This window comes from Haemorhous mexicanus, chromosome 26 (assembly GCF_027477595.1).
Source record: "Haemorhous mexicanus isolate bHaeMex1 chromosome 26, bHaeMex1.pri, whole genome shotgun sequence".
Classification (NCBI taxonomy): Eukaryota; Metazoa; Chordata; class Aves; order Passeriformes; family Fringillidae; genus Haemorhous; species Haemorhous mexicanus.
In genome coordinates this window covers 2,945,021-3,016,690 of record NC_082366.1, presented here as the reverse complement: position 1 = coordinate 3,016,690, position 71,670 = coordinate 2,945,021, and positions in this window count along the sequence as shown.

Genomic DNA, 71,670 nt, shown 5'->3' with positions numbered 1-71,670 from the left:
TAGCATTTCAAGTGTGTTTTTATTAAAACAATCAACTATTTATTACCTGTACTACAATGAAGCACAATCATCAGTCCTTGTGCATCCTTCAACAAGTCCAAGAAGAAGAATGGTCTGAGCCTCCAGTGTAGCTCAGGGAGCCTGTCATCAAGCCAGAGTGCTCCAGGCATCTTCACAGCCTGGAGAAGAGCAGACTCTGAGCAAATGTTAGAGCAGTCCTCCAGTATCTGAAGGCAGCCTAGCAGAAGGAGGCAGATGAGCTACACAGGGGCCTGGAGCAATAGGAAAAGTGTTGAAGGCTTTAAAACCTGAAGAGTATATGTTTCCTTTGGGTATTGGGAAGAAATTCCTTGCCAGGAGGCTGGTGAGACACTGGAACATGGTGTGGGTGACCCATTCCTGGAAGTGTTCAAGGCCAGCTTGAATGGGTCTTTGAGCTTAAGGTGGCCTAGTGGAAGGTGTCCCTGCCAGTGACATGGAGGGTGAATTTAGGTGAACTTTAAGGTCCCTTCCAATCCCAACCATTCTGTTATTCTGTGGTAATATTCATTCTGTGCAGTAGCAGAAACTAGCTGAAGATAGAAGACTATTGATTCTGTGAAACTGCCATCCAGTTAAACTGTTTTGGTCTCACATAGAAGTTCCTTTTAGCATTATTATATGTAGGAAAAGTTTTGGCACTTAAATATCATGAACAAAAATATTTTATTCTTTTTAATGCTTCTGATATTTGGGAATTTCCTTTCACTCTCTGTTTTTTTCTTCTATTCTTTCTTTCTTTCTTTCTTTCTTTCTTTCTTTCTTTCTTTCTCTCTCTCTCTCTCTCTCTCTCTCTCTCTTTCTCTCTTTTCTCTCTCTTTCTTTCTCTCTTTCTCTCTTTCTCTCTTTCTTTTCTTCCTTCCTTCCGTTCCTCCCTCTCTTCCTCCATCCCTGCACTGTGATGTCATTTTGTAAAATGTGAAGTAGTTTCAGAAATTTACTCTTACTTGAATATAATTTTGAAGCTTCAAAATAGATCAAGAAGAAAATTGTGTGAAGACAGAGCATTAAAAAAGAATTTTAACAGCAGATTTAGAGTTAGCTATTGAAAATTAAAAAAGACAACATTGAAATGATAGAATGGATGATTTTAAGGGATTTTTTTTTTATTTCTTTGATACCAATCATGATCTCAATTTTTTCACCTTCAAAAAATACATCTTGAAAATTGCTACTTTAAAAACCCAAAATATTTCCGAAACACGGAAATGGATTGATGCAGATGAAAATATCATCTTCTAAACAGTCATCATCTAGTCCAAAGGATTCTCCTCACACAGTAAGCTTTATGGATGTTTCTATTCTCACACAATCACAGAAGAATTTTTCAACTGACTAGAAAATCTGTAAAAACAAATGAACCTTTGAAAAAAAAATCCATAAAGAGCAGGAAATTATATGCATCCATCCTTACGATATGTTGGTTACTAAATATTGCCTCTGGTTTGTGGGTGAGTACATTTCCCATTCACACACACACACATACACCTCCCCCCCTGCACACAAATGTGTGATATTGGATCTCAAAGAAGGGATTATCCTTTTTCTATTCAGTAGACATTGCTTCTCAAAGTCAAGGTGTATTCTTCTTGGATTCTCCTATTGTCTGGATTTATAACCTACAAGGTAATGTGCCTGTGTCTATTTGCTCGTGGTAGGAGGGGTCTTGGAGGGCAGCGATTTGAAAACAACTAGCAGCTTAAGAAAGAGGAGTACTTCTTGAATCCATTACAAAGGCAAAATATGAAAAAAATCAGGGGCAGTTTGCTGTACTGGCACAGTTTCTTCTTGAGAGAAAGCTTGGGAAAGCTTTTCGCTAAGATGTAGGCGGCAAGAGACACAGAAGACGGGCAGACACAGCTGTCCGAAGGTAGGTGCTGGTCCCCTGCGTCTTTCGGCAGAAGTCGTGCTCCGGAGCACACCGTGACGTGCACAATGCTCTATGCGCGAAATAGCCGCTTCTTCGCCTCCGGCAGCCGGAGAGCTCGGCAGATGATGAGACGCGAAGACCAAAGCCTCACAGCACCGGGATTGATTGTGCAGCTTTCAAACTGAGAGAGGACAGGGACTAACCACTTTCCAGCAGTTTAAACTTATAGAAAATAACTTAGGGAAAGTGTTCTTGGATAACTTTCTTTTACAACCTTCTAAGACATTTGCAGCACTCCGTGGCCAATCTTACTTTTTGGTTTGGCCTCGGAGATGGTACGAACTCGACTAACTACATGAAAATCATTTTTGGACGTTTGCTGGGCTGACGCAGTTCTTCCTTGAGAAAAAGTGTGGAAAACCTTTTCGCTAAGATGTAGGCGGCAAGAGACGCAGAAGACGGGCAGACGCAGCTCTCTGAAGGTAGGTGCCGGTCCCGGGCGTCTTTCAGCAGAAGCCGTGCTCCGTAGCGCACTGCGACCGGCACAATGCTCTGTGCACCAAAAAGCTGCTTCTTCTCCTCCGGAAGACGGTGAGGTCGGCTAATGCTGACACGCAAAGACCGAAGCCACACAGCACTGGGATTGAGTGGCAGAAGCCGCGCTCAGGAGCGCTTTGTGACCTTCACAATGGTCTTTGCACGAGCAAACCACTTTGTGGTTTTGGGGAATACCGAAAGAACAAGCAGAAGCTTTAGACACGATTGCCACCATTGTGTAGAGTTTTGCTCGTTCTACCAGGAATAACTGCTTCAGTTCTTACACTAGGTGTCGCTGCTTATCAAGGTTTGGCTGCTTTTAATAATTTAGGATGCTGGATGTTCAAACAGCTAAACATAACATCTTTTTTAAATCAGGTGCTCATGACGTAGATACTATTAGACATAGCAAACTGCAAATTAGAGCTGTAATAGGTTTATTGTTAGGATTACACATGGGCATGAGTGTAAGGAATTTGAAGGAATGTGTTGTATGAATCTTTTTGACCATTCTGCAGCCATTCATAAGAAACTCACACAAGGACAAGATAACATGAAGAAATCGACTGAGAACAAATGGGGTTTACATCAATGGTTTGAGGGATGGGAAAGAACTGGGTGGTTGAATGAACTCATAAATGGAGCTTTGTTTTTACCAGTAGTCATTATTTCATTGCTTTGTGTTATTCCATGCATCGTGAAACGGGTGTGCCTCTTGGTTGAAATACAGTGGAAAGGGTCTGGCTGGTGCAAGAAGAAGGGGTAATTGTGCAATGTATCTGAACCGCTTAGACTACAGGGTGCACCAGCCAGAGGCTGAACTCATGGGGAAGGATTCAAAGAATCCCAAGAAAAACATGACCAAAGAATAAAAGAATCCCAAGAAAAATAGGGGCAACTGACCTGTTAAGGCCTTCAGGAAATCAGTGGCCGCTGATTTAGATAGGCCATTCAAGTTCATTTACTGGTGCACCTTCCCTCCTTTTTCACCTGTCAGCATCACAGGGTGAATTGGGACCTTGGAATCAAGATTATTTGGGATTCTGTTCTTAGCTTTAGGAGAGAAGTACAGCAGGTGAAGTACCTGTTACTGATGTGATACCCAGGAACACAGAGTTGACACATTTCATTGAAGTCCAATCACAGCTAGCAATACTAAGAGGACAGGACGGGACTCTTCTCATGACGCTCTCCTTGTTACGCAGCCTGCTCTGATTCTGGTGAAACTTTTTCATTAGCTTCTCTCTAAAAAGGAGAAAAACCAATTAAATGTCCCTCCCTGCTGATGCAGGTTTACCATTCGGTTTGTCGAGCCTAAAAGTAGAATTGGAACTAGCAGGAATTACTGTGTTTTAAGTGTCCGGTCCATTAAGACAATCACAGGTTGATAAAAGCCTACATGCTATTGGCTAAATACTCAGTTTCCCCAAGAGCAGATGCATGCAATTTAATCCAACTTTCTGGAACAAACTCCACTAGTACAAAAGAGTCACAAATAGCAGGAATCATTTTTGGACCATTAAAGGTAGAACACTTCTCACGTCCTTTTGGCGAGAGCATAATCTGCTAGCTGAAGTAAATAACTTGAGGACAGAAATATCCCTGCTCCTGAGAAATTGCTGACAAGGGAACCACCTAAGCTCTGTGACTTTCCCCTTTCCATTAATTGGTCAAGCCTAGTAGCCTAAAATTTACGGGGTCAATCAAAGACAAATGCTAATCGAGTCAGAGGTCTATGAAAGGGCCAAAAATAATCAGAGTTCTTCTTAGACAATGGAAATAGAAGCAGAGCTACCAATCTATTTCCTTGCAACATATCCCTAAAATTCATTCCTTTCTATTCATAAGTAATGTATAGCCACCAGTACAATCAGGAAAAGATGAAACTGACTGATGTCAGCAAGGGAAGGATTTGAAAGAACTATTCCCATGAATCATCGTATAGACAGTAACTCTAGTATTAAAATCAGAGCCCTTTTAGTAAGTATCACTTATGGGAAATTCAGGACTCCTGCACAATGGACCAAGAGGATTAAGCAGAAGCCGTTTATGGTTTACATGATGCACTTACACATTCTGACTCTCTGCACATGCTAGTCACGCTTTTCTTATTGGTGCCTTTGTCTTGTCCACGCATTCTGCGTGCACCTCTCAGAAGATGTGTTTCCTTACAGTCCAGGTACTTTGCGCCCCCCCCCCACCCCGCCGTTTTGGAGTTCTTGTGGTCTTGGAATTTAGTTTCTCAGCTTTTCCTCTCTTGTTTTAGCAAGGCTTATGTCTTGATGAATTCCAGAGGGCCCTGGGAAAATTCTGAGAAGAACCGTTCCAAGCTGGATGGCTGGTGCACCCTGTAGTCTAAGCGTTTCAGATACATTGCCACAATTACCCCTTCTTCTTGCACCAGCCAGACCCTTTCCACCTTATTTTCTACCAAGAGGCACACAAGTTTCATGATGCATGGAATAACACAAAGCAATGAAATAATGACTACTGGTAAAAACAAAGCTCCATTTACGAGATCTTTCAGCCACCCATTTCTTTCCCATCCCTCAAACCATTGATGCAAACCCCACTTGTTCTCAGTCGATTTCTTCATGTTATCTTGTCCTTGTGTGAGTTTCTTATGAATGGCTGCAGAATGGTTAAAACGATTCATACAACACATTCCTTCAAACATCTTACACTCATGCCCATGTGCTAATAACAATAAATCTATTACAGCTCTAATTTGCAGTGTGCTATGTCTAATAGTATCTACATTAGTGAGCACCTGATTTAAAAAAGAAGTTGTTATGTTTAGCTGTTTGAACATCCAGCATCTCAAATGATTAAAAGCAGCCAAACCTTTATAGACAGCGACACCTAGCGTAAAAAATGACGCAGTATTTCCTGCTAGAATGAGCAAAACTCTACACAATGGTGGCAATCGGGTCTTAAACTTGTGCTTGTTCTTTTGGTATTTCTGGACACGTGCAAAGACCATTGTGAAGGTCACAAAGTGCTCCGGACCATGGCTGCTGCCGAAAGGAGCCCGGGACCTGCGCCTACCTTCAGAGAGCTGCGTAGGCCCATTTTCTGCATGTCTAACCGTCTACATCTTAGCGAAAAACTTTTCCACGCTTTCTCTCAAGAAGAAACTGTGCCAACACTGCAAGCGTCCAAAAACGTTTTTCATTAAGTTAGTTGAGTTCTTAAAAGCTCCGAGGCGAAAAGAAAAAGTAAGATTGACAACAGAGTGCTAGATAAGGTTTAGAAGGATGCAAAGGGAAAGTTATCCAAGATCTCTTTCCTTTTGAATGTTAATGTAAGTTTAAACTGCTGGAAATTGGTTAACTCCTGTCCTCTCTCAGTTTGAAAGCTGCACAATCAATCCCGGTGCTGTGAGGCTTTGGTCTTCGCGTCTCATCATCTGCCGAGCTCTCCGGCTGCCGGAGGCGAAGAAGCGGCTTTTTCGCGCATAGAGCATTGTGCACGTCACGGTGCGCTCCGGAGCACGGCTTCTGCCGAAAGACGCAGGGGACCAGCACCTACCTTCGGACAGCTGTGTCTGCCCGTCTTCTGTGTCTCTTGCCGCCTACATCTTAGCGAAAAGCTTTCCCAAGCTTTCTCTCAAGAAGAAACTGTGCCAGTACAGCAAACTGCCCCTGATTTTTTTCATATTTTGCCTTTGTAATGGATTCAAGAAGTACTCCTCTTTCTTAAGCTGCTAGTTGTTTTCAAATCGCTGCCCTCCAAGACCCCTCCTACCACGAGCAAATAGACACAGGCACATTACCTTGTAGGTTATAAATCCAGACAATAGGAGAATCCAAGAAGAATACACCTTGACTTTGAGAAGCAATGTCTACTGAATAGAAAAAGGATAATCCCTTCTTTGAGATCCAATATCACACATTTGTGTGCAGGGGGGGAGGTGTATGTGTGTGTGTGTGAATGGGAAATGTACTCACCCACAAACCAGAGGCAATATTTAGTAACCAACATATCGTAAGGATGGATGCATATAATTTCCTGCTCTTTATGGATTTTTTTTTCAAAGGTTCATTTGTTTTTACAGATTTTCTAGTCAGTTGAAAAATTCTTCTGTGATTGTGTGAGAATAGAAACATCCATAAAGCTTACTGTGTGAGGAGAATCCTTTGGACTAGATGATGACTGTTTAGAAGATGATATTTTCATCTGCATCAATCCATTTCCGTGTTTCGGAAATATTTTGGGTTTTTAAAGTAGCAATTTTCAAGATGTATTTTTTGAAGGTGAAAAAATTGAGATCATGATTGGTATCAAAGAAATAAAAAAAAAACCCCTAAAATCATCCATTCTATCATTTCAATGTTGTCTTTTTTAATTTTCAATAGCTAACTCTAAATCTGCTGTTAAAATTCTTTTTTAATGCTCTGTCTTCACACAATTTTCTTCTTGATCTATTTTGAAGCTTCAAAATTATATTCAAGTAAGAGTAAATTTCTGAAACTACTTCACATTTTACAAAATGACATCACAGTGCAGGGATGGAGGAAGAGAGGGAGGAATGGAAGGAAGGAAGAAAAGAAAGAGAGAAAGAGAGAAAGAGAGAAAGAAAGAGAGAGAAAAGAGAGAAAGAGAGAGAGAGAGAGAGAGAGAGAGAGAGAGAAAGAAAGAAAGAAAGAAAGAAAGAAAGAAAGAAAGAATAGAAGAAAAAAACAGAGAGTGAAAGGAAATTCCCAAATATCAGAAGCATTAAAAAGAATAAAATATTTTTGTTCATGATATTTAAGTGCCAAAACTTTTCCTACATATAATAATGCTAAAAGGAACTTCTATGTGAGACCAAAACAGTTTAACTGGATGGCAGTTTCACAGAATCAATAGTCTTCTATCTTCAGCTAGTTTCTGCTACTGCACAGAATGAATATTACCACAGAATAACAGAATGGTTGGGATTGGAAGGGACCTTAAAGTTCACCTAAATTCACCCTCCATGTCACTGGCAGGGACACCTTCCACTAGGCCACCTTAAGCTCAAAGACCCATTCAAGCTGGCCTTGAACACTTCCAGGAATGGGTCACCCACACCATGTTCCAGTGTCTCACCAGCCTCCTGGCAAGGAATTTCTTCCCAATACCCAAAGGAAACATATACTCTTCAGGTTTTAAAGCCTTCAACACTTTTCCTATTGCTCCAGGCCCCTGTGTAGCTCATCTGCCTCCTTCTGCTAGGCTGCCTTCAGATACTGGAGGACTGCTCTAACATTTGCTCAGAGTCTGCTCTTCTCCAGGCTGTGAAGATGCCTGGAGCACTCTGGCTTGATGACAGGCTCCCTGAGCTACACTGGAGGCTCAGACCATTCTTCTTCTTGGACTTGTTGAAGGATGCACAAGGACTGATGATTGTGCTTCATTGTAGTACAGGTAATAAATAGTTGATTGTTTTAATAAAAACACACTTGAAATGCTAAGAGCCAAATTTTAAAGCAAAATTAATTGGAGAAAGATTCCTAAACTTGTGGCCTGTTACCCCAACCCATCTATTGCTTGTAAATGACCTTCCTTGCTGATGTTATGATGCATGAACCAAAGCCAAGTGCTGTATACTACTTAAGACAGATGTTCTACCTGCTTACTAGAATATGTGCTTACAGTTTTAAAGCAATCCCCCAAACACTAAGAACAAGAGATTACGTCATGAAGTAATGAAGTGCTTTGGTTGAAAGTAAAATGCATTTGAAGAAATGAGTTTGTGGACGAGCACAGGAAGATCTCAGAAGTAGAGTGCCAGCTTAGTTCTCTGCTTCAGAGATAAGTGAAGCAATTCAGGAATGTCTTTCTGTGAAAATAGTTTACAGATCTTTCTGCACAAGCAGCATCAGAAATGTGTGCAAATATAATAAACTAGTCACTACAAGGTTGTCATCCGTGAGTGGTAGGGCAACTCAGACTCATAGCAATGGTTTTGCTCTTGTGCCTCTTAGAATAGACAGAAAAGAATGAGGAAAACTAATTTTTCCATCTAGTTTCTTTCAGTATTGATAGTGGCGCCCTGGAAAATGCTAAGATAAACTCTGAAATGTTAAGCCTTGTGTTTTACCTGCGTAAGTAGTATAATTGCTAGCTGAAATGATTGTTTTGTGATTAAAATAATTATTGTATAATCATAAGAAGAACAATGAGAAACTGTATGTTCCTAGTCTAAGGTAGCCATGCTTGGCTGAAATCTATGTATACTATAGAACAATGTAAGTTTAATAATTAACATGAAAGTTATAGAACGATAGAATATAAAAGCATATCCATCCCGAACCTATGTCGGAGTCAGATTTGGGTCTTTACCCCTGACACCCAGAGCTCTTCAAAAAAAGCACCTGCATATAATCATTTCTCGTGATTATGTGTTCCTCAACGCTAACAGTATTGGCGACCCAGATGGGACCCTGTGAGTGCTGCTGAGCGAGTTCGCGACTCGATCACGCTCCAGCCGGCACCGAGGGATTCTCGGGGAGCCCATCGGCCGTGACCGCCTCTGCCGCTCACAACGTCCCCAGGAGAGAGGTAAGGTGCTTTTATTTTGGTTTGGGTGTCTGCCAGTAAGACGCAGCGAAAGCTACGCTTGGTTGGACTAAGGAATTCCTGGTGGTATTGCCTAGGTGCCGTCCGTAAGATAATCGTGAAAGCGTTGCTGATTCGGCTTTGGTATTTTTGGTTGGAGAAGCTCAAAGGAATTTTGGGCAGCAATGCCTCTATTCCACAAACTTCTCCTTTGGGGTGCTTAATAGCACATTGGAAACAGGGTAATTTTGGGGAAGAATTATGTAAAGCTAAGTTGATTAATTACTGTAATACATGGTGGCCAGAATGTGTCTTGGAGAATGGTGAAAAATAGCCAAAATACGGGACTTTGCAATATAACAGTATTTCACACTTAATGTCGTTTTGTAAGCAAGAAGGAAAAAAAAAAAAACAAACAAACCACAATGGATGAGGTTTCGTATGTTGATTTGTTTTTCTGTTTACGGGGAAAGCCAGAATGGCAGGATGAATGTGGATTAATGGTGGTTAGAGCATCTGCAAGTGCAAAGTGTGGAGTTTGCGAGAAACATTGTCTAAAACATTTGGCGTTGAATAGGGAAAATTATACATATATTGATTTACAGGTAGCTCTAATAAGACTAAGAGAACCTAACCCTATCCACCTGCTTCATCTGTCCTTGTCCCACTGCCTGCCCCTACCTCACCTGATCCTAAGCCTGTCTCATCTAGTACACCTTTCTCTCTTTATCCTCCTCTCCCATCATCACCTGATTCCTCTTCCTCGAAAGTTGGGCAAAGCCTGGCTATGATAGAAAGGAGGGAGAGGGATGCAGGTGAAAAAGATGGTGGTGGTAATGAATCAGCGATCCCAGTGGCCCGTGGAACCCGAAGCCGGTCGATGCTTGCCCTGGTTGTAGAAAGAAAAGACATAGGCAGACAAAAACAGACTGTGATTGCTCCCTTGCGAAAAGGTGTGGGAGTGGAGGGGTCAGTGTTTGTAGAAGTGCCTTTTTTCCTGCATATTTAATTATTTAGAGGCGGTCAGCTAGAACTTGTAGAGAAGGTCCTGGTAAGGTAGCACGAGTAGTGAAAATAGTTATGAAAACTCAGAATCCTGAGGGTGGCCTGGAGGGTGTATAATAATTGCGAAAGAGAAGCTGGTGGGGGGCAGCAGCAAAATCTTTGGCAGTAGTAGAAGGAAAAGGGAACCCAAGTTTCGGGGGACGTGGCGGAGGTAGTTGTGGTAGAGGACCAGTTATGCAAGGGTTAAGCCTAAATCAATGTGCGTATTGCAAGCGAGAGGGGCATTGGAAGAGAGAGTGCCCAAACAAGCCAAACAACCCGTTTCACCAGGGCAATCAGTTCCAGCAGGAAAACATTGCCAAGGCAAAGGTGTTAGGTGAATATAACAGCTGACTAGACATGGAACCCGTAAAACAGGTTAAAGAACCTGTCATAACTATACAGCTAAGGCATAAGGAAGTCAAATTTCTAGTGGATACTGGAGCTACCTACTCTGTGCTGAATGATCTACAAGGAAAAATTGGAAATAAGCAAACAACAATAGTTGGGGCTACAGGGAAGGAGGAAAATCGGCCATTCTTGCAACCCCTAAATTTGTGCTTTGGGAACAAGACTTTAAAGCATGAATTCCTATATGTACCTGAGTGTCCAATTCCGCTCTTAGGGAGGGATCTGCTGGCAAAACTTGATGCGGTAATAGCCTTTGAAAACGGGGAACTTGTAATGAAAATACCTGAATCAAAGACGGGACAGATTTTAATGATCAAAGAAAAACCAGTTCCCTCTATCCCTAGGAAGGTAGATGATGCAGTGATTCCTTCTGTATGGGAAACGGATATACCAGGGAAATCTAAATTGGCACAACCAGTGCATGTAGAGTTAAAGGAAGGGGCAAGGGCTGTACAAATCAAACAGTATCCCATAAAACCAGAAGCACGGCAAGGAATAGTAAAGACTATTAAGAAATTCTTGAAGTACCAAATTTTAGAAGAATGTGAATCAGAATTTAACACACCAATATTTTCAGTAAAGAAATCAAATGGAGAATATAGATTAGTGCAGGATTTGAGAGCAATAAATAAAATAACAAAAGACATTTATCCAGTGGTAACAAATCCCTACACATTGCTAACATCCGTAAAGGAGATATATAAATGGTTTACTGTAATTGATTTAAAAGATGCCTTTTTCTGCATTCCCCTTGACAAAGAAAGTAGGAAACTGTTTGCCTTTGAGTAGGAAAACCCAGGGAACAGAAGAAAGACCCAGCTCACCTGGACACGATTACCACAAGGATTTAAGAACAGTCCGACCTTATTTGGAAACCAACTGGCAAAGGAGCTGGAAATTTGGACCGAAAATGGGCAAGTACCAAGAGACCAATACCTATTGTTGCAGTATGTTGATGATATACCAATAGCTACAGAAGAAAAAGCAACCTGTATAAAGGTAACCATTGAGATTTTAAATTCACTGGGAATGGGAGGTTACCAAGTATCCAGAGAAAAGGCACAAATTGCCCAACAGACTGTGATCTACCTGGGCTGTGAAATTTCACAAGGGCAACGAAAACTAGGTACTAACCGTATCCAAGCTATCTGTGCTATTCCAGAGCCCCAGAACTTACATGGGCTGTGTGTCTTCCTCGGGATGGCAAGATGGTGTCGCTTGTGGATCATGGACTATGGACCGATTGCGAAACCCCTGTACGAAGCTCAGAAGACGCAGCCATTCACCTGAGGCAAGCCACAGAAGGAAGCCTTCCTAAAACTAAAAGAGGCACTGACGACTGCTCCAGCATTAGGGCTACCTGATCTGTCTAAAGATTTTCAGCTGTTTGTACATGAAAGGCTACGCCTAGCACTAGGAGTCCTGACCCAACATCTGGGAAGTTGGCAAAGGCCGGTGGGCTACTTTTCCAAACAACTTGACAACATAAGTGCGGGGTGGCCTCCATGTCTGCGGGTGGTCGCAGCCACCGTGATGCTGATACAAGAAGCCAGGAAGCTTACTATGGGAAGACACGTAGATGTCTATGTACCACACATGGTAACCACTGTCTTAGAACAGAAGGGGGCCATTGGCTATCTCCAAGCAGGATGATAAAATTCCAGATAGTCCTGACCGAGCAAGATGATGTCACATTAAAAACAACTAACCTTTTGAATCCAGCTTTGTTCCTAGGTACCACAACTAAAGAAAGCCCATTGGAACATGACTGTGTAGAGGTAATAGAGTACACCTATTCAGCAAGAGAAGACTTGAAAGACGTCCCGCTAGAGCAGCCGGAGTGGGAGCTATTTACAGATGGGAGCAGCTTCGTGGAAAACAGAACCAGATACGCTGGATATGCAGTAACAACAGTCAGCACAGTAGTGAAAGCAAAGGCATTACCACCAAATACATATGCCCAGAAGGCAGAACTGGTTGCTCTAACCAGAGCACTAGAATTAAGTGAAGGGAAAAAGGTAAATATATGGACTGACTCAAAATATGCCTTTGGGGTAGTGCATGTACACGGAGCACTGTGGAAAGAAAGGGGATTATTGTCTTCTCGAGGTACACACATTAAACACCAAGATGCAGTCCTGCAACTGATAAAAGCAGTACAAAAACCTGAGCAAGTGGCAATTATACATTGTAAAGCACACCAATCAGAAAACTCCAAAATCTGTGAAGGAAATCGAAAGGCAGACTGGGCAGCCCGACAAGTTGCTCGAGAGGTGCAAACAACAATGGCATTGATACCTTCAAAGCTCAATATATCCCAATTTAATCTGCCTCCAAAACCAAGATATTCAGTAGAAGATGAGAGACTGGCACGTTTACTAAATGCACAAAAGAACCAGGAAGGATGGTATTTGACTGCACAAGGACAAATAGTGGTACCCCCCTTGATAATGAGAGAAGTTCTACAAATTAAACATAACAAATGTCTTTGAGGTGCAGAGGCATTGGTAAAATTGCTAAAGCAGAATTTAATTTCGGTACGGATGTTAACAATGGCAAAATCAGTCGTGTCAAAATGCGATACCTGCTTGAAAAACAACCCAGTGGCTAGGCAACAGGCACAGCTAAGAAGAATTCGGATAGGAATAGAGCCAGGAGATTATTGGCAGGTAGATTTCATAGAATTGCCAAGAACTCGAGGATACAAATACCTGTTAGTAGGGGTTGACACATTTTCCAGATGGCCAGAAGCCCTTCCCTGTCGCACAAACCAAGCAAAAGAAACAGTTAAGTGGTTACTACAGGAAATTATTCCCAGGTTCGGGGTACCCCTAGGGGTATCATCAGATAGGGGGCCCCATTTCATAGCTACAGTAGTAAAAGAAGTAAGTAGATTGCTGGGGATAACTTGGGACCTCCACACACCGTGGAGACCCCAGTCAAGTGGACAAGTAGAGAGGATGAATCAGACACTAACGAGGCAAATCAGTAAAATATGCCAAGAAGCCAAGCTGCAGTGGCCCCAGGCTTTGTCAATAGCACTGTTGAGGATTAGGATGAAACCTAGGAGCGGGATGTCAGTCAGTCCTTATGAGATATTGTATGGGAAGCCATATGAATCTCCTGAGCCTAACCCTAATGTACACGTTACAGGAAAACAGGAAGTGTATAATTATGTTATGTCTCTTGGGAAAACTTTAGCTCGGCTCCGGAGCATCCTCGTGTGGAATAGACCAATAACTCTCGAGAACCCAGTTCATAACATACTTCCAGGAGACGAGGTGTACATTAAAAACTGGAAAGAAGAACCGCTGAAAGAAAAGTAGAATAGACCCTATCAGGTACTGCTGACCACCTTTACAGCAGTGAAAGCAGCCGGTGTGGACCCCAGGATTCACTATACCCGAGTGAAGAAAGTCCATCCTGGATCACAGACTGTGTAAACTGTGGAACCAAGACTGCAGATAAGATGTGTTTAATTACTTTGAGAATGCTATTAGTAATTGTACTAATATTATGGTCATTAATGTCTTTGAGATGTGGAATGCAAAAAGATCAACTAACCACTCTTCATTCTAGAATGAAGAGAGAGGCAGAAACACAAATGATAAAAATTTCTAACGCAGTTCAAGCTGAGAATGTAATGATTAGATTAGTCAAAGATTTTGCCAAAATACAAAACAGCAGTAGAATAACTGCCTGTCTGCAAATACCTAAGGCAGCAGGAGATCCAGTAAATTGAGGAATCATAACATCAAAACTACCTGAAATACAAAAGAACAAAACAATTGCATGCAAACAGGTACTCGAACCGAGACAGGTAGTCAAAGAAACTTGGGAGAAAGTAAGAACATAGATGAGACCTATGAGCCAGAAAGACTGTATTCTAAGTGATGGCATACTAGGAACACCTTTGAGACAGTCAGGAGGCATCACACAATGGCAATGCTATTTGCCACATTATAAAAAGATCATAGAAAATGTTACAGAAACTACTCTGGTATGGAAGTGTGAGGCTGAGGGTCAGAAAGATCAGATAGAGCCTTGGGACAGTGCGTGGTCTGTGAGTATACTTCAAAAATTCCAATATATGGCAAACACCCCTTGGTGTGTTAAGTGGGAAGGTTCTGAGAGTGAAACAGATCCAGCAGTAACATACAGTGCCACTAGTAGCAGAACGTGGGCAGACAAAGTAAGTTGGTGGGCATGCAATAAAACTTATGACTGCACTTCTGATGATGCAGAGATAAAACAGATGCCACCCCTGGCAATAGCCCTACAGATTGGTTGTGCTTGCAGAGAGATCAAACATAAACAAGGCAAAATGAATTATAAAGTGGTTATAGGATGCACCAAGAGTACAATTAAAAGTCCAGGACAATTTGTATGGGCAACAAGCGATGGTACCTGGACAACACATCTGCCTGTAGATGGGAAAGTAAAGGAAATTACTTTGGGCCTCCCAACCTTATGTCCAATTTGGAAAAAGTCCCCATTTAATGGAAAACATGAACTTCTGCAGATAAGAGCAAGACGAGAAGTTCTAGACAACAAAAATCCAGATGACACTTGGCAAGAACCCTCTAGTGGAGTGAAACTTAGGTGGGCCCTAGATTCTTTACTCAGTCCTATAGCAAACTATCAGAATAGAGAGATGCTGTACAAACTTAAAGGCCAAGTAGATAGACGAGCAAGAATCACCCGGGAAAGATTTAAAAATTAAACGTACAATTACAAGCCACCACAAAAATGACTTTGCAAAATCGATTAGCCTTAGATTTGTTACTCCTGAAGGACAATGGAGTATGTGGATTTTTAAAGAGACGAGTTGATCATTGCTGCGTTCACATCCCAAATGTGACTGCAGATGTAGAATATGACATCAATCAGTTGAAACAAATAGAGCATGAAGCACAAGAAGAGCAAAAAGATTTGACTACAAGCTGGTTAGGAAAAATCTAACTCTGGTTAGAGTGGAATGTGAGTTCATGGATTAAATCTATCATTGAGAGTGTGATAATCTTACTAATTGTATTCTTAGCAATTTGGTTAGTTTACAGCATTTTAAGGAGAGAAATACAGAAGAAAACATCCTGGAACCAGAAAATAATAAAGGCACTGACACGAGATGCACGCCCACTATCTTCTGGTTCTCCAGCCCGTGATAGCATCCACGACAAATTTTACATCAACCTTGGATTTGAAGAACATCAAACATAAATTGAGAAGTAAAGGACTGTATCAAGTGAAAACATTTACACCTATAGTGAAGAGAAAATGCTTTCCAAGGGGGGATAATGATAGTGGCGCCCTGGAAAATGCTAAGATAAACTCTGAAATGTTAAGCCTTGTGTTTTACCTGCGTAAGTAGTATAATTGCTAGCTGAAATGATTGTTTTGTGATTAAAATAATTATTGTATAATCATAAGAAGAACAATGAGAAACTGTATGTTCCTAGTCTAAGGTAGCCATGCTTGGCTGAAATCTATGTATACTATAGAGCAATGTAAGTTTAATAATTAACATGAAAGTTATAGAACGATAGAATATAAAAGCATATCCATCCCGAACCTATGTCGGAGTCAGATTTGGGTCTTTACCCCTGACACCCAGAGCTCTTCAAAAAAAAGCACCTGCATATAATCATTTCTCATGATTATGTGTTCCTCAACGCTAACAGTATTGGTTCCAAGACTATTTTCCTGCCCTCAGGAGACAGCAAAAACTGTCAACAACTGAAATGCTTTAGAACTGGAAGTGATCTGAATCACAAATATATCTTTTCAAATATAATTTAAAACGTCAGTCATAACTGTAAAACAGATCGAGCTATTTAAAGATGAATGTTCTATACATACTAAAACATTCCCAGAGATAACTATTGTGTCCTAAGTCTGTTTAAAAATCTAGAGTTCCTGGTAAAAAAACTTATATGCAGATGAGGTAGCTACATGATAGTCTCTTTCCAGCTTAATTATACTCTTCACTCTCACCACCTCTACCAGTTGATTTCTGTAAGTACTTAGAAAACAGTAATTTAACATTTTTAGTTCTATGAAAAAAAATGACAGTGACAAGAGTTCTTTGCACTCCCTGTTTTCTGAGAAGCCTGACCATCAAGCCTTAGGAACTTGATCATGAGTTTTATTTCATCTCAAAGTAAATTTTAAGGGAGTGGCAGAGAGAATGGGAGCCTCATGCAAAACAGTTTAGGCTTCTAATTCTTGTATTGTCCTACTTACCTACGACAAGAACTGGAAAGAGGATAGATTCGAGTTAGCAGCTGTTAAACATTTGCACATACTCTTCCGCTAAAGAAGAGGTCAAGGATGGTTTTCTGGCCCTCCCTCCACAAGCTGCAGCTTCCTTCAAGGCACTTTCACCTGCTGTGGCATTGAGCCCTCCACCAGCTGCACTGTAGGTATGTGTTCCTCCATGGTTCTCTAGGGACTGCTGGGATACAACCTGCTAGGATGTCTCCAGGGACTGCGGGGCATTCTTTGCTCTGTCAACTGGAACACCTCCTCCTCCTCCTCCTTCTTGTCTCACTTTAGTATCATGAAGCTTCTTCCCATACTCTTTTTTCCCCTCACTTGCCACTGCCTATTCATATGTTTTGTGCTTTTGACCATATATTCTCACAGAGACTGATGGGCTCAGTTGCAAACTGTGTCTTGCTAGAAAATGACATGCGCTACAAAACCATGATTTTATAGAAAAGAATAGTGGAAGTACAAACATACTGCTAAAGGTCCGGAAAATTGACAGTGCTTCATTGTAATACATCCCCTGATTTGGCCTTCTTTCTCCTTAAGATCTGGAAAGAATACTGGGCAGGAGACAGTGCTGTTTCAAGGAAAAGACTTTTTTAGGATTCTAGGGTGCATGTTCAACTTTCTTGAGAACATTGAGGAAAGGCACTTTGTCTTTTGTGGTAAATATCATTAGGCAGTAGTGACAAATTCCAACCAACAAGAGCAGGTCAAAATCTTGGTGAGACCAAGCAATATACCTTGAGTGGCCAGGACAGAACTATGGAGTCGTAGAATCAGTTGAATTGGAAGGAGCCCATCTGTTGGGAATTGGTTACATGACAAAGGTCACGTAGACATGCTCTGGATAGCTGAGAATTGGAAAAGTGCTGGCCCAGCTAATCTGAGGCCCTACACCTGCAAGGCGGCAGTGGCCTTGGGTATAGCTGTAGTCTGATAATAGGATGATGTAGCCGAGAGCAGAGCATGAGAAAAGGGAGATGTAAGTTGTAAAGAATGAAGAAGTAAGAATAACCAATAGACTGCTTAGCTTACAGAATATGCATGAGCTTATTCCATGTTGTGCTTAAATGTCTGATGCTCTAATCAATAAACGAAGCTTGCTGATTCTCACATTGAGGTGTCACCGAGCCTCCCTCACTGCGACACACATCAGGAGCATCAAGTCCAACTTCTGGCCCTTCATGGGACCTTCCTTGAGAATCACACCAGATGCCTGCGAGCAATGTCCAAAAGCTTCCTAAACTTTAGATAGGCGTGATGTTGTGACCACTCCCTGGAGAGACTCTTCCAGTGCCCAGCCAACCGCTGGTTAAAAGACTTTTTCCAGATACCTGACCTAACCCTTCCCTGACTCAGCTGCATGCCATTTCCTCAAGCTCTGTCCTTGTAAATTTTATTCGTGAACTTTCTAATACCTTCATGCCTTTTTTCATTGTGGCACCAAAAGCTGCCCCCAAGACTCAAGGTGAGGCCGCCCCAGAGCAGAGCAGAGCAGAGCACAGCAGAGCAGGACAATGCCCTCCCTTGCCCAGCTGGCGATACTGTGCCTGATTCACCCCAGGACAGGCTTGGCCCTCCTGGGGTGCATCAGGCCAGGGGACTGCTGATGCACATTCAGCTTGCCGTTGGCCAGGAGCCTGGCTTCCTTTCTGCAGTGCTTCTCTCCAGCCTCTGGCTCCCTAGTCTATACACACACGCACTAGGATTGCCCTGTCCCAGGTGCTGAATCCAGCACTTGCCATCGCACAACTCCCTAAGGTCGGGGATTGCCTGTAGGAATCCTTGAAAACAGAGGATTTTGGGAAAGCTGCAAAAGGCAGGCCTCAGAGACAGCAGAACTGTGCTTGGAGCTAAGCAGTAGTCATAAGGTTTGTCAGTAGAAAATTGATAGAAGAAGTAGAGAAGTAAGGACAAATAGAACAATGGCCTGTGTATTAACGCTTGACCAGAAGAACTCCCTAAGCTACAGCAAAGTAGATCTAGCCAGATGTTAGGAAGTTCTAAGCTTAATAATGGAGCTCTGTGCATTCTATCTTAAGGCTTGCAAGCAGGTCTTTTATTCAAAAGAAGCAAGCGTTCTTTGAACCAAAGTTATGTGTGCTTCTAGGGATTGGATAGAACTAGTGTCAATATGCTTTTACTTTGTGGGATTGGTCAAAAAAATTTTCAAGTAAGTTGTAACATCAAGTTCTTTGTCTGCTGCTGGATGTGAGCTGCTGGCATCTTCCCACTGTCATAACCATGTCATGAGACTGAGGCTGGAAAATACAACAGCCCCTTTCGTGATTTGTGCATAGACACCCGGCGTGCCATGAATGCCCATCTCTCTTATTTGTCAAGATCTCTCTTGTAGGGTCTCACTGGCTTCAAGGGAGTTAGTTGACAGCTCCACCCAATGGAGTGTCTCTGGCAAACTTGCTTAATATTCCTTCAAGTGCCGAGTCCAAGTGGTTCAAAAGATGTTGAAAAGAACTGACCCAAGGATGATACTCTCTTAGCCACTGAAATTAGCGCTTCATGCTTCTTCTTGCTCCTTAGTGCAGAAATGACAACAAATATCTTCCTTGTTTCTTTTCTATCCATGCAGATATCTTTGCTTATGCTCATGCTTTTTATCCCAACAGCAGCTGACAGCACATTTACATACAGAGCAAGAGCACGCTTTTCCTGCTCTTACTAGACTTAACAATTTTGCAATCTGTCAATCAGATACCTTTGCAACTGAAGTCAGACCTTCAGCATTTCTCATCAAAAGAATAGAATGTCCTCAGAAGAAGAGAAAATTTTGCTGCATACTCTGTAAGCCTGCAGAATATATCATAAGGAGTTAGCATCACAATCATTTAAGCACTGACCCTATACTCGAGCAGGGAAAAAACTTCAAAGAAGAGCTATTTAATGCAGCAACATATCTGAGAAATGAAACAAATAGGATCTTCCAAACTGGTCTCTGCAGTAGAAATGTACTTGTAAGAATACAGGAGATAAAAGATACGGTTTGGAAAGGCTATATCCTTGCAAAGCTAAATTGGATCTCATCCTGTAGATGAAAGATCAAGAAGCTCAAAGTGGAGCTAGAGAGACATGTCCAGATAATGAGAGATAGCAAAGCATTTTTCAAGATAATTAGGCATTCTTGTGTGTGGCATTGTGTGTTTTTAGAATCAGTTATTCCTTTTGTGACTCAATAATGGTTCGGGGTATTCGGTTCCCCACCATCTACTTCCCTCACAATGGTTTCTCCCTGTTAGAGCTGCTCCCCCCCTCCCCTGCCTGTCATGGTAACCACCCTTCTTATCTCGAGAATTCTCTGTGCCAGTCATTCCTTAATTTGATGTATGATTTGCCCCTGGAGTTTTTCCCCTCCCCTGTGTGATCCTCAGTGGCTTAGCTGTAACCCACGCTCCTCCCTGGGTCCTTGCTATTGGTAAGCTTTGTGTCTCCTTCTATCACACCCACTCCCTTGATCAGCGTCCCCCCGGGACCCTGTCTTTGTCACCTCTCCCTGAACCCACTGGGGAAGAAGAACAAGATTAAAAGATCCTTGGTACTTATACAGGCGTCCCTCCTCCTTCCTTTGCTTTGGTACCTCGTAGCCGAAAATCCCGCCTGCACCACCCATGCCGCAGATGGTACACAACTCCTCAGGGTTCCGGAGGGAATCTGGGAGTGGCACTTTGTGTAGCCATCTTCGGCTGGGCCGCGGTCAGCCTAGCCGGGCACCCGCACAGCCCTGCGGCCGTGGGAGAGAGGCTACACTGGTGGACTGGGCAGTTAGATTAAATCTGCCACACTTACTCACTTTTGGGGACTGAATTGTGGAGTGCTAAACCATATCTGCTGCTATATAAAGTAAAAGAGATTCATCCAAATTATATGGTTAGTGTGAACAATCTCACTCTATTGTAAAACACTTCATAAGCTATTAACTGGTCATAGGAACAAAATGAAATAAAGCCGTTATGCCGCATTGGAATGGGAAAATATGTTCAAAATATTTTTTTCCTGATGTTTTCTTGCTCGCTTTTTTTTTTTTTTTTTTTTTTTAAAATCCCAGAAGATGTGATTCATAATTTCAACCATTCTGGAATGCTTTCAACAGATGAAGCCAGCATAGAATTTTTCTTACAGGCCCCTTACATTCTTCATTAGAGTTTTGGAATATACTCCACAGTCATTTGGTCTCAGTCAGTTTTTTATCTCTTTCCCTCAAGACAAATTTTAAAGGACTACCTAACCCCTCAAAATCATCATTTCTCTGGATTCTCAAAGCTTTTTGAGAATGTGGTTTTGTTTTGGTTTTTATATTGCATCATTCCTAATGTCTTCAGACCTACTACAAGTGGAAGTTAAAAGTAAATCTTATCTTAAAGAGACTCAGAAAGATAATGAACTGCGAGTCTTGGTATTTGTCTTTTTCTAAATCCTTTTGATTTCAAGGTTGCCTTCCTGAATGCTCAGTTTAATTAAAAAACATTGTGTTTCTAAAGGAGACCCAGTTCAATTGCTTCTGTAAATTCACCTTCATTTTATAGGATTGTACTTCAAGAAATCTTCTTTCATTCAAACATGAAAAGTATAGATTTGACATCATATGTGACCCTTTCATCAGTCAGAACGCTATTTCATTGCGTGAGTTTCACAGTTGCCTCCAAGAAGATTCCTTTCAATTTGCATAGCATGTTATCTGAAGATCTGTCTGCTTTCTTCACTTGCTTTAATGGGAAGACATGGGAAATACATTCTGAAGGTTATCTTTTATAGTCTACTTTTACCTACCAGTGTGCTTCTATTGACTAGAACCAATTTCAGCTGGAAAGAACATATTGTCATGATCCGCTCATACGAAGGGGGTGGTGATGGTTCCTTAACTGATCTCGGAGTGCAAAAGACAAGATGGAAAAGGGATTGCAGTATCCCTCAAAACAAATGCACCTTTCTAGAATGACCACAGCAAATGCCTTCAAGGAATTAGGGAGAGGAAAAGAATAGAAAAGAGGGGGAGAAAGAGAGAGGGAGTATAGCTACCAAATGGAGAGAGAAAAAGTCCTCGCAGTTGAGCCGATGGAGTTCTCCTAGAGGAGATCTCCAAGTCCTGGCTAACTCAAGGTTCTATTATAGTCCATTGCTGAGGGGGGAAACAGATCTAGAAATGGCTGAGGGGGAGCAGATGCAATAAAGAGCAAGTCAATTGAAATTGCTGAGGGGGACAAAGGTATTGAAGACAGGTTCAGAAAGTCCATGGTCTTAGCAGGACAAGTCAATATCAACATCAGCAGTGAGTGGGATCCGTGGTTTCAGGACTGGTTTCTATAGGAAACCAGTCTAGGTCCAGCAAACACATCTGCAGGCAACACTTAGCAGGCATCCTGCTTCAGTCAGGCCAGCAGCCCTGGATCAGAATTACGGGCATCTCAGCCTCAGTCCTTGGGAGGGGGGCTTCAATCTCTGTCCCTCACGGTGGTAGTGGAGCAGATGAAGGATTTTCCATGGGGCGGCTACCACAGTTGCCCCAGCAAGTTCATCTGGCCAAGAGGTGGGAAAATTCCTGGGCTGGTGTTGCCAAGCAGGTGCGAGCATATAGGGCACATCACCCCTTGGCAGGCCCTGCTAGAAGCAGTCACTGTAGACACAGCTGCCAACAATCACTTGGCAGGCCAGAATTCTGCTCAGGGGCCTCAGGATTTCTGGCATTCCTCCACCACCGGCAGGCCAGCATTCCAGTCAGGGTCCTCTGGGTCCCGATGTCTGTCCTGGGGACGGTTGTGAGGCAAATGCAGGGAACTTCGGACCATCTTTCACGTGTATTAGAAAATCTGTTTCTTAAAATGGCCAAAAAGAATGCGTAGCACTTAGAATTGAGGAAAAATTAAAACCCAAAACCAAACCCAAAGCGCTGGAGCAATATCATTCTATAGAATTCCATGTGTCTATGAGAAGTACAAAACAACTTCTATTTTCAAATGCACTTACAAATCACTGTTTTGCAGCTGTTGTTTTTTGTTTGTTTGTTTGTTTGTTTGTTTGAAAACTCTGGCACTTATCTGATTCCTTTTTGAGCTAATTCAGCTCATTAATCTGGTAAAAAAGCAGCTAAAAGTAAAGAGAAAAACCTATGGGGACCAGGATGCCACTTCAGCCACGTTGTAGTGAAGCATTAGGTCAGCCTTCTGGGTTGTAGAAATATGTCTGTCCTAGATGAAAATCAATGCATAGCACTATCTTCTTTTAAACTTTGTCCTTGCTACTGGGTTCCTGAATGATCAAGGTGGTTTCAAAGCAAACAACACCCAGCTCTCTAAGATACTCCCCAAACTATTGTGATGGAATAACTTGATAAGGTGAAGAGCTCACTATGCAAAACCTGAATATGATGTCAAGAATGCTTTGTTGCGGATTACCATTGTGTGGGACCGTTTATCCCGTACCCCACTGTCCTAGGGTGATTGTTATCCCCATTGGTGTGTGTAATTTATGCTGGATATTTTGTTCTTTGCCTTTAAGACGGGCAGAATGAAAGTTTTGTTTTGGGCCTCTTATCAGCCACTCGGTGGGACATACAGATAGCACCAGTACTTACTGTTGCTTTTCTGCTTTTTGCGCTGCTTTTTGCCTTTGCTCTTGCATCTGCTTTACTTCTGCTTTGCTTGCTCTTGCTTTTTTCCCCCTCTTCTCATTAGTTAATTTAGCTAAACAGTCCAAATTCCTTTCTGGACTGTTTCCCCTGTATGGACCTGCGGTACCTGCTCTGGACTGGGATTGGAACCACCAATTTGAAAACACCGAGCAGCTGCCCCAGCGCGGGAGGGACTGATAACAGCGACCACCCCCAGGAGAGACTTTCTGAATTTGTCATCTTTTTTCAGAGCAGTGAAAGAGTGGTGTCACCTGGTATTGTTCATTTTGTGTGCCGGGGGTTGCTGTGCTTGTCAAATAATTAGGTTCTTTCCACCTCTCTCCGAGGAATTCTTCCCGAACCGGTTGGGGGGAGGGGCCGTGTGGGTTTGTTTTTTGGAGAAGCCCTTTTAGGGGATTCTCTCCCAAATTTGCCCTAAACCAGGACACCCACCATGTAGGTATAGGAAAAAACTAGGTAGCCACAAGGCTTTTACAGCTGTTCTTGTATTTTGGGATAGTAAGGATTTAGGGGAGTAACCAAAACTGTGGTGAGTTTTCCTATTGACTTGATTGCTCTTTCACTTTGAATTAACTGCTCTGCATGTCAGCTTACCCATCAGTATAAATGAGAAGAATAATATCTTCCTTCCTGCCCAAAGGATGTTTCATTATGCCTGTGATATCAGAGACTTAAAAAAGAAGAACATTGTGATTGAAAGGAAGCACTGGCATGCCACAAGGTAACTGTAGTGAGCTGTGTTTCCTCCTCAGCTTCACTGTGATAGTAGAATTTGAATGAGCAGTTCCAAAACTTGGTCTTAGCATAGTCTGGTGACATATCTCAATAGAGCAGTGTCCTCGGGTGACTTTATGATGCTTGTATCCCCAGTCATCTGTTCTGTTAATGCTTGATATGATATTCTCTGCCTTAAAGAATGGTTCTGAGAGCAAAGGTGGGGAGAAGAAGAAGCACGGAGTTTGTTACCAGAGGCTGCACTCCTTAAAAAGCAACACTCCTCAACATTCTGTGCTGCACTGTGTTGTCTGAGCACTGACGGAGCAGAACAGAGCGCTCATTTGCTTTTTAGTTGGTTTAGCTGGCTGAGGCAGAGTTTTCCCTGGACTGTTTTTTTTTTATTTCCCTTTCCCTTTTCTTGGAACGTTTCGAATCTGCTCCAGACTGGGACCTGGGAAGCACTGGGAACTTGCACTTTGTTGCCTATGGGGGCCTACTCTGGGCAGCAGCCTTCCCCATTGCCGGAAGGATTGATAACAGAGCGAGCACCCACAGGAGAGACTTTCTGATTTGTTGTCTCTTCAGAGTGGCAATTGAGTTTTGTCATCTGGTATTGTTCATTTTTTGTGCTGGGGAGTGCTTTGCCTGTTAAAGAAACAGCTTTTTCCCACTTCTCTCTGAGGAAATTTTCCCCAAACCAGTTGAGGGGAGGGGCCATGTGGGTGGGCTTTCTGGGGGGGGGGCCCTTTTTGAGGTTTTCTGCCAAATATGCCCTAAACCAGGACAATCAGGATGTGCCACTTAGAGAATAATGGTTGGAACTTTGGTTGGAAAAGACCTTTAAGAACATTGAGTCTAAATGGAATTAGCAAATGCAACCATCAAGAAATGTTTTGCTGTTTGAAGAGAACGTGATTGATCTGGTAAGCTTTGCAAGTATTTGTGTCATCACAAGCACACATGACCAATGCATTAGATGGGAATATAATAACAAACCTGTGCAGATCAACAGAATGATTCTCAGGCTAGGATATTTGCATGTTTCATCATTCTTCCTGACTTCTTCAAATGAATTCTTTTTAGAAAGTAATGATTGGAATTGTTACTCTTTTGACAGTTCTGAGTGTATTACTGACGTTTTTGGCATATGAATGCCAAAGGGGTTAATTCACCTAGTTTTTCAGATAAAGACCGAGATTTAGTGTTGCTTCAGCTGGAGGCAGAAACATTGAAATCCTCCCGCCTCCTTCTTAGTACCTAATTTCTATTACAAAATTAGTGCACGATCTCGTCCCTTAAGGTCCAGTTAGCTCAGTTTATACCAACAGGGTGACATTAGCAGGGCTCACATGATGCTGCACACGGAAGCCCTCAGTGTGCAGCTCTAGCAGACAGTAATTCCATGCAGTTGGACAATCCCAGTGCTGACTTTGGATCACCAGAAGATTAGAACGAGACTTATTTAATGGAGAGGTCTCTGCAGGAAGTGGCCTGAAGAAGACAGCAGAAATCCCAGCTGTGTGTTTGTAGAAATCAGTTGAAGGCCATTTACAGAAAAAAGATCTTTAAATCTAGCTAGCTTTTGCTGCAGATTATTTGTAAACTATATGCATGAGATGGACAGTTTCACTGAGCATCTGAAATACAGCTGCATTTACGGGGATTGAATCAGGCTTGGGAAGCAGTGAAATAAAGCTTTTCAGGAATACCGGACATCCAAGTCCCGCAGGAATGTCTCCATTTTTTATGTCCAGATGCTTTTTAAAATAATGGGTGACCATTTAGCATAGTTTAATTCAGAAGTACAAAGAAAATTTTAAACTCACATTTTTTATAGCTTGCATATTTTTCTTTGTTTATTTCCTACTTTCCAATTCAGTTCTCCAAATTATATGATTAGGTAATGAGAACTCATGCTGTATAAAAATATTTAATGCTGTGCTTCCAAGTTAAGGCCATGTATTTCCTGGAACTGTTTAAAAAAAAAAAGAAGCCTATCTGGATTCTCTCTTCCCCACGCTCATTATGAGATGAAAATCATTTCAATATTCTATTTTGACTTTAGATGGTGCAAGATTATATTCAGAAATTCAAGCCTCTACTGTTAGGTTGTTTGCATGGTTTTTTGGCCTTTCTAACTTTGCACAACCACCACTCTTTGCAGCTATATATTTTTGCAGTAAGGCATCCCAGGGGTCTGTGAGAAGTTTTAATGTCAAGCAGAACTAACATGTAAACTTCACGTGACATACTCGACATATTTCACCTCAGAAAGTTACAGTATGCTTGGACGGGATGAAATACGAAATAAATAGACTTAACACAACATTTCTAAATCTTGGAAATCTACTACCTGAACTTTGAGTCAGTTTGCAGGACTCTGTAGAAATGCAAACGTGAAGTCCAAGGAGTAGAGCAAAAGGCGTATTGGGCAGGGGGACAGAAGATTGCTCTGAAGGCTGATGTAAGCAAGATTGCATCCTATAAAGATAGCAGCTGCTTCTGCTGGTGTCAACATCGAGAATTTGTGCCACTGGCCTAGTTTTCTGGGGACTTTTGACCTGTACGCTCTTGAGGGCTTGCAGATGTGAATTAATCTTTCCTTTGATCTTTTCTTTCATTTGAATGTCTATGACCTGATTTGGTCTTGTGTACTGTACTGTATTGTTTTATAAACAGACATGTTTCCACTGTTTGAAAGCTGTAGTTGAAAGTTAGGTTGCAGTTATGAGTTGGCTGTCAAAAGAATTAATTTTCTGCTTTAAGCAAAATATCAAGAGAGACATTCAATCCACTCCTGTGATACAGATTCATTTTGAATTTACAGGGTAATTTACATCAGAGGTTGTACTGCCTGTGCAATAAATATAACTTGATTGGTTTCTAATGATGATAATAGTCCTCTTTGTATTACTATAAGAAATGAATCCACCATCATTCTTTTCCTATTATTATTGTGCTGTAAAGGAAAAACAGTTTTGCGTAAACCAAGGAGTAAAATGCATGCATTGAGCATCATTCTTGCAGGCAGTCCTCAATTCTGAAAAGACCTCTCCGAAGCTGCATCAAACGGGAAAGCTAGACGGATGGCAGAATGCAGACCCTGCCATTTACGATCGAGTACAAAATGACACCCAAGAAATTCTTCATGGATGCTGCAGAAGTACATAGATGCCTCCCTTATTTCAAGGTGAATGATAGTCAATGTGAAACTTGTTCAATGAATAAAAAACTATGCTAATCAGGACACTAGAGTACCAAGCGTGCTACAAGGCTGTTTTGTAATGAACATCATTCCCAGCATGAAAAAGTACTCTTTTTATTGTAGATCGTTTAAAAGTGCACAACAGTTTGGAAAAAAGTGCATTTCTTTTTTCTAGTAATAAGAACTGCGTATCATTCTAAGAGATACTGGACACAGGTTTTTGAAAACAATGTTATTTTAAAGGTTAATTCTATTCATAAATAGTTCACAGGAAAACATTTGATCTGCTGTTCATCCTGAAGACTCTTAAAGGAAAATGTTTTGGTTGTGTTCTCTTCTCACTAGCTCAGGAGCTCAGTCTTACCTGCATTCTAATGCTTTTTTATGTTCCTGATGGCACGGCTTAGACATCCTTGTCTCCATTACCGTCATGATTTCCATATCAAGTGATGAGAATTTTTCTTCATGATTGGTGAAGTGAAGTGTCATAACATTCATGTCAAGTCAATTTAAAGTTTTTTTTTTCCAAAGGAATCTCTTCCTTCCTAATGAAAACCTTTTGAAATAGCAAACCTACTCCGTTTTTCAGAAAGTGATATAATACACCTGTAGAGTACAATGTCCTCAGAGTTGTTTTTTCAGCAGAAGAAGAAAACTGCTGTTTTCTTCTTCTTCTATCACCTTAGACTTACTTTATTCAAAACCTTTTTAAACCTTTGAATTTCTATTTTTATAGCTAATTCCTTTCACAGTGTGCTATAGCATATGTATTTTGAAAGGCCATTTGTACATATTCAAAGGGCTTACTTCTATTCTACTAAGAAATGGCTGTACTTCTAGTAGGGAAACTTCAAGGTCCAGTAAGATTTTATCTTGTACAAAATTTAAAAAACTCCAACTCTTAAAAATGATACCAGAAAATGACGTCTGTAAGACTGTGGCAGGAGGCTTTTTCCAGAACAATGTGCAGTTCTTCCCAATTCTATTTTTCCCTCCCATTACTTTGTACACAAAGATTTTTACACAGTCTTCTAACAGTGGCATGTTACTACTGGGCTAGAGTATTGCCCTGCCAGCATTGGAATTGACTGGAAAGCAGCTGTGTTCAAATTTGCTGATGGGACAAGGGTTTATTTGCTGAACACACTTTAGCAAGCAAGAGGGCTTCTTGGTCTTTAGATGCTGAGTCCCAGAAAAAGATGAATGAGGTGGTGACATGCCTCGTGTTTTGAAGAGAGATCAAAAACTTATTTCTGGGGTCACCTCCCTTTTGCTACGGAAAGCACACAGAGGGCTTTGAAGCAGCACTTTCACCCTCTTTGCATTCACTAGTAAATCTGAGACAGAGCTTGGCCCAAGGTTTGCGCAAAAATACTCTTTTGATGCAACTGTTCACCAGACAATATCTCTGGGAAAATTTGCAGGGGCAGAAAGCAAGCCCTTCCTGGGAAATCTACTGAAATGGTTCAGAAGTTATTCCCACTCACTGTTGCTAACCTCTGCTGTCTAGCTGTCAGATATGCTTGGGACCATGTTGAAATAATTCTAAACAGTGCGCTGAGGCTGCAATATTGAGTAAAGATAGGTATTATCCATAGGTGTCAGGGAAAACTATTTCTATTGGTAAAAATGAGTTCCATAGAAAACAAGAACAGCATGGTAGAAAAAAAATTACATCCATAGAATGAAGATGCCCAGAATTCTTTTTTTGAAGTTACACAGAGTCAATATTTGCTAAATAATGTTGTGAAACTTATGAAGAAGGAGGAGTACATTCCACCTGACTAGTGCACAAGTTCATGTTTCCAACTTACAAAAAACATGTTATTAAAAGAAAAAGATTCCACCTTGTGGAAAAGTAGCCCATTAGTAATTTTATCCAAGGTAGGATTAGATCAAGTATTCCTACAAGACAGCAGTAGTACTATGAAAAGCCTTTTGGCATCTATCTGACTACAGGAAACTTGAGCAAGCAGAAGTGTCTTTCCCTGCTGCAAGCTGTACTTCCGATTTGCTACTGCTGCTTAAACATTGTTCAAAGAAAACTTGTCAAAATAAAACTACTGTATACAAGCAACTGGAACTATCCATTGCGTTCCAGCCAATTTGAACTAGAAAATATCAGACACACACTCCAGTTGAATATTCTAATGCATAGATGGAGTATACCAGCACTAAGAAATGGGAACACTGGAGAAAGGAGCAAATGCCGATGAATTTCAGGGAAGGAAATTATTGGAGAGCTAACTGCAGTCCCTCGACTTTACAAGAAATGATGTCCAGTAAATCCCAACCTGAAACATAAAGAACTCCGTTTTGAAATGGGCTGCATCTATGGTCCTCTGTTCTTCCTAGATGAAGAAACTGTGTTTTGAATCAATCTTCCAAGTGGTATGGCTAAAGACCTCGGATACCTCAAATTTTTTTTTTTTTTTCCAGAAGCAACTGTCTCGAAACCTCTTTAAACTGACTTTTCCCCTGAAGATGCCATCTTTTAAAAGAGCACCTTGTCATTTAACAGGGTATTCCAAACATAATTTCCAAATTTAGACTAAAAGTAACAGGTTTTTTGCAGCTTCCTGCCAACATAGGCAGCAAGGAAGAGAACAGACGGCAGCTCTTTCTGGAGCATCTTGAACAAATGCCCTTGCTTATGTTCAAATCTTTCACTTCTCCAAAATCCCTAACGATGAAGAAAAGGTTGTGAAGGCATTACTAGTAGTATTAGATGGCAATGGATGGGTCAAATAGAATTTGTATCACATAGATGATACTTGGCAAACAGCAAATGAAGGGGTTTCTTTCAGCTCTCAGACTGATGTTACATCTCAGTAATTTATTAAAAAGATAACAAGAAGGATATTTTTTAACAGTGAACTTAATTACACCCCTACCCATGGACATCTGAATCTTAGGAATAGACAGTGTCTGATTTAGAAAAAAAGAAAGAATGACCACAGTTTAAAGAAGCATATGATCATGAACACTTTGCTGATGGAACATAGCCTATTCCTTGGCTGAAATGAAGCAGGTAGACAGGACATAGGAAGTATCATTTTGTGGATCAAACATTTATTTTCTAAAGTGATGCTTACAGATGGTGAACTCACCAACTTCGATATTGCACAGTAGATAAGAGTACCTAACTTGCGCCATCAAGTTATCCCTTGGAATCACCATCCAAGGGCATTTTCCCCTGCCTCTGTGAAAATGTGTCTACCTTTTTCACAACACTTTTGCAGCAGCATTCTTAGGCCTGATCAGCTGGTATGGAGGGTGAATGATCAGCAGCAAGGTGACTGGCCAGGGTCATTTGCTTCCATGGATTTTGATCTACTGGATATTTTGAAGACCTGCTTCAGCCCTGTTGGTCAAACACAGCCTTCAAACGGTGCTAAACAATTGTTTGGGCTGTGGACCACATGAAAAAATACCTTCTGGTGCCTTTACTGGGCCATATGCTCTTGATTCTCTCCCTCAACTTCTCCATCACCTCTCATCTCTTTCACATGAGCTATGTTCAAGGTCCACAGGATACTTTTCACAGAATCTTCAGGCCTGATGCAGTAGGAATGATGAACAAATGCAGCTGGGATGAATTTTCCAGTTTGGATAAAACCTCTTGTGCACGCAAATCCCCCTATGCCCAGAAAAACCTTCACTAAGCACTCGTGTTCTACCTAAACCGCAGTTTAGTCTGAAAGAAAAGCTTTTGTCTGAGAGTATCTGAGAGATTTGCATGAAGCACAGATATCTGACCTATGCAATTTTGAAGATCAGAGAAAAAAGAAAATGGCAAGCAGTTGTTAATTTTGCCGGTTTTAATTTTCAATTCCATGCACTTTTTCAAAAAGTGTCAATCTCAAATGGCCATCAACATATTTCAGTCGTCTGGAAGTTAGTATTCATATCAAATGTGTTTCAAATCAATAGAATTTCAAACCTTTCCTCAAAGTTTATATACCTAGATTTAGTATTTCTGATCTCTATTAGATGAAAGGAAGACATTGTTTGCTGTTGGGGTGCTGGAACGCTGCTTCGGGTTGCCCAGAGAAGTTGTGGATGTCCCATCCCTGAACGTATTCAAGGTCAGCTTGGATGGGGCTTTGAACAGCAACGAATGCGACCCTTGATGGGAGATAAACAAAGCTTGAATATAGAAGAGACTCAGATTGAGGTATACGAACAAATTTTCTCTCAGCTCTTGGGGTAAATTCAAAGTTGTACAAAATTGCATTTCTCTGTGATTTTCACTACTGTAACAGAAAGCTTCATGAAAACTGTGCAGAAGATATCACATTTTAAAAGCGATAAGAACTACAACATCAAACACATGGGATGGGTTTCACCATGGGACACCCTCTGAGAGAAAATCTCTGTATTTCAACACTTCATGCCAATCATTAGGATTTCAAGGAGTGCCAAAGAAGGCGGCAAAATATCCTTCAGGACATTATTTACTGTAGTTCAGCCTGGCCATTAGTGGGAATTGGTGTTTGAACGAATGTAGACGTACCACACACACTTTCCATGCACTGAAAACTTACTGTTTACAATGAATAAGCAATGAGGATCAAAATTGATTGAAAGCATCCTAAAAATGTCAAGTATTTCACTGTAAATGATCTATGATCAAAATACTTATTCCTCCTTAGTGAGGGACAAATAAATTCTTCCATACCATGATGGTTAAAAATTGTCTAAACCAATGTTTTCTTCTGAAAAGACATCATCTAATTGTTTCTATTTTTAGAAGAAAATATTTCTAGACATAGAACAAAGGAATTTTAAAGGAACAAATGAAAGGAAAAGATTCTGCAAACAGAATTCAATGAAAACCTGTGTTTTAAATATGAGGTAGATATTCAACAGAGTTTTTGTACCAGATATTTGAAATAGTGTACCGGCTATTTTGTCCACAAAGAGAGCTATTTAGCATTTCAGTCTTTTCCAAGGTGTTCATGATCTGCTATGCTGATCTCTGTGCATGCCTAGGTGTGTGCGGAAGGTGGGGGCATGTGAAGGGGAGTGTCTATGTTTGCTTAGCACTCGGAGTGGCAGATTCATGCCTCAGCTCCATCATTTCTTTTAGAAACTTCCCAGAGAGTGGATATGAAGTTTCATATCCAAAAGAGATCAATTCCCAAGTCACCCATTTTATTCTACCTTGTAAATCACATGCTTTGTTGCATATTTTATCAAATATACTTTCAAGCCGCATGGAGGAAGGAGAATGTGGAGAATCCCTCCAATGTCTTGCAACTTTTACGCAAATAGATTTTCAAGAAAATCATCATTTCTCTTTTAAATACATCTGGGACAGGCATGATGGTGGTGTCAATCTGTTGAAGTTTTTGTTGCTGGGGGAAGTTGTACGAAAGGATTGGTTTTTACATTGACCAGTTACTGAATCAAGTGCATGAACACATTTGAAATTCAACTGGGGTTTCCTTTTTCTAGCAGACTACTTCTAGAACTAGCTAGCAGACTCAAGATGACTCTTTTTCTCTGTTTTTGTTTCTTTCCTATTTTCTTGCTTTCTCTGCAACTGTCTACACAATTTTAGGACTTTTTTCCCAACTCAAATTGTTTCATAGACCGATAATTCAGATACGCTTTTTACAAGGAATGTTTTAAATCTTTGTTAGAGTTAAGAAAGTTAAGGACATAGGTCTTTTTCTTCCCTTATGAATATTGCAATGAAAGAGTTCAATAAAGACCAACTCCTTTTTATTTATTTGGAATACAAGTCGATAATTCCCATACAGTAATTCATTGGTGGACCAATATTTGCCATTCTGATGTAAGTTGTCACTTCTTAACAATATGCCTTCTGTGACTACGTTGACAACACTTTTGGTAAAGATCCTAACTGGTCTTAGACACACATAGGGAGAAATTTGCTCTGCCAGTGTCAGTCTTAAGCATGCGTCTCAGAGGATCTTTCTAGAGCTGGGGAATTTTCCCATGAAAGGGATTCAGTTATGGAAGAGACAGGTTTCCCGGAGTTTTACATTCTTCTTGAACACTACTTAAGGAACTTAAATCCCATGTCCATTTGGATCTCACTCTGCACAGAGCTTTGTCATGCCAGTCCTTGAAATGCATCTCTAAGAGAATTCACTAGCACAGAATGAATGAGGGTGGAAGGGCTCTGTGGGGCTCACCAAGTCCCATCCCCCTGCTTCAACCAGGATACCTAGAGCCTGTTGCCCAGGATTATATCTGGGCCTACTTTTAATGTCTTCAATGATCCAGACTCCACCATCTTTCTGGACACTCTGTGCCATGGTTCAGTCACCGTCACGGTAAAAAAGAATTTTGTGATGCTCAGAGGCAATCTCCTGTATTGCAGTGTGTGCCCACTGCCTCTTGTCTTTTCACTGAGCGTCATTGAAAAGACACTGGTTCCATGCTCTTTGCACTATTCCTTCCCGTAGGTATGTGTGCTGCTGCCATGTAGATAAACGTCAAAAACTTCCCTGAAGCCCAGGCAGATGATATTCTCTTCATCTACCAGGCAAGTTCATTCACCGGAGGAGTTTAAAAAGTCGTCAAGCACCAATTTCCCCTGGTAAATCCATGCTGACTACATTTGTTCTGTCCTCCTTGGTGTGCCTGGCAATGCTTTCCAGGAATAGCTACTCCATCAACTTCCTGGGGATCAAAATGAGGCTGGCTGGCTTGTACTTTTCTGAGTCCTCCTGGTTGCCTTTTTTGAAGATGGGTGACATTTGCTTTCATCCAGTCTTTGGGCACTTTCCTCAGTCACCATGATCCATCCAACATGATCAGGAGTGGCCTCAGAATAACATCTGCTAACACCCTTGAGAGCTGTGCTTCCATCTCAACAAGGCCTGTGGACTTTATGGAATACTTCCCAATTCAGTGACTATGCCCATAAAAATTTGCATGGGATAAGAGGACATTTTAACAGGTACCTGAAGAGTGAGTGAAAAGCTATGGAAGCAATCCAAAAGGACAAAGACTAGAGTTCCCTTTGAAGACAAAGCATCCCATCATGGAGCTGAGCAGATTTAGATCCAGGTAAGCTTCCTCTCTGAAAGGATGCAGAAGACATGATTTTACCTAATCCAGTAATAAAATGTGTTGACCATTCACTTGCAATACAAAAAATTCAATGATTTCCAAAATGATTGCCTCCTAACTAGGCAATAATATACTGGCTGGGTATTCCCCTAACAGATGAGAGCACCTGCTTGATGTCTCTTATGCGTGCAGACTATTTGAAGTAGGTCATTTGAGTGGGGATTCCTGGTCTTCGAATTTTCTTTCTGATGAATTTGGAATATTTACTGAAGCAAGGACCGGAAGATGAAAACTTCATTTCCCATCAGCGCACTCTAACATCCATGGCCGTAATGCCATTGTTTCTCCCCAACCGAGTCAAGAATTCATGACTACAAAGTGGATCAGCTCCAAAGGAAAGATCAAGGCTGGATAATATTCTCTCTTGGTAAAGCTATTTATCTCAAATGAAGTGACCAACTTCTAATCGCTCACTGGCCTAAAGCTACAAGGAGGGGGAGATGGACCAGCTTTCCTTCCACTGCTGCTCTCTTTGTCACCTCGGTGTTTAATACGGGTAGGAAGACGTTCAAAAAGACAGCTTTGCAGAATTCATAAAATTCAGTCTTTAAAAAAATCATTTTTTAGCAGGTGAAATAAAAATAGCAAATAAAATATATAAGTTTGTCTTGCCTTGTTCTGCAGGTTTTGTAACTGGCACACCTTTCCTTATGAACGCACTGTCCTTTCCTAAATACTCTCATATGGAGGAGGATGCTTCTGATCAGAAGAGCACTAGGATGTCTTTACTCGACCTTTTCTTTTCACTGATGCTTGGTCCTCTGAAATGAATGGTTTTCTAAAATTGAAATGTGCTACTATTGTTCTCACGGGGTAAGCCGCAGACTCCTCCTGTCGGAGCTGTCACTAATCAGCTATTCTCCTATCTGCCTTTAGTAGTTGAATGTTCTGGTCTAAAAGTAGCACCTTCTGTGTAGCCATGCTCTTAGTTGCCAGTCTCATCCTAAATCCAAACACCCTCCTGCAAAGGACTGCTGGTTCTGTAGTCAACTAAGGAAAAAAGACCCATCCATCCATGCTTTCTGATTTAAAATATTAGGGTATAATGTCCCTAAACAATTCTCTGCAGTTGAACACTACTTATCTTTGGCGTGTTCCTTCAACTCACTTGCAAGTCATTCATGCCTTAGGTTATTGGGAGAATTGCTTCATTTGAAGATGATTCAAAGGGGTATGAGAATACTTTTGTGCTTCTGCTATGAGGATACTTTTCAAATCCATACAAACTTCCTGCAAATGCAAAAACCTGCATCCTGTATTGTCCTAGCTTACAATATCAAAATGCATCCTAGTCCCACCCTCAAGAACTGCGGAAACCAGGGGTGGCATCGTTTTTTCCTTCTCTCCTGTTAATGGGCCCATCAATGTCTTGCCACATGACTCAGAGATAACTCCCTCCAGGAGCCATTTCTGTTTCACGGGTAATCAAGGACCCACAGCATGACTCAGAATGATATCAGCCCATTGGGAGATGCTCTGCCCAGGGGGTAGGAGCTAAGCATCCCCACCTGGATATCATCTGGGTTTTGGGACGCAACCAGCAGTCTTTCTACTGCATTGCCAGAGGAACAGCCACCCTTAGCCACTGGTTTTCCAGAGGACGAGAGCTACCAGATGGTTTCTACAGAATCACCACTTCAACAAGACCATTTCATCCAAACTGCTTTCACCACCCTAACTAGCAGGACGTCAGCTTGTATTCTGACTCTGTCAGTGGTTTTTCTTTTGTACTCTTGCATGGATTTGGGTTTTTCCCCCTTTTCCTAATAAACTGGATTTCTGACTTGGAGTCTTGCTGCGGTGCTGGATTTCTTCAGCCCAACTAGCTCCCGACACCGACAGCGAGAGTGGGCCGCCCCAAGAAAGCTGTCGAATCCGGGATGCAGCTGTAGGGCACAGCTGCTCTACGGCACAGGTGGACTGCCTTGGGGATAGAACCGCGCTGAGGGCAGGGACAAGGAACAGGGAGAGGTCTTCTGCATATTTTTCAGTTTATTCCCTGGAGGGTCAAGGACAGAAAGACAATGATTCAAAGGCATCCATCAACTTCTAAATGGGGGGAAGGTCCCAGGGGAGGATATAATCTTTAACCAACTGGGAGAAACTGGGGGTGGAAGACGAGGAGGGGAATACAGTGTTGAAACCAGTAGGGGGACTACAGGGGAGGAGAATAACTTGAAGAAACCAATGGGGTTTTGAAGGGTACAAAATTGAGAGGGAAGTTTCTAGAGAAAGGGGCAGGCTTGTGGAGGGCTTGATGTTCAATGGGAGAAGGGACAGGGAACAAAAGGGCAGGTCTTTGGGGAGAGGGACAGCTAGGGCAAAAGCCAACAATACTGGGGGGAAAGGAGCAATACATTCATAATAACATATGCTATAACAGCACAAAATAGGAAGGCTTAGAAAACGGACTACTAGAACTGCAGTACAATAATAAACACACACTGCAACAGAGTGTCTCACTGGTTTGGCTTTCAAAGCAGAAGAGGTGCCAACCTAAAAATTTCCCAACTTCAAGGTTAACTGGCTGCAGTTTTGATTTCCTTCTTAAATATATCACCAAGGCGCTATCAGCTTCTGTAATTGGCTCAGCAGCATGTCTGTTCTTAGTGCCAAGCAGGGATTCACTTTGCCAGGCATGGAGGAAGCTTCTAGGAGCTTTGCACAAGAAATCACTTCTGTGGCTGGCTTCTTCCCTCCCCACCAAAAACCAAGCCATGCCAAACCAACACCTTAACTAATTCGTAGTACTTAGTACGCATCCAAGAATGTCTTTTAAACGATGCTTTATGTTTTTGACCAAACGCACTGAAAAGAAGTGGATCCATAATATTGATAAAAATTGTTCCAGTTCAATAGAAATATTGGGTCATGCAACTCTAGATTACATAGCTGTTTTTTTGTACAATACCCAGAGGCTTTTTTCACCTCCATGGAAGAGCCTAAAGGAGGGATGTGAGAGTCCAGGCGGCTCTCCAAAATGCAGTTTATTCCATCCAAGACGTTGCAGCAGTCCAGGGTAGTGGGCAACAGAGCCTGTGCCTACAGCTGTCAGCTCTAGCTGCAGGCAGGCCTGGAGACCCTTTGGTTTTGGCACTTTGCTGAGCATCTTCATAGAGTAGAACCAATCTATCCCTTAACTATTATCTATAGCCTATCCTAACGACTCTAATTACCATATGTTGCTATTCTCCACTCACTAAAAGTCAGTATATTACAGTTGAAGCAGAAAGTTGTTTTTCAGTTTTCTTGACAGTGGAAAATTTGGAGAGCTTTTTCTGCTTGCAGCATTTGCTGACTTGTTTGCCTGTGCTAGCTTCCTGCTTGGTAAAAACATCTTCTTGTTTGGGGTGGGTTTATCCTTTGCTGTAAGTCATAAAACCCTCTTCTAACTAACGTCTCCTCGGTTATCCAGTAAGACTGGCTCAGCAATTCTTTTCTTCTAGATCAAAACTTGCTTCCAACACTATTCCTTCTTCAGACTCCACATTGAAAAATCTTTCTGCCAAGCATACATATCTGTGAGACTTTCTCGTCAAACTTTCATCTTTCCCAACACCTCTAAAGAAATGTTTCCTGATGGTTTGGATCAGAAGATCCAGTATTGCCATCCTGAGATTTTTCCTTCAAAACCCATAAGCTGTGCTCAAGGTTTTGGCTATGTTCTTTGTTGTGCCTTGCATCTATTTTGGCTAGAAAGCCAGTGTAGATGATGTCCTTGCTGCAGTAGCCATGGTAAATAAGGTGGAGTGTCTGGCTGATGTACCGGGATGTAGACTATCCACCACGCCCCCAGGGAGGCGAGGATCCCTAAAGGAATAGAATATTGGCTATGCTCTGGGAGTTTTACAGAGAGAAAGATCCTCACAGCTCAAATGATTTGTCTCCTGGAGTTCTGAGGAGTATGTGGTGAAGAAGAAGGCTGCTGTCTTTTCCAAGAATCTTCCGTGCATTCAAGAGGATCATTGAACTTCTTGTCTGAGAATGAAAGAAATATGAGTAGTAATTAGTACTTTTTTCTCTGTCTGTGCATCACTGATTGAATTTGGGTAGGCAATATTTTTTTTATTTATTTATTTGAATTATTCATCATAAGGTCTTCCAAATTCCCAAATTCTGCTTCACTTCTTTCTTTTGTAGGCCAGTCTGGTTCATCTTCTCTTCTACTGTATTATTGCAGACCATATCTGAATGGATTTTTTTTTTTTTTTCATTTTGAACATTAGGTTTAAACCGAATGAACAGAACGCTTTATTGATCCTTATTTTACCGGTTTGCAAGGAAATACAGAATTTTGAAGAGAAGTGACGCCACTCCACTTGAGGTTTTCAATGGAAGAGAAGAATGACGATGTCCTACATTCACAGCATTGTTTACAGTAACATTGCAGCTAGTTTCCAGCAACGAAGGTCAGGTTCTGGAAGCAGGCACGCATGATTGTAGAGAAGTCTAAAAAGTTTCAGTTTGGCCGCTTTTCTTGAAAAATAGCTAATATGTCTCAACGTTGTGCTGAATCTCTTTGTACGGACACTTCTTTTGAGGTCTGAACTCCTTGCTGGACTTCTGTATCTAAGAATCAGATACAGTAAACCTATGTTTCCTTATATGCTGTAAGAATTTGGTTCTAATCTAGAAGAGCAAGAAAAGGTTGCCATATTAATACAAGGTAAAGAACCTGCTAAGAAAGCAGTGAATGGACTGCTTTTTTTATTGGAGCAGTGATTTAGTGGTTTGATGGGTTTTTTGTTTTTTTTTTTTTTTTGCTTCTCAATAGAATTTTAGAAGTGGTGGGGTAAGAAAGTGTGGAATTTTATAGGTTTGCCTTGAAAGAAGAATTACAGGGGAAACTGTTGTAAAGAATTGATGCAGACCTCTATGCATTAATGCACTCTTCCGTACAGAGTTTCAGAAGTGAAAACCAAGAGGAGAGAGTGCCGACAAGATGAGAGTGCCGATTTACTAGAATGAATTCAAGATAGCATTCTTTTCTCTCTGAATTACAGCTCTAAACCTCAGGGTAGTAATAGGAAGTACATAACAATCTCAAAGATTTAAAAATGGATGATGAAGTTTTATATCCAGTAAACTGTAAGGCTTCACATTTTAACCTGGTTTGCATTTTGGCAAAAGCCTGGAATCTTTTGCAATTTGCCAGATAACAAGGGATTTAGAACAGGAAGTATGCAAGTAATCATTTGGACCCTTCATCTCCCTTCTTAGAACAATGAATACATTTATTATGCTCCTATTTTTATTCCATCAGGGGATTTGATCATGGAAATATCTAGTCATTCTTGTTTTCAACCCCTCAAAGAGCATGAATCCAAACTATTCAGAAGTTCTTGATCTGCAACAGTGACAAGCACTATACTGGTAAGAGTCAGTGGACATTAGCAGATCCCCTATGACAGCCCCCTATGGCGGGCTGTTCTGGCAGGACTGATGTTTGAGGGGCTGGAATTCTGTGAAATAGAACATTCTATGAATGGGGAAAATGGAAACAGATTCTGAACGTTCAACCCAACACGTGAACAAGTAACAGGGCAGGTAATTTTCTGTGGAAATTTCTTTAGCCCCAGTGTTGTGGATGATGATTACTCTTCCTACCTCCTTTGGTCAGCTGCCAGCACAGCCACGTTACTCCGCTTACGGACAGAAAACCAGAAGAAGTGATTTTTGAACAAAACACCCAGCAGGACCTTAGAGTGTTTTCGCTGCAAAATGTTTCAAGGCAGATAGGGAAACAATTCCATTGTAGAGAGTGTGCTGAGAAGACAAGTTTGGAAGTTAAAAACCATGGGATCTGTTTCTATATATGTCACTGGTTTTGCTTATTATCAATTTGGTGGGGTTTCTTGTTTTGTTGTTTTTTTTGGTTTGTTGTTGTTTGTTTTTTTTTTTTTTGTGTTTATTTTTTTTCCTGCATCCTTGAGATGAAAGCATAAGACAGAAAAGTACTGTAAGGTTAAAATACTTTTGAGATGCCTTGTGCTGAAAAACTTGTAGCTACTGCTAAGGCCCATTAGCCAGGTCCTGTTTCATTTCTGAGAAGCTATAAAATTCCCATCTGTATTTTAGTTCTAACCATCTGTTGTTATGGTGGAGATGCAAATTAAGAAGAACAATTTTTGAACCTGTAGGGATGTATTTACAATTTGTAGCTGCCTTTTCAGTCTCTGAGCCATCAATGAAAAGAAGGAGAAGAATCTACACTCTTTTCAACCTGTGGACCATCCACTACTGTCCACGTGCTCAGATTAAAAGCCAAACAATCCTGTCGGGCCTGATTGGGAGGAATTATTTGGATTCAAAATACTAGACTAGTATTTGATTTCCATCAGCACAGTCCATTGGGCACGAATTTTGATATCACTAGAACCTTTCACGGGGATCCATCTTTCTCACCTGCATCACATTTTAAAGAGAAGAGGCATTGTTGAATGGCTTCAGGGGAAAAAAAATCTTAAATGCACTCTGAATGGAATTGAGATCCAAAGGAGCCAGTATTTCAAGAAAGCCTGAGATGTTGTCTGCCATGAGATCCCTTCTAAGAGGTTCTATTAAGGTACCAAATTCTCCATCAAAATACTGGCAGATTGGTCAGAGGGGAAAAGCAAACTTTTTGAATGGTCCTTTGGGAAGACAGGGCAGGCAGCGAATTTAGTACTTGCTGCTAGGTTGCCTACATTCCAGGAAAGAGTATTAAATACTGAAATTCGACCGATGGTGGATGAAGTCTTTGTGACTGTGAAAGTCCAGTGCATGGCAATCTCAGAAAGGAACCCATCAAAGCCCCTGAAATGCCAACACACAAGTTGTGAGTTGGCAGTGCATGCCAGGTTTTAGCAAACCACAGCAAAATGCTGATTGCAAAACGAAGCCATCAAGTCACATCCGGTATGAAGCAGTAGGAAAGAGGAAAGCAGCTGAGAGCGTCAACCCTGCTAAGTATTCTTATTGCCATTAGCAGAAATGTGAAATGAGTCTATAAAAATTACAAAGGAGGCAAAAGAAAAGGGAGTGATGACTCCTCTGGCATAGTGTTTCCTAACAGGGATCTTCAAAATCCTGTAAAGATTCTCTCATCCTTGAAACTGAAGGAAGGTATTAATGGCAGTAAGGAAATGGCATCAAATGCTAGAAAGACTCTGGGAAGTGTACTTCTAGACAGAAATGCCACTGATGGGAAACCGACTAAACTGGCACCAATGCAGCAGCATTGTACTATAGCCCAGAAATTGTCCACGGCTTCACTCTCTGCCATTCCTTTCATATGCACACAGCAGCTCTGCAACATTCCTACTCATCATCTCCTTGGCAAACTGGGCGTGAGGGTCTGTAGTGACGCAGAGTCCCCAGGCAGGTGCAAAGGAGAGCCACTTTCTTGCAATAGCCAGGCTTTTGAAGCAGTCAGGCCTTTATCACTTGCATAGCTTTAAGCTGCAACAAACATAATTCAACGAACCGTCATACCCCACGCTGTGAACACGCAATGCTTCTAGAACTTCTTGATCTACCTCTAATTCAGCTGTCTCACTTTCCCCTAGTCATTTTCTACTTAGCCAAAGTAACGGGCCTCAGCCATGGTTTTACAAGGCCTTCCTTTCGGAAAGTTCTACCTATATGCAACAGCATACCACTAATTTCTTCACCACCAAGAGTTTAGGTAGATGATTGGCATCTGCCCTTGCGGTGAAACACAATGGGGAGAGAAAATCCTGTCGGATATGTTCAGTCATTCCATTTTCTAGACAGGCCAAATCAAAAGAAAAGCAAGCTATAGGATTGTGTACTTGCTCTTACAGAACACCTGCTGCCATCTGACAATGAACTAGCAGAAAATCAGCAAGAATGAGACTTGAGGCAAACAACCTTTGGAAGGGAATAATGGGTTGATAAATAAAGACAACAGGTTTCCAGGCTCTTGAGATACTTTAAATGACAGCAAAGGATTTGAGAGCAGAGGCTGAACTGGTGGGGAAGGATTCAAAGAATCCCAAGAAAAACATGACCAAAGAATAAAAGAACCCCAAGAAAAATAGGGGCAACTGACCTGTTAAGGCCTTCAGGAAATCAGTGGCCGCTGATTTAGATAGGCCATTCAAGTTCATTTACTGGTGCACCTTCCACTCCTTTTTCACCTGTCAGCATCACAGGGTGAATTGGGACCTTGGAATCAAGATTATTTGGGATTCTGTTCTTAGCTTTAGGAGAGAAGTACAGCAGGTGAAGTACCTGTTACTGATGTGATACCCAGGAACACAGAGTTGACACATTTCATTGAAGTCCAATCACAACTAGCAATACTAAGAGGATAGGATTGGCGCCTTTTCATGACGCTCTTCTTGTTACGCAGCCTGCTCTGATTCTGGTGAAACTTTTTCATTAGCTTCTCTCTAAAAAGGAGAAAAACCAATTAAATGTCCCTTCCTGCTGATGCTAATCGAGTCAGAGGTCTATGAAAGGGCCAAAAATATTGGGAATTCTTCTTAGACAATGGAAATGGAAGCAGAGCTACCAATCTATTTCCTTGCAACATATCCCTAAAACTCATTCCTTTCTATTCATCACTTACGTATAGCCACCAGTACATTCAGGAAAAGATGAAACTGACTGATGTCAGCAAGGGAAGGATTTGAAAGAACTATTCCCATGAATCATCGTATAGACAGTAACTCTAGCATTAAAATCAGAACCGTTTTAGTAAGTATCACTTATGGGAAATTCAGGACTCCTGCACAATGGACCAAGAGGATTAAGCAGAAGCCGTTTATGGTTTACATGATGCACTTACTCATTCTGACTCTCTGCACACGCTAGTCACGCTTTTCTTATTGGTGCCTTTGTCTTGTCCACGCATTCTGGGTGCACCTCTCAGAAGATGCGTTTCCTTACAGTCCAGGTACTTTGCCCCCGCCCCGTTCCGTTTTGGAGTTCTTGTGGTCTTGGAATTTAGTTTCTCAGCTTTTCCTCTCTTGTTTTAGCAAGGCTTATGTCCTGATGAATTCCAGAGGGCCCTGGGAAAATTCTGAGAAGAACCGTTCCACGCTGGATGGCTGGTGCAGCCCATAGTCTAAGCGGTTCAGATACATTGTCACAATTGCCCCTTCTTCTTGCACCAGCCAGATCTTTTCCAATGTAATTTTTAGCAAGAGGCACAGCAGTTTCACGATGCATGGAATAACACAAAGCAATGAAATAATGACTACTGGTAAAAACAAAGCTCCATTTACGAGGTCTTTCAACCACCCAGTTCTTTCCCATCCCTCAAACCATTGATGCAAACCCCACTCGTTCCCAGTCAATTTCTTCATATTGTCTTGTACTTGTGTGAGTTTCATATGAATGGCTGCAGAATGGTCAAAAAGATTCATGCAATATATTCCTAATAAAATTCCTAACACTCGTACCCATGTGCTAGTAACAATAAATCGATTTCAGCTCTTATTTGCAGTGTGCTATATCTAATAGGATCTACGTCAGTGAGCACCTGACTTAAAATAGAAGAAGTTACGATAAGTCGTTTGAACATCCAGCATCTCAAATGATTAAAAGCAGCCAAACCTTGATAAGCATCGCCACCTAGCGTAAGGAAGAACGCAGTTATTCCTGCTGGAACGAGCAAAACTCCACATAATGGTGCCAATCGCGTCTTAAGCTAGTGTTGCTCTCTAGGTATTCCCGGAAACGAAAATGCGGCTTCCTCCAGCAAAACCCATTATGAAGGTAAGAGAGCCCGCCGAAGAGAGGCTTCTGTTAAAAGAATCCGGCTACCGGCAACTACCATCGGACAGCTGCGTATGCCTGTCTTCTGCGTCTCTTGCCACCTAGACCTTAGCGAAAAGCTTTTCCAGGCATTATCTCAAAAAGAAACTGTGCCATCACGACGGTTTTCATGAAGGTACTCGAGTTCTTACATTCTCCTGGAGAAAAGAAAATATAAGATTGACCAGAGAGTTCTGCAGATTGCTAAGAACGATAGAAAAGAAAGTTGTTTGAGAAAATTTTCCTACTTATGGTAATGTAAGTTGAAACTGTTGGAAAGTGGTTAGTTATCGTTTTCCCTCAGTTTGAGAGCTGCTCACTTAATCCCAGTGCTGTGCGGCTTCGTTCTTGACGTCTCAGCATCGGCCGAGCTGTCCGGCTGCCGGAGGCAAAGAAGCGGCTTTTTCGCGCCCAGAGCTTCCTGCCAGTTGCGGTGCGCTCCGAACCGCTGGTTCTGCCGAAAGCCGCCCGGGACCGGCACCTACCTTCGGACAGCTGCCTATGCCCGTCTTCTGCGTCTCTTGCCGCCTAGACCTTAGCGAAAAGCTTTTCCAGGCATTATCTCAAAAAGGAACTCTGCCAGCACAGCAAGCGTCCCACGACGGTTGTCATGAAGGTACTCGAGTTCTTACCATCTCCTGGAGAAAAGAAAAAGTAAGATTGGCCAGAGATTGCTGCATAAGGTTTAGAAGGAAGCAAAAGAAAGCGGTCCAAGAAATTTTTCCCTACTTATGGTAATGTAAGTTGAAACTGTTGGAAAGTGGTTAGTTATCGTTTTCCCTCAGTTTGAGAGCTGCTCACTTAATCCCAGTGCTGTGCGGCTTCGTTCTTGGCGTCTCAGCATCTGCCGAGATGTCCGGCTGCCGGAGGCGAAGAAGCGGCTTTTGCGCACAGAGCTTTCTGACGGTCGCGGTGCGCTCCGAACCGCGGCTTCTGCCGAAAGCCGCCCGGGACCGGCACCTACCTTCGGACAGCTGCCTATGCCCGTCTTCTGCGTCTCTTGCCGCCTAGACTAGCGAAAAGCTTTTCCAGGCATTATCTCAAAAAGGAACTCTGCCAGCACAGCAAGCGTCCCACGACGGTTGTCATGAAGGTACTCGAGTTCTTACCATCTCCTGGAGAAAAGAAAAAGTTAGATTGGCCAGAGAGTGCTGCAAATGGTTAAGAACGATAGAAAAGAAAGTTGTTTGAGAAAATTTTCCTACTTATGGTAATGTAAGTTGAAACTGTTGGAAAGTGGTTAGTTATCGTTTTCCCTCAGTTTGAGAGCTGCTCACTTAATCCCAGTGCTGTGCGGCTTCGTTCTTGGCGTCTCAGCATCTGCCGAGCTCTCCGGCTGCCGGAGGCGAAGAAGCGGCTTTTGCGCACAGAGCTTTCTGCCGGTCGCGGTGCACTCCGAACCGCGGCTTCTGCCGAAAGCCGCCCGGGACCGGCACCTACCTTCGGACAGCTGCCTATGCCCGTCTTTTGCGTCTCTTGCCGCCTAGACCTTAGCGAAAAGCTTTTCCAGGCATTATCTCAAAAAGGAACTCTGCCAGCACAGCAAGCGTCCCACGACGGTTGTCATGATGGTACTCGAGTTCTTACCATCTCCTGGAGAAAAGAAAAAGTAAGATTGGCCAGAGATTGCTGCATAAGGTTTAGAAGGAAGCAAAAGAAAGCTGTCCAAGAAATTTTTCCCTACTTATGGTAATTTAAGTTGAAACTGTTGGAAAGTGGTTAGTTATCGTTTTCCCTCAGTTTGAGAGCTGCTCACTTAATCCCAGTGCTGTGCGGCTTCGTTCTTGGCGTCTCAGCATCTGCCGAGCTCTCCGGCTGCCGGAGGCGAAGAAGCGGCTTTTGCGCACAGAGCTTTCTGCCGGTCGCGGTGCGCTCCGAACCGCGGCTTCTGCCGAAAGCTGCCCGGGTCCGGTACCTACCTTCGGACAACTGCCTATGCTCGTCTTCTGCGTCTCTTGCCGCCTAGACCTTAGCAAAAAGCTTTTCCAGGCATTATCTCAAAAAGGAACTCTGCCAGCACAGCAAGCGTCCCACGACGGTTGTCATGAAGGTACTCGAGTTCTTACCATCTCCTGGAGAAAAGAAAAAGTAAGATTGGCCTGAGAGTGCTGCAAATGGTTAAGAACGATAGAAAAGAAAGTTGTTTGAGAACAATTTTCCTACTTATGGTAATGTAAGTTGAAACTGTTGGAAAGTGGTTAGTTATCGTTTTCCCTCAGTTTGAGAGCTGCTCACTTAATCCCAGTGCTGTGCGGCTTCGTTCTTGGCGTCTCAGCATCTGCCGAGCTCTCCGGCTGCCGGAGGCGAAGAAGCGGCTTTTGCGCACAGAGCTTTCTGACGGTCGCGGTGCGCTCCGAACCGCGGCTTCTGCCGAAAGCCGCCCGGGACCGGCACCTACCTTCGGACAGCTGCCTATGCCCGTCTTCTGCGTCTCTTGCCGCCTAGACTAGCGAAAAGCTTTTCCAGGCATTATTTCAAAAAGGAACTCTGCCAGCACAGCAAGCGTCCCACGACGGTTGTCATGAAGGTACTCGAGTTCTTACCATCTCCTGGAGAAAAGAAAAAGTTAGATTGGCCAGAGAGTGCTGCAAATGGTTAAGAACGATAGAAAAGAAAGTTGTTTGAGAAAATTTTCCTACTTATGGTAATGTAAGTTGAAACTGTTGGAAAGTGGTTAGTTATCGTTTTCCCTCAGTTTGAGAGCTGCTCACTTAATCCCAGTGCTGTGCGGCTTCGTTCTTGACGTCTCAGCATCTGCCGAGCTCTCCGGCTGCCGGAGGCGAAGAAGCGGCTTTTGCGCCCAGTGCTTTCTGACGGTCGCGGTGCGCTCCGAACCGCGGCTTCTGCCGAAAGCCGCCCGGGACCGGCACCTACCTTCGGACAGCTGCCTATGCCCGTCTTCTGCGTCTCTTGCCGCCTAGACCTTAGCGAAAAGCTTTTCCAGGCATTATCTCAAAAAGGAACTCTGCCAGCACAGCAAGCGTCCCACGACGGTTGTCATGAAGGTACTCGAGTTCTTACCATCTCCTGGAGAAAAGAAAAAGTAAGATTGGCCAGAGAGTGCTGCATAAGGTTTAGAAGGATGCAAAAGAAAGCTCTCCAAGAACTTTTTCCCTACTTATGGTAATGTAAGTTGAAACTGTTGGAAAGTGGTTAGTTATCGTTTTCCCTCAGTTTGAGAGCTGCTCACTTAATCCCAGTGCTGTGCGGCTTCGTTCTTGGCGTCTCAGCATCGGCCGAGCTCTCCGGCTGCCGGAAGCGAAGAAGCGGCTTTTTCGCGCCCAGAGCTTTCTGCCGGTCGCGGTGCGCTCCGAACCGCGGCTTCTGCCGAAAGCCGCCCGGGACCGGCACCTACCTTCGGACAGCTGCGTATGCTCGTCTTCTGCGTCTCTTGCCGCCTAGACCTTAGCGAAAAGCTTTTCCAGGCATTATCTCAAAAAGGAACTCTGCCAGCACAGCAAGCGTCCCACGACGGTTGTCTTGAAGGTACTCGAGTTCTTACCATCTCCTGGAGAAAAGAAAAAGTAAGATTGGCCAGGAAGTGCTGCATAAGGTTTAGAAGGATGCAAAAGAAAGCTCTCCAAGAACTTTTTCCCTACTTATGGTAATTTAAGTTGAAACTGTTGGAAAGTGGTTAGTTATCGTTTTCCCTCAGTTTGAGAGCTGCTCACTTAATCCCAGTGCTGTGCGGCTTCGTTCTTGGCGTCTCAGCATCTGCCGAGCTCTCCGGCTGCCGGAGGCGAAGAAGCGGCTTTTGCGCACAGAGCTTTCTGACGGTCGCGGTGCGCTCCGAACCGCGGCTTCTGCCGAAAGCCGCCCGGGACCGGCACCTACCTTCGGACAGCTGCCTATGCCCGTCTTCTGCGTCTCTTGCCGCCTAGACTAGCGAAAAGCTTTTCCAGGCATTATCTCAAAAAGGAACTCTGCCAGCACAGCAAGCGTCCCACGACGGTTGTCATGAAGGTACTCGAGTTCTTACCATCTCCTGGAGAAAAGAAAAAGTTAGATTGGCCAGAGAGTGCTGCAAATGGTTAAGAACGATAGAAAAGAAAGTTGTTTGAGAAAATTTTCCTACTTATGGTAATGTAAGTTGAAACTGTTGGAAAGTGGTTAGTTATCGTTTTCCCTCAGTTTGAGAGCTGCTCACTTAATCCCAGTGCTGTGCGGCTTCGTTCTTGGCGTCTCAGCATCTGCCGAGCTCTCCGGCTGCCGGAGGCGAAGAAGCGGCTTTTGCGCCCAGTGCTTTCTGCCGGTCGCGGTGCACTCCGAACCGCGGCTTCTGCCGAAAGCCGCCCGGGACCGGCACCTACCTTCGGACAACTGCCTATGCTCGTCTTCTGCGTCTCTTGCCGCCTAGACCTTAGCGAAAAGCTTTTCCAGGCATTATCTCAAAAAGGAACTCTGCCAGCACAGCAAGCGTCCCACGACGGTTGTCATGAATGTACTCGAGTTCTTACCATCTCCTGGAGAAAAGAAAAAGTAAGATTGGCCAGAGATTGCTGCATAAGGTTTAGAAGGAAGCAAAAGAAAGCTGTCCAAGAAATTTTTCCCTACTTATGGTAATTTAAGTTGAAACTGTTGGAAAGTGGTTAGTTATCGTTTTCCCTCAGTTTGAGAGCTGCTCACTTAATCCCAGTGCTGTGCGGCTTCGTTCTTGGCGTCTCAGCATCTGCCGAGCTCTCCGGCTGCCGGAGGCGAAGAAGCGGCTTTTGCGCACAGAGCTTTCTGACGGTCGCGGTGCGCTCCGAACCGCGGCTTCTGCCGAAAGCCGCCCGGGACCGGCACCTACCTTCGGACAGCTGCCTATGCCCGTCTTCTGCGTCTCTTGCCGCCTAGACCTTAGCGAAAAGCTTTTCCAGGCATTATCTCAAAAAGGAACTCTGCCAGCACAGCAAGCGTCCCACGACGGTTGTCATGAAGGTACTCGAGTTCTTACCATCTCCTGGAGAAAAGAAAAAGTAAGATTGGCCAGAGAGTGCTGCATAAGGTTTAGAAGGATGCAAAAGAAAGCTCTCCAAAAACTTTTTCCCTACTTATGGTAATGTAAGTTGAAACAGTTGGAAAGTGGTTAGTTATCGTTTTCCCTCAGTTTGAGAGCTGCTCACTTAATCCCAGTGCTGTGCGGCTTCGTTCTTGGCGTCTCAGCATCTGCCGAGCTCTCCGGCTGCCGGAGGCGAAGAAGCGGCTTTTGCGCACAGAGCTTTCTGACGGTCGCGGTGCGCTCCGAACCGCGGCTTCTGCCGAAAGCCGCCCGGGACCGGCACCTACCTTCGGACAGCTGCCTATGCCCGTCTTCTGCGTCTCTTGCCGCCTAGACTAGCGAAAAGCTTTTCCAGGCATTATTTCAAAAAGGAACTCTGCCAGCACAGCAAGCGTCCCACGACGGTTGTCATGAAGGTACTCGAGTTCTTACCATCTCCTGGAGAAAAGAAAAAGTTAGATTGGCCAGAGAGTGCTGCAAATGGTTAAGAACGATAGAAAAGAAAGTTGTTTGAGAAAATTTTCCTACTTATGGTAATGTAAGTTGAAACTGTTGGAAAGTGGTTAGTTATCGTTTTCCCTCAGTTTGAGAGCTGCTCACTTAATCCCAGTGCTGTGCGGCTTCGTTCTTGACGTCTCAGCATCTGCCGAGCTCTCCGGCTGCCGGAGGCGAAGAAGCGGCTTTTGCGCACAGAGCTTTCTGACGGTCGCGGTGCGCTCCGAACCGCGGCTTCTGCCGAAAGCCGCCCGGGACCGGCACCTACCTTCGGACAGCTGCCTATGCCCGTCTTCTGCGTCTCTTGCCGCCTAGACCTTAGCGAAAAGCTTTTCCAGGCATTATCTCAAAAAGGAACTCTGCCAGCACAGCAAGCGTCCCACGACGGTTGTCTTGAAGGTACTCGAGTTCTTACCATCTCCTGGAGAAAAGAAAAAGTAAGATTGGCCAGGAAGTGCTGCATAAGGTTTAGAAGGATGCAAAAGAAAGCTCTCCAAGAACTTTTTCCCTACTTATGGTAATTTAAGTTGAAACTGTTGGAAAGTGGTTAGTTATCGTTTTCCCTCAGTTTGAGAGCTGCTCACTTAATCCCAGTGCTGTGCGGCTTCGTTCTTGGCGTCTCAGCATCTGCCGAGCTCTCCGGCTGCCGGAGGCGAAGAAGCGGCTTTTGCGCACAGAGCTTTCTGACGGTCGCGGTGCGCTCCGAACCGCGGCTTCTGCCGAAAGCCGCCCGGGACCGGCACCTACCTTCGGACAGCTGCCTATGCCCGTCTTCTGCGTCTCTTGCCGCCTAGACTAGCGAAAAGCTTTTCCAGGCATTATCTCAAAAAGGAACTCTGCCAGCACAGCAAGCGTCCCACGACGGTTGTCATGAAGGTACTCGAGTTCTTACCATCTCCTGGAGAAAAGAAAAAGTTAGATTGGCCAGAGAGTGCTGCAAATGGTTAAGAACGATAGAAAAGAAAGTTGTTTGAGAAAATTTTCCTACTTATGGTAATGTAAGTTGAAACTGTTGGAAAGTGGTTAGTTATCGTTTTCCCTCAGTTTGAGAGCTGCTCACTTAATCCCAGTGCTGTGCGGCTTCGTTCTTGGCGTCTCAGCATCTGCCGAGCTCTCCGGCTGCCGGAGGCGAAGAAGCGGCTTTTGCGCCCAGTGCTTTCTGCCGGTCGCGGTGCACTCCGAACCGCGGCTTCTGCCGAAAGCCGCCCGGGACCGGCACCTACCTTCGGACAACTGCCTATGCTCGTCTTCTGCGTCTCTTGCCGCCTAGACCTTAGCGAAAAGCTTTTCCAGGCATTATCTCAAAAAGGAACTCTGCCAGCACAGCAAGCGTCCCACGACGGTTGTCATGAATGTACTCGAGTTCTTACCATCTCCTGGAGAAAAGAAAAAGTAAGATTGGCCAGAGATTGCTGCATAAGGTTTAGAAGGAAGCAAAAGAAAGCTGTCCAAGAAATTTTTCCCTACTTATGGTAATTTAAGTTGAAACTGTTGGAAAGTGGTTAGTTATCGTTTTCCCTCAGTTTGAGAGCTGCTCACTTAATCCCAGTGCTGTGCGGCTTCGTTCTTGGCGTCTCAGCATCTGCCGAGCTCTCCGGCTGCCGGAGGCGAAGAAGCGGCTTTTGCGCACAGAGCTTTCTGACGGTCGCGGTGCGCTCCGAACCGCGGCTTCTGCCGAAAGCCGCCCGGGACCGGCACCTACCTTCGGACAGCTGCCTATGCCCGTCTTCTGCGTCTCTTGCCGCCTAGACCTTAGCGAAAAGCTTTTCCAGGCATTATCTCAAAAAGGAACTCTGCCAGCACAGCAAGCGTCCCACGACGGTTGTCATGAAGGTACTCGAGTTCTTACCATCTCCTGGAGAAAAGAAAAAGTAAGATTGGCCAGAGAGTGCTGCATAAGGTTTAGAAGGATGCAAAAGAAAGCTCTCCAAAAACTTTTTCCCTACTTATGGTAATGTAAGTTGAAACAGTTGGAAAGTGGTTAGTTATCGTTTTCCCTCAGTTTGAGAGCTGCTCACTTAATCCCAGTGCTGTGCGGCTTCGTTCTTGGCGTCTCAGCATCTGCCGAGCTCTCCGGCTGCCGGAGGCGAAGAAGCGGCTTTTGCGCACAGAGCTTTCTGACGGTCGCGGTGCGCTCCGAACCGCGGCTTCTGCCGAAAGCCGCCCGGGACCGGCACCTACCTTCGGACAGCTGCCTATGCCCGTCTTCTGCGTCTCTTGCCGCCTAGACTAGCGAAAAGCTTTTCCAGGCATTATCTCAAAAAGGAACTCTGCCAGCACAGCAAGCGTCCCACGACGGTTGTCATGAAGGTACTCGAGTTCTTACCATCTCCTGGAGAAAAGAAAAAGTTAGATTGGCCAGAGAGTGCTGCAAATGGTTAAGAACGATAGAAAAGAAAGTTGTTTGAGAAAATTTTCCTACTTATGGTAATGTAAGTTGAAACTGTTGGAAAGTGGTTAGTTATCGTTTTCCCTCAGTTTGAGAGCTGCTCACTTAATCCCAGTGCTGTGCGGCTTCGTTCTTGACGTCTCAGCATCTGCCGAGCTCTCCGGCTGCCGGAGGCGAAGAAGCGGCTTTTGCGCACAGAGCTTTCTGACGGTCGCGGTGCGCTCCGAACCGCGGCTTCTGCCGAAAGCCGCCCGGGACCGGCACCTACATTCGGACAGCTGCCTATGCCCGTCTTCTGCGTCTCTTGCCGCCTAGACCTTAGCGAAAAGCTTTTCCAGGCATTATCTCAAAAAGGAACTCTGCCAGCACAGCAAGCGTCCCACGACGGTTGTCATGAAGGTACTCGAGTTCTTACCATCTCCTGGAGAAAAGAAAAAGTAAGATTGGCCAGAGAGTGCTGCATAAGGTTTAGAAGGATGCAAAAGAAAGCTCTCCAAGAACTTTTTCCCTACTTATGGTAATGTAAGTTGAAACTGTTGGAAAGTGGTTAGTTATCGTTTTCCCTCAGTTTGAGAGCTGCTCACTTAATCGCAGTGCTGTGCGTCTTCATTCTTGACGTCTCAGCATCGGCCGAGCTCTCCGGCTGCCGGAGGCGAAGAAGCGGCTTTTTCGCGCCCAGAGCTTTCTGCCAGTCGCGGTGCGCTCCGAACCGCGGCTTCTGCCGAAAGCCGCCCGGGACCGGCACCTACCTTCGGACAAGTGCCTATGCTCGTCTTCTGCGTCTCTTGCCGCCTAGACCTTAGCGAAAAGCTTTTCCAGGCATTATCTCAAAAAGGAACTCTGCCAGCCCAGCAAGCGTCCCACGACGGTTGTCATAAAGGTACTCGAGTTCTTACCATCTCCTGGAGAAAAGAAAATTATGATTGACCAGAGAGTGATGCAAATGGCTAAGAACGATAGAAAAGAAAGTTGTTTGAGAACAATTTTCCCCACTTATGGTAACGTAAGTTGAAACTGTTGGAAAGCGGTTAGTTAGCGTTTTCCCTCAGTTTGAGAGCTGCTCACTTAATCCCAGTGCTGTGCGGCTTCGTTCTTGGCGTCTCAGCATCGGCCGAGCTCTCCGGCTGCCGGAAGCGAAGAAGCGGCTTTTTCGCGCCCAGAGCTTTCTGCCGGTCGCGGTGCGCTCCGAACCGCGGCTTCTGCCGAAAGCCGCCCGGGACCGGCACCTACCTTCGGACAGCTGCGTATGCTCGTCTTCTGCGTCTCTTGCCGCCTAGACCTTAGCGAAAAGCTTTTCCAGGCATTATCTCAAAAAGGAACTCTGCCAGCACAGCAAGCGTCCCACGACGGTTGTCATGAAGGTACTCGAGTTCTTACCATCTCCTGGAGAAAAGAAAAAGTAAGATTGGCCAGAGAGTGCTGCATAAGGTTTAGAAGGATGCAAAAGAAAGCTCTCCAAGAACTTTTTCCCTACTTATGGTAATGTAAGTTGAAACTGTTGGAAAGTGGTTAGTTATCGTTTTCCCTCAGTTTGAGAGCTGCTCACTTAATCGCAGTGCTGTGCGTCTTCATTCTTGACGTCTCAGCATCGGCCGAGCTCTCCGGCTGCCGGAGGCGAAGAAGCGGCTTTTTCGCGCCCAGAGCTTTCTGCCAGTCGCGGTGCGCTCCGAACCGCGGCTTCTGCCGAAAGCCGCCCGGGACCGGCACCTACCTTCGGACAAGTGCCTATGCTCGTCTTCTGCGTCTCTTGCCGCCTAGACCTTAGCGAAAAGCTTTTCCAGGCATTATCTCAAAAAGGAACTCTGCCAGCCCAGCAAGCGTCCCACGACGGTTGTCATAAAGGTACTCGAGTTCTTACCATCTCCTGGAGAAAAGAAAATTATGATTGACCAGAGAGTGATGCAAATGGCTAAGAACGATAGAAAAGAAAGTTGTTTGAGAACAATTTTCCCCACTTATGGTAACGTAAGTTGAAACTGTTGGAAAGCGGTTAGTTAGCGTTTTCCCTCAGTTTGAGAGCTGCTCACTTAATCCCAGTGCTGTGCGGCTTCGTTCTTGGCGTCTCAGCATCGGCCGAGCTCTCTGGCTGCCGGAAGCGAAGAAGCGGCTTTTTCGCGCACAGAGCTTTCTGCCGGTCGCGGTGCGCTCCGAACCGCGGCTTCTGCCGAAAGCCGCCCGGGACCGGCACCTACCTTCGGACAGCTGCGTATGCTCGTCTTCTGCGTCTCTTGCCGCCTAGACCTTAGCGAAAAGCTTTTCCAGGCATTATCTCAAAAAGGAACTCTGCCAGCACAGCAAGCGTCCCACGACGGTTGTCTTGAAGGTACTCGAGTTCTTACCATCTCCTGGAGAAAAGAAAAAGTAAGATTGGCCAGAGAGTGCTGCAAATGGTTAAGAACGATAGAAAAGAAAGTTGTTTGAGAAAATTTTCCTACTTATGGTAATGTAAGTTGAAACTGTTGGAAAGTGGTTAGTTATCGTTTTCCCTCAGTTTGAGAGCTGCTCACTTAATCCCAGTGCTGTGCGGCTTCGTTCTTGGCGTCTCAGCATCTGCCGAGCTCTCCGGCTGCCGGAGGCGAAGAAGCGGCTTTTGCGCCCAGTGCTTTCTGCCGGTCGCGGTGCACTCCGAACCGCGGCTTCTGCCAAAAGCCGCCCGGGACCGGCACCTACCTTCGGACAGCTGCCTATGCCCGTCTTTTGCGTCTCTTGCCGCCTAGACCTTAGCGAAAAGCTTTTCCAGGCATTATCTCAAAAAGGAACTCTGCCAGCACAGCAAGCGTCCCACGACGGTTGTCATGAATGTACTCGAGTTCTTACCATCTCCTGGAGAAAAGAAAAAGTAAGATTGGCCAGAGATTGCTGCATAAGGTTTAGAAGGAAGCAAAAGAAAGCTGTCCAAGAAATTTTTCCCTACTTATGGTAATTTAAGTTGAAACTGTTGGAAAGTGGTTAGTTATCGTTTTCCCTCAGTTTGAGAGCTGCTCACTTAATCCCAGTGCTGTGCGGCTTCGTTCTTGGCGTCTCAGCATCTGCCGAGCTCTCCGGCTGCCGGAGGCGAAGAAGCGGCTTTTGCGCACAGAGCTTTCTGACGGTCGCGGTGCGCTCCGAACCGCGGCTTCTGCCGAAAGCCGCCCGGGACCGGCACCTACCTTCGGACAGCTGCCTATGCCCGTCTTCTGCGTCTCTTGCCGCCTAGACCTTAGCGAAAAGCTTTTCCAGGCATTATCTCAAAAAGGAACTCTGCCAGCACAGCAAGCGTCCCACGACGGTTGTCATGAAGGTACTCGAGTTCTTACCATCTCCTGGAGAAAAGAAAAAGTTAGATTGGCCAGAGAGTGCTGCAAATGGTTAAGAACGATAGAAAAGAAAGTTGTTTGAGAAAATTTTCCTACTTATGGTAATGTAAGTTGAAACTGTTGGAAAGTGGTTAGTTATCGTTTTCCCTCAGTTTGAGAGCTGCTCACTTAATCCCAGTGCTGTGCAGCTTCGTTCTTGAAGTCTAAGCATCGGCCGAGCTGTCCGGCTGCCGGAGGCGAAGAAGCGGCTTTTTCGCGCCCAGAGCTTTCTGCCGGTTGCGGTGCGCTCCGAACCGCGGCTTCTGCCGAAAGCCGCCCGGGACCGGCACCTACCTTCGGACAACTGCCTATGCCCGTCTTCTGCGTCTCTTGCCGCCTAGACCTTAGCGAAAAGCTTTTCCAGGCATTATCTCAAAAAGGAACTCTGCCAGCAGAGCAAGCGTCCCACGACGGTTGTCATGAATGTACTCGAGTTCTTACCATCTCCTGGAGAAAAGAAAAAGTAAGATTGGCCAGAGAGTGCTGCATAAGGTTTAGAAGGAAGCAAAAGAAAGCTGTCCAAGAAATTTTTCCCTACTTATGGTAATTTAAGTTGAAACTGTTGGAAAGTGGTTAGTTATCGTTTTCCCTCAGTTTGAGAGCTGCTCACTTAATCCCAGTGCTGTGCGGCTTCGTTCTTGGCGTCTCAGCATCTGCCGAGCTCTCCGGCTGCCAGAGGCGAAGAAGCGGCTTTTGCGCACAGAGCTTTCTGCCGGTCGCGGTGCACTCCGAACCGCGGCTTCTGCCGAAAGCTGCCCGGGTCCGGTACCTACCTTCGGACAACTGCCTATGCTCGTCTTCTGCGTCTCTTGCCGCCTAGACCTTAGCAAAAAGCTTTTCCAGGCATTATCTCAAAAAGGAACTCTGCCAGCACAGCAAGCGTCCCACGACGGTTGTCATGAAGGTACTCGAGTTCTTACCATCTCCTGGAGAAAAGAAAAAGTAAGATTGGCCTGAGAGTGCTGCAAATGGTTAAGAACGATAGAAAAGAAAGTTGTTTGAGAACAATTTTCCTACTTATGGTAATGTAAGTTGAAACTGTTGGAAAGTGGTTAGTTATCGCTTCCCCTCAGTTTGAGAGCTGCTCACTTAATCCCAGTGCTGTGCGGCTTCGTTCTTGACGTCTCAGCATCGGCCGAGCTATCCGGCTGCCGGAGGCGAAGAAGTGGCTTTTTCGCGCCCAGAGGTTTCTGCCGGTCGCGGTGCGCTCCGAACCGCGGCTTCTGCTGAAAGCCGCCCGGGACCGGCACCTACCTTCGGACAACTGCCTATGCTCGTCTTCTGCGTCTCTTGCCGCCTAGACCTTAGCGAAAAGCTTTTCCAGGCATTATCTCAAAAAGGAACTCTGCCAGCACAGCAAGCGTCCCACGACGGTTGTCATGAAGGTACTCGAGTTCTTACCATCTCCTGGAGAAAAGAAAAAGTAAGATTGGCCAGAGAGTGCTGCATAAGGTTTAGAAGGATGCAAAAGAAAGCTCTCCAAAAACTTTTTCCCTACTTATGGTAATGTAAGTTGAAACTGTTGGAAAGTGGTTAGTTATCGTTTTCCCTCAGTTTGAGAGCTGCTCACTTAATCCCAGTGCTGTGCGGCTTCGTTCTTGGCGTCTCAGCATCTGCCGAGCTCTCCGGCTGCCGGAGGCGAAGAAGCGGCTTTTGCGCACAGAGCTTTCTGACGGTCGCGGTGCGCTCCGAACCGCGGCTTCTGCCGAAAGCCGCCCGGGACCGGCACCTACCTTCGGACAGCTGCCTATGCCCGTCTTCTGCGTCTCTTGCCGCCTAGACTAGCGAAAAGCTTTTCCAGGCATTATCTCAAAAAGGAACTCTGCCAGCACAGCACGCGTCCCACGACGGTTGTCATGAAGGTACTCGAGTTCTTACCATCTCCTGGAGAAAAGAAAAAGTAAGATTGGCCAGAGAGTACTGCAAATGGTTAACAACGATAGAAAAGAAAGTTGTTTGAGAAAATTTTCCTACTTATGGTAATGTAAGTTGAAACTGTTGGAAAGTGGGTAGTTATCGTTTTCCCTCAGTTTGAGAGCTGCTCACTTAATCCCAGTGCTGTGCGGCTTCGTTCTTGACGTCTCAGCATCGGCCGAGCTATCCGGCTGCCGGAGGCGAAGAAGCGGCTTTTTCGCGCCCAGAGCTTTCTGCCGGTCGCGGTGCGCTCCGAACCGCGGCTTCTGCCGAAAGCCGCCCGAGACCGGCACCTACCTTCGGACAACTGCCTATGCTCGTCTTCTGCGTCTCTTGCCGCGTAGACCTTAGGGAAAAGCTTTTCCAGGCATTATCTCAAAAAGGAACTCTGCCAGCACAGCAAGCGTCCCACGACGGTTGTCTTGAAGGTACTCGAGTTCTTACCATCTCCTGGAGAAAATAAAAAGTAAGATTGGCCAGGAAGTGCTGCATAAGGTTTAGAAGGATGCAAAAGAAAGCTGTCCAAGAACTTTTTCCCTACTTATGGTAATTTAAGTTGAAACAGTTGGAAAGTGGTTAGTTATCGTTTTCCCTCAGTTTGAGAGCTGCTCACTTAATCCCAGTGCTGTGCGGCTTCGTTCTTGACGTCTCAGCATCTGCCGAGCTCTCCGGCTGCCGGAAGCGAAGAAGCGGCTTTTTCGCGCACAGAGCTTTCTGCCGGTCGCGGTGCGCTCTGAACCGCGGCTTCTGACGAAAGCTGCCCGGGACCGGCACCTAGCTTCGGACAACTGCCTATGCTCGTCTTCTGCGTCTCTTGCCGCCTAGACCTTAGCGAAAAGCTTTTCCAGGCATTATCTCAAAAAGGAACTCTGCCAGCACAGCAAGCGTCCCACGACGGTTGTCATGAAGGTACTCGAGTTCTTACCATCTCCTGGAGAAAAGAAAAAGTAAGATTGGCCAGAGAGTACTGCAAATGGTTAAGAACGATAGAAAAGAAAGTTGTTTGAGAAAATTTTCCTACTTATGGTGATGAAAGTTGAAACTGTTGGAAAGTGGTTAGTTATCGTTTTCCCTTAGTTTGAGAGCTGCTCACTTAATCGCAGTGCTTTACGGCTTCGTTCTTGACGTCTCAGCATCGGCTGAGCTCTCCGGCTGCCGGAGGCGAAGAAGCGGCTTGTTCGCGCCCAGAGCTTTCTGCCGTTCACGGTGCGCTCCGAACAGCGGCTTCTGCCGAAAGCCGCCCGGGACCGGCACCTACCTTCGGACAGCTGCCTATGCACGTCTTCTGCGTCTCTTGCCGCCTAGACAGTAGCGAAAAGCTTTTCCAGGCATTATCTCAAAAAGGAACTCTGCCAGCACAGCAAGCGTCCCACGACAGTTTTCATGAAGGTACTCGAGTTCTTACCATCTCCTGGAGAAAAGAAAAAGTAAGATTGGCCAGAGAGTGCTGCATAAGGTTTAGAAGGATGCAAAAGAAAGCTCTCCAAGAACTTTTTCCCTACTTATGGTAATGTAAGTTGAAACTGTTGGAAAGTGGTTAGTTATCGTTTTCCCTCAGTTTGAGAGCTGCTCACTTAATCGCAGTGCTGTGCGTCTTCATTCTTGACGTCTCAGCATCGGCCGAGCTGTCCGGCTGCCGGAGGCGAAGAAGCGGCTTTTTCGCGCCCAGAGCTTTCTGCCAGTCGCGGTGCGCTCCGAACCGCGGCTTCTGCCGAAAGCCGCCCGGGACCGGCACCTACCTTCGGACAAGTGCCTATGCTCGTCTTCTGCGTCTCTTGCCGCCTAGACCTTAGCGAAAAGCTTTTCCAGGCATTATCTCAAAAAGGAACTCTGCCAGCCCAGCAAGCGTCCCACGACGGTTGTCATAAAGGTACTCGAGTTCTTACCATCTCCTGGAGAAAAGAAAATTATGATTGACAAGAGAGTGATGCAAATGGCTAAGAACGATAGAAAAGAAAGTTGTTTGAGAACAATTTTCCCCACTTATGGTAACGTAAGTTGAAACTGTTGGAAAGCGGTTAGTTAGCGTTTTCCCTCAGTTTGAGAGCTGCTCACTTAATCCCAGTGCTGTGCGGCTTCGTTCTTGGCGTCTCAGCATCGGCCGAGCTCTCCGGCTGCCGGAAGCGAAGAAGCGGCTTTTTCGCGCCCAGAGCTTTCTGCCGGTCGCGGTGCGCTCCGAACCGCGGCTTCTGCCGAAAGCCGCCCGGGACCGGCACCTACCTTCGGACAGCTGCGTATGCTCGTCTTCTGCGTCTCTTGCCGCCTAGACCTTAGCGAAAAGCTTTTCCAGGCATTATCTCAAAAAGGAACTCTGCCAGCACAGCAAGCGTCCCACGACGGTTGTCTTGAAGGTACTCGAGTTCTTACCATCTCCTGGAGAAAAGAAAAAGTAAGATTGGCCAGGAAGTGCTGCATAAGGTTTAGAAGGATGCAAAAGAAAGCTCTCCAAGAACTTTTTCCCTACTTATGGTAATTTAAGTTGAAACTGTTGGAAAGTGGTTAGTTATCGTTTTCCCTCAGTTTGAGAGCTGCTCACTTAATCCCAGTGCTGTGCGGCTTCGTTCTTGGCGTCTCAGCATCTGCCGAGATGTCCGGCTGCCGGAGGCGAAGAAGCGGCTTTTGCGCACAGAGCTTTCTGACGGTCGCGGTGCGCTCCGAACCGCGGCTTCTGCCGAAAGCCGCCCGGGACCGGCACCTACCTTCGGACAGCTGCCTATGCCCGTCTTCTGCGTCTCTTGCCGCCTAGACTAGCGAAAAGCTTTTCCAGGCATTATCTCAAAAAGGAACTCTGCCAGCACAGCAAGCGTCCCACGACGGTTGTCATGAAGGTACTCGAGTTCTTACCATCTCCTGGAGAAAAGAAAAAGTTAGATTGGCCAGAGAGTGCTGCAAATGGTTAAGAACGATAGAAAAGAAAGTTGTTTGAGAAAATTTTCCTACTTATGGTAATGTAAGTTGAAACTGTTGGAAAGTGGTTAGTTATCGTTTTCCCTCAGTTTGAGAGCTGCTCACTTAATCCCAGTGCTGTGCGGCTTCGTTCTTGGCGTCTCAGCATCTGCCGAGCTCTCCGGCTGCCGGAGGCGAAGAAGCGGCTTTTGCGCCCAGTGCTTTCTGCCGGTCGCGGTGCACTCCGAACCGCGGCTACTGCCGAAAGCCGCCCGGGACCGGCACCTACCTTCGGACAGCTGCCTATGCCCGTCTTTTGCGTCTCTTGCCGCGTAGACCTTAGGGAAAAGCTTTTCCAGGCATTATCTCAAAAAGGAACTCTGCCAGCACAGCAAGCGTCCCACGACGGTTGTCATGAAGGTACTCGAGTTCTTACCATCTCCTGGAGAAAAGAAAAAGTAAGATTGGCCAGAGATTGCTGCATAAGGTTTAGAAGGAAGCAAAAGAAAGCTGTCCAAGAAATTTTTCCCTACTTATGGTAATTTAAGTTGAAACTGTTGGAAAGTGGTTAGTTATCGTTTTCCCTCAGTTTGAGAGCTGCTCACTTAATCCCAGTGCTGTGCGGCTTCGTTCTTGGCGTCTCAGCATCTGCCGAGCTCTCCGGCTGCCGGAGGCGAAGAAGCGGCTTTTGCGCACAGAGCTTTCTGCCGGTCGCGGTGCGCTCCGAACCGCGGCTTCTGCCGAAAGCCGCCCGGGACCGGCACATACCTTCGGACAGCTGCCTATGCCCGTCTTCTGCGTCTCTTGCCGCCTAGACTAGCGAAAAGCTTTTCCAGGCATTATCTCAAAAAGGAACTCTGCCAGCACAGCAAGCGTCCCACGACGGTTGTCATGAAGGTACTCGAGTTCTTACCATCTCCTGGAGAAAAGAAAAAGTTAGATTAGCCAGAGAGTGCTGCAAATGGTTAAGAACGATAGAAAAGAAAGTTGTTTGAGAAAATTTTCCTACTTATGGTAATGTAAGTTGAAACTGTTGGAAAGTGGTTAGTTATCGTTTTCCCTCAGTTTGAGAGCTGCTCACTTAATCCCAGTGCTGTGCAGCTTCGTTCTTGAAGTCTCAGCATCGGCCGAGCTGTCCGGCTGCCGGAGGCGAAGAAGCGGCTTTTTCGCGCCCAGAGCTTTCTGCCGGTCGCGGTGCGCTCCGAACCGCGGCTTCTGCCGAAAGCCGCCCGGGACCGGCACCTACCTTCGGACAACTGCCTATGCCCGTCTTCTGCGTCTCTTGCCGCCTAGACCTTAGCGAAAAGCTTTTCCAGGCATTATCTCAAAAAGGAACTCTGCCAGCAGAGCAAGCGTCCCACGACGGTTGTCATGAATGTACTCGAGTTCTTACCATCTCCTGGAGAAAAGAAAAAGTAAGATTGGCCAGAGATTGCTGCATAAGGTTTAGAAGGAAGCAAAAGAAAGCTGTCCAAGAAATTTTTCCCTACTTATGGTAATTTAAGTTGAAACTGTTGGAAAGTGGTTAGTTATCGTTTTCCCTCAGTTTGAGAGCTGCTCACTTAATCGCAGTGCTGTGCGGCTTCGTTCTTGGCGTCTCAGCATCTGCCGAGCTCTCCGGCTGCCAGAGGCGAAGAAGCGGCTTTTGCGCACAGAGCTTTCTGCCGGTCGCGGTGCACTCCGAACCGCGGCTTCTGCCGAAAGCTGCCCGGGTCCGGTACCTACCTTCGGACAACTGCCTATGCTCGTCTTCTGCGTCTCTTGCCGCCTAGACCTTAGCAAAAAGCTTTTCCAGGCATTATCTCAAAAAGGAACTCTGCCAGCACAGCAAGCGTCCCACGACGGTTGTCATGAAGGTACTCGAGTTCTTACCATCTCCTGGAGAAAAGAAAAAGTAAGATTGGCCTGAGAGTGCTGCAAATGGTTAAGAACGATAGAAAAGAAAGTTGTTTGAGAACAATTTTCCTACTTATGGTAATGTAAGTTGAAACTGTTGGAAAGTGGTTAGTTATCGCTTCCCCTCAGTTTGAGAGCTGCTCACTTAATCCCAGTGCTGTGCGGCTTCGTTCTTGACGTCTCAGCATCGGCCGAGCTATCCGGCTGCCGGAGGCGAAGAAGTGGCTTTTTCGCGCCCAGAGCTTTCTGCCGGTCGCGGTGCGCTCCGAACCGCGGCTTCTGCTGAAAGCCGCCCGGGACCGGCACCTACCTTCGGACAACTGCCTATGCTCGTCTTCTGCGTCTCTTGCCGCCTAGACCTTAGCGAAAAGCTTTTCCAGGCATTATCTCAAAAAGGAACTCTGCCAGCACAGCAAGCGTCCCACGACGGTTGTCATGAAGGTACTCGAGTTCTTACCATCTCCTGGAGAAAAGAAAAAGTAAGATTGGCCAGAGATTGCTGCATAAGGTTTAGAAGGAAGCAAAAGAAAGCTGTCCAAGAAATTTTTCCCTACTTATGGTAATTTAAGTTGAAACTGTTGGAAAGTGGTTAGTTATCGTTTTCCCTCAGTTTGAGAGCTGCTCACTTAATCGCAGTGCTGTGCGGCTTCGTTCTTGGCGTCTCAGCATCTGCCGAGCTCTCCGGCTGCCAGAGGCGAAGAAGCGGCTTTTGCGCACAGAGCTTTCTGCCGGTCGCGGTGCACTCCGAACCGCGGCTTCTGCCGAAAGCTGCCCGGGTCCGGTACCTACCTTCGGACAACTGCCTATGCTCGTCTTCTGCGTCTCTTGCCGCCTAGACCTTAGCAAAAAGCTTTTCCAGGCATTATCTCAAAAAGGAACTCTGCCAGCACAGCAAGCGTCCCACGACGGTTGTCATGAAGGTACTCGAGTTCTTACCATCTCCTGGAGAAAAGAAAAAGTAAGATTGGCCTGAGAGTGCTGCAAATGGTTAAGAACGATAGAAAAGAAAGTTGTTTGAGAACAATTTTCCTACTTATGGTAATGTAAGTTGAAACTGTTGGAAAGTGGTTAGTTATCGCTTCCCCTCAGTTTGAGAGCTGCTCACTTAATCCCAGTGCTGTGCGGCTTCGTTCTTGACGTCTCAGCATCGGCCGAGCTATCCGGCTGCCGGAGGCGAAGAAGTGGCTTTTTCGCGCCCAGAGCTTTCTGCCGGTCGCGGTGCGCTCCGAACCGCGGCTTCTGCTGAAAGCCGCCCGGGACCGGCACCTACCTTCGGACAACTGCCTATGCTCGTCTTCTGCGTCTCTTGCCGCCTAGACCTTAGCGAAAAGCTTTTCCAGGCATTATCTCAAAAAGGAACTCTGCCAGCACAGCAAGCGTCCCACGACGGTTGTCATGAAGGTACTCGAGTTCTTACCATCTCCTGGAGAAAAGAAAAAGTAAGATTGGCCAGAGAGTGCTGCATAAGGTTTAGAAGGATGCAAAAGAAAGCTCTCCAAAAACTTTTTCCCTACTTATGGTAATGTAAGTTGAAACTGTTGGAAAGTGGTTAGTTATCGTTTTCCCTCAGTTTGAGAGCTGCTCACTTAATCCCAGTGCTGTGCGGCTTCGTTCTTGGCGTCTCAGCATTTGCCGAGCTGTCCGGCTGCCGGAGGCGAAGAAGCGGCTTTTGCGCACAGAGCTTTCTGACGGTCGCGGTGCGCTCCGAACCGCGGCTTCTGCCGAAAGCCGCCCGGGACCGGCACCTACCTTCGGACAGCTGCCTATGCCCGTCTTCTGCGTCTCTTGCCGCCTAGACTAGCGAAAAGCTTTTCCAGGCATTATCTCAAAAAGGAACTCTGCCAGCACAGCACGCGTCCCACGACGGTTGTCATGAAGGTACTCGAGTTCTTACCATCTCCTGGAGAAAAGAAAAAGTAAGATTGGCCAGAGAGTACTGCAAATGGTTAACAACGATAGAAAAGAAAGTTGTTTGAGAAAATTTTCCTACTTATGGTAATGTAAGTTGAAACTGTTGGAAAGTGGGTAGTTATCGTTTTCCCTCAGTTTGAGAGCTGCTCACTTAATCCCAGTGCTGTGCGGCTTCGTTCTTGACGTCTCAGCATCGGCCGAGCTATCCGGCTGCCGGAGGCGAAGAAGCGGCTTTTTCGCGCCCAGAGCTTTCTGCCGGTCGCGGTGCGCTCCGAACCGCGGCTTCTGCCGAAAGCCGCCCGGGACCGGCACCTACCTTCGGACAACTGCCTATGCTCGTCTTCTGCGTCTCTTGCCGCGTAGACCTTAGGGAAAAGCTTTTCCAGGCATTATCTCAAAAAGGAACTCTGCCAGCACAGCAAGCGTCCCACGACGGTTGTCTTGAAGGTACTCGAGTTCTTACCATCTCCTGGAGAAAATAAAAAGTAAGATTGGCCAGGAAGTGCTGCATAAGGTTTAGAAGGATGCAAAAGAAAGCTGTCCAAGAACTTTTTCCCTACTTATGGTAATTTAAGTTGAAACAGTTGGAAAGTGGTTAGTTATCGTTTTCCCTCAGTTTGAGAGCTGCTCACTTAATCCCAGTGCTGTGCGGCTTCGTTCTTGGCGTCTCAGCATCTGCCGAGCTCTCCGGCTGCCGGATGCGAAGAAGCGGCTTTTTCGCGCACAGAGCTTTCTGCCGGTCGCGGTGTGCTCCGAACCGCGGCTTCTGCTGAAAGCCGCCCGGGACCGGCACCTACCTTCGGACAACTGCCTATGCCCGTCTTCTGCGTCTCTTGCCGCCTAGACCTTAGCGAAAAGCTTTTCCAGGCATTATCTCAAAAAGGAACTCTGCCAGCACAGCAAGCGTCCCACGACGGTTGTCATGAAGGTACTCGAGTTCTTACCATCTCCTGGAGAAAAGAAAAAGTAAGATTGGCCAGAGAGTGCTGCAAATGGATAAGAATGATAGAAAAGAAAGTTGTTTGAGAAAATTTTCCTACTTATGGTAATGTAAGTTGAAAATGTTGGAAAGTGGTTAGTTATCGTTTTCCCTCAGTTTGAGAGCTGCTCACTTAATCCCAGTGCTGTGCGGCTTCGTTCTTGACGTCTCAGCATCTGCCGAGCTCTCCGGCTGCCGGAAGCGAAGAAGCGGCTTTTTCGCGCACAGAGCTTTCTGCCGGTCGCGGTGCGCTCTGAACCGCGGCTTCTGACGAAAGCTGCCCGGGACCGGCACCTAGCTTCGGACAACTGCCTATGCTCGTCTTCTGCGTCTCTTGCCGCCTAGACCTTAGCGAAAAGCTTTTCCAGGCATTATCTCAAAAAGGAACTCTGCCAGCACAGCAAGCGTCCCACGACGGTTGTCATGAAGGTACTCGAGTTCTTACCATCTCCTGGAGAAAAGAAAAAGTAAGATTGGCCAGAGAGTACTGCAAAAGGTTAAGAACGATAGAAAAGAAAGTTGTTTGAGAAAATTTTCCTACTTATGGTGATGAAAGTTGAAACTGTTGGAAAGTGGTTAGTTATCGTTTTCCCTTAGTTTGAGAGCTGCTCACTTAATCGCAGTGCTTTACGGCTTCGTTCTTGACGTCTCAGCATCGGCTGAGCTCTCCGGCTGCCGGAGGCGAAGAAGCGGCTTGTTCGCGCCCAGAGCTTTCTGCCGTTCACGGTGCGCTCCGAACAGCGGCTTCTGCCGAAAGCCGCCCGGGACCGGCACCTACCTTCGGACAGCTGCCTATGCACGTCTTCTGCGTCTCTTGCCGCCTAGACCTTAGCGAAAAGCTTTTCCAGGCATTATCTCAAAAAGGAACTCTGCCAGCACAGCAAGCGTCCCACGACAGTTTTCATGAAGGTACTCGAGTTCTTACCATCTCCTGGAGAAAAGAAAAAGTAAGATTGGCCAGAGAGTGCTGCAAATGGTTAAGAATGATAGAAAAGAAAGTTGTTTGAGAAAATTTTCCTACTTATGGTAATGTAAGTTGAAACTGTTGGAAAGTGGTTAGTTATCGTTTTCCCTCAGTTTGAGAGCTGCTCACTTAATCGCAGTGCTGTGCGGCTTCGTTCTTGACGTCTCAGCATCGGCCGAGCTGTCCGGCTGCCGGAGGCGAAGAAGCGGCTTTTTCGCGCACAGAGCTTTCTGCCGGTCGCGGTGCGCTCCGAACCGCGGCTTCTGCCGAAGGCCGCCCGGGACCGGCACCTACCTTCGGACAACTGCCTATGCTCGTCTTCTGCGTCTCTTGCCGCCTAGACCTTAGCGAAAAGCTTTTCCAGGCATTATCTCAAAAAGGAACTCTGCCAGCACAGCAAGCGTCCCACGACGGTTGTCTTGAAGGTACTCGAGTTCTTACCATCTCCTGGAGAAAAGAAAAAGTAAGATTGGCCAGGAAGTGCTGCATAAGGTTTAGAAGGATGCAAAAGAAAGCTCTCCAAGAACTATTTCCCTACTTATGGTAATTTAAGTTGAAACTGTTGGAAAGTGGTTAGTTATCGTTTTCCCTCAGTTTGAGAGCTGCTCACTTTATCCCAGTGCTGTGCGGCTTCGTTCTTGACGTCTCAGCATCTGCCGAGCTCTCCGGCTGCCGGAGGCGAAGAAGGGGCTTTTTCGCGCACAGAGCTTTCTGCCGGTCGCGGTGCGCTCCGAACCGCGGCTTCGGCTGAAAGCCGCCCGGGACCTGCACCTACCTTCGGACAACTGCCTATGCTGGTCTTCTGCGTCTCTTGCCGCCTAGACCTTAGCGAAAAGCTTTTCCAGGCATTATCTCAAAAAGGAACTCTGCCAGCACAGCAAGCGTCCCACGACGGTTGTCTTGAAGGTACTCGAGTTCTTACCATCTCCTGGAGAAAAGAAAAAGTAAGATTGGCCAGGAAGTGCTGCATAAGGTTTAGAAGGATGCAAAAGAAAGCTCTCCAAGAACTTTTTCCCTACTTATGGTAATTTAAGTTGAAACTGTTGGAAAGTGGTTAGTTATCGTTTTCCCTCAGTTTGAGAGCTGCTCACTTAATCGCAGTGCTGTGCGGCTTCGTTCTTGACGTCTCAGCATCTGCCGAGCTGTCCGGCTGCCGGAGGTGAAGAAGCGGCTTTTTCGCGCCCAGAGCTTTCTGCCGGTCGCGGTGCGCTCCGAACCGCGGCTTCTGCCGAAAGCCGCCCGGGACCGGCATCTACCTTTGGACAACTGCCTATGCTCGTCTTCTGCGTCTCTTGCCGCCTAGACCTTAGCGAAAAGCTTTTCCAGGCATTATCTCAAAAAGGAACTCTGCCAGCACAGCAAGCGTCCCACGACGGTTGTCATGAAGGTACTCGAGTTCTTACCATCTCCTGGAGAAAAGAAAAAGTTAGATTGGCCAGAGAGTGCTGCATAAGGTTTAGAAGGATGCAAAAGAAAGCTGTCCAAGAACTTTTTCCCTACTTATGGTAATGTAAGTTGAAACTGTTGGAAAGTGGTTAGTTATCGTTTTCCGTCAGTTTGAGAGCTGCTCACTTAATCGCAGTGCTGTGCGGCTTCGTTCTTGACGTCTCAGCATCGGCCGAGCTGTCCGGCTGCCGGAGGCAAAGAAGCGGCTTTTTCGCGCACAGAGCTTTCTGCCGGTCGCGGTGCGCTCCGAACCGCGGCATCTGCCGAAAGCCGCCCGGGACCGGCACCTAGCTTCGGACAGCTGCCTATGCTCGTCTTCTGCGTCTCTTGCCGCCTAGACCTTAGCGAAAAGCTTTTCATGGCATTATCTCAAAAAGGAACTCTGCCAGCACAGCACGCGTCCCACGACGGTTGTCATGAAGGTACTCGAGTTCTTACCATCTCCTGGAGAAAAGAAAAAGTAAGATTGGCCAGAGAGTACTGCAAATGGTTAACAACGATAGAAAAGAAAGTTGTTTGAGAAAATTTTCCTACTTATGGTAATGTAAGTTGAAACTGTTGGAAAGTGGTTAGTTATCGTTTTCCCTCAGTTTGAGAGCTGCTCACTTAATCCCAGTGCTGTGCGGCTTCGTTCTTGACGTCTCAGCATCGGCCGAGCTGTCCGGCTGCCAGAGGCGAAGAAGCGGCTTTTTCGCGCACAGAGCTTTCTGCCGGTGGCGGTGCGCTCCGAACCGCGGCTTCTGCCGAAGGCCGCCCGGGACTGGCATCTACCTTCGGACCGCTGCCTATGCTCGTCTTCTGCGTCTCTTGCCGCCAAGACCTTAGCGAAAAGCTTTTCCAGGCATTATCTCAAAAAGGAACTCTGCCAGCACAGCAAGCGTCCCACGACGGTTGTCATGAAGGTACTCGAGTTCTTACCATCTCCTGGAGAAAAGAAAAAGTTAGATTGGCCAGGAAGTGCTGCATAAGGTTTAGAAGGATGCAAAAGAAAGCTGTCCAAGAACTTTTTCCCTACTTATGGTAATGTAAGTTGAAACTGTTGGAAAGTGGTTAGTTATCGTTTTCCCTCAGTTGAGAGCTGCTCACTTAATCCCAGTGCTGTGCGGCTTCGTTCTTGACGTCTCAGCATCGGCCGAGCTGTCCGGCTGCCGGAGGCAAAGAAGCGGCTTGTTCGCCCACAGAGCTTTCTGCCGGTCGCGGTGCGCTCCGAACCGCGGCTTCTGCCGAAAGCCGCCCGGGACCGGCACCTACCTTCGGACAACTGCCTATGCTCGTCTTCTGCGTCTCTTGCCGCCTAGACCTTAGCGAAAAGCTTTTCCAGGCATTATCTCAAAAAGGAACTCTGCCAGCACAGCAAGCGTCCCACGACGGTTGTCATGAAGGTACTCGAGTTCTTACCATCTCCTGGAGAAAAGAAAAAGTAAGATTGGCCAGAGAGTGCTGCAAATGGTTAACAACGATAGAAAAGAAAGTTGTTTGAGAAAATTTTCCTACTTATGGTAATGTAAGTTGAAACTGTTGGAAAAAGGTTAGTTATCGTTTTCCCTCAGTTTGAGAGCTGCTCACTTAATCGCAGTGCTGTGCGGCTTCGTTCTTGACGTCTCAGCATCGGCCGAGCTCTCCGGCTGCCGGAGGCGAAGAAGCGGCTTTTTCGCGCACAGAGCTTTCTGTAGGTCGCGGTGCGCTCCGAACCGCGGCTTCTGACGAAAGCTGCCCGGGACCGGCACCTAGCTTCGGACAACTGCCTATGCTCGTTTTCGGCGTCTCTTGCCGCCTAGACCTTAGCGAAAAGCTTTTCCAGGCATTATCTCAAAAAGGAACTCTGCCAGCACAGCAAGCGTCCCACGACGGTTGTCATGAAGGTACTCGAGTTCTTACCATCTCCTGGAGAAAAGAAAAAGTAAGATTGGCCAGAGAGTGCTGCATAAGGTTTAGAAGGATGCAAAAGAAAGCTGTCCAAGAACATTTTCCCTACTTATGGTAATGTAAGTTGAAACTGTTGGAAAGTGGTTAGTTATCGTTTTCCCTCAGTTTGAGAGCTGCTCACTTAATCCCAGTGCTGTGCGGCTTCGTTCTTGACGTCTCAGCATCGGCCGAGCTGTCCGGCTGCCGGAGGCGAAGAAGGGACTTTTTCGCGCCCAGAGCTTTCTGCCGATCGCGGTGCGCTCCGAACCGCGGCTTCTGCCGAAAGCCGCCCGGGACCGGCACCTACCTTAGGAAAGCTGCGTATGGTCGTCTTCTGCGTCTCTTGCCGCCTAGACCTTAGCGAAAAGCTTTTCCAGGCATTATCTCAAAAAGGAACTCTGCCAGCACAGCAAGCGTCCCACGACGGTTGTCATGAAGGTACTCGAGTTCTTACCATCTCCTGGAGAAAAGAAAAAGTAAGATTGGCCAGAGAGTGCTGCATAAGGTTTAGAAGGATGCAAAAGAAAGCTGTCCAAGAACATTTTCCCTACTTATGGTAATGTAAGTTGAAACAGTTGGAAAGTGGTTAGTTATCGTTTTCCCTCAGTTTGAGAGCTGCTCACTTAATCCCAGTGCTGTGCGGCTTCGTTTTTGGCGTCTCAGCATCGGCCGAGCTGTCCGGCTGCCGGAGGCAAAGAAGCGGCTTTTTCGCGCACAGAGCTTTCTGCCGGTCGCGGTGCGCTCCGAACCGCGGCTTCTGCCGAAAGCCGCCCGGGACCGGCATCTACCTTCAGACAGCTGCCTATGCTCGTCTTCTGCGTCTCTTGCCGCCAAGACCTTAGCGAAAAGCTTTTCCAGGCATTATCTCAAAAAGGAACTCTGCCAGCACAGCACGCGTCCCACGACGGTTGTCATGAAGGTACTCGAGTTCTTACCATCTCCTGGAGAAAAGAAAAAGTTAGATTGGCCAGGAAGTGCTGCATAAGGTTTAGAAGGATGCAAAAGAAAGCTGTCCAAGAACTTTTTCCCTACTTATAGTAATGTAAGTTGAAACTGTTGGAAAGTGGTTAGTTATCGTTTTCCCTCAGTTGAGAGCTGCTCACTTAATCCCAGTGCTGTGCGGCTTCGTTCTTGACGTCTCAGCATCGGCCGAGCTGTCCGGCTGCCGGAGGTGAAGAAGCGGCTTTTTCGCGCACAGAGCTTTCTGCCGGTCGCGGTGCGCTCCGAACCGCGGCTTCTGCCGAAAGCCGCCCGGGACCGGCACCTACCTTCGGACAACTGCCTATGCTCGTCTTCTGCGTCTCTTGCCGCCTAGACCTTAGCGAAAAGCTTTTCCAGGCATTATCTCAAAAAGGAACTCTGCCAGCACAGCAAGCGTCCCACGACGGTTGTCATGAAGGTACTCGAGTTCTTACCATCTCCTGGAGAAAAGAAAAAGTTAGATTGGCCAGAGAGTGCTGCATAAGGTTTAGAAGGATGCAAAAGAAAGCTGTCCAAGAACTTTTTCCCTACTTATGGTAATGTAAGTTGAAACTGTTGGAAAGTGGTTAGTTATCGTTTTCCGTCAGTTTGAGAGCTGCTCACTTAATCGCAGTGCTGTGCGGCTTCGTTCTTGACGTCTCAGCATCGGCCGAGCCCTCCGGCTGCCGGAGGCGAAGAAGCGGCTTTTTCGCGCACAGAGCTTTCTGCCGGTCGCGGTGCGCTCCGAACCGCGGCATCTGCCGAAAGCCGCCCGGGACCGGCACCTAGCTTCGGACAGCTGCCTATGCTCGTCTTCTGCGTCTCTTGCCGCCTAGACCTTAGCGAAAAGCTTTTCATGGCATTATCTCAAAAAGGAACTCTGCCAGCACAGCACGCGTCCCACGACGGTTGTCATGAAGGTACTCGAGTTCTTACCATCTCCTGGAGAAAAGAAAAAGTAAGATTGGCCAGAGAGTACTGCAAATGGTTAACAACGATAGAAAAGAAAGTTGTTTGAGAAAATTTTCCTACTTATGGTAATGTAAGTTGAAACTGTTGGAAAGTGGGTAGTTATCGTTTTCCGTCAGTTTGAGAGCTGCTCACTTAATCTCAGTGCTGTGCGGCTTCGTTCTTGACGTCTCAGCATCGGCCGAGCTCTCCGGCTGCCGGAGGCGAAGAAGCGGCTTTTTCGCGCCCAGAGCTTTCTGCCGGTCGCATTGCGCTCCGAACCGCGGCTTCTGCCGAAAGCCGCCCGGGACCGGCACCTACCTTCGGACAGCTGCCTATGCTCGTCTTCTGCGTCTCTTGCCGCCTAGACCTTAGCAAAAAGCTTTTCCAGGCATTATCTCAAAAAGGAACTCTGCCAGCACAGCAAGCGTCCCACGACGGTTGTCATAAAGGTACTCGAGTTCTTACCATCTCCTGGAGAAAAGAAAAAGTAAGATTGGCCAGAGAGTACTGCAAATGGTTAAG